The sequence below is a fragment of the Rutilus rutilus genome, assembly GCF_951802725.1.
Source record: "Rutilus rutilus genome assembly, chromosome: 8".
NCBI classification, from domain to species: domain Eukaryota; kingdom Metazoa; phylum Chordata; class Actinopteri; order Cypriniformes; family Leuciscidae; genus Rutilus; species Rutilus rutilus.
In genome coordinates this window covers 35,093,576-35,154,523 of record NC_140222.1, presented here as the reverse complement: position 1 = coordinate 35,154,523, position 60,948 = coordinate 35,093,576, and the positions used below count along the sequence as shown (strand labels likewise).

The window sequence follows — 60,948 nt, the reverse complement described above, 5'->3', positions numbered from 1 at the left end:
TAATCATGACTTTTACCGGTTCTTTGTGGCTAGCAAGCGTGCGGTCGTGCGCTTGACGTAAACTATCATTATCCTGTGTAGGCTATATAGCCTATTTAAGTAGCATAATTAAAATAATATACAGGGGCGATTTGTCCACGAATGGCTTAAATGAACGACGACTAGTCCACTAAAAAATTTAAGTCGGAGGCAGCCCTATTCCACATATTTTCGAACCAGGCAACAGGACATCTGGGTTGAGCAAGCGGCCCTGCAGAATGAGCGAGCAGAGCTGAATATTCAGAAATGCGCTCTCCACTCACGAGTTCTGATCGGAACAAACCCGAACCACTGTCTGCTGAATTTGCGCAGAAACATCAAAATAGACATAACCAGCTTTTTAAAATTGTTTTTAAAACTAAACATTTAGACTATTTTAGCACAAATTATCTGTATAGTTCTTGACAAAATTAGAATATATTAAACCTTTTTTTTTTAAGATGAAAAGTTTTGGGTGGGCCTGTTGAAAAGTGGGTGGGCCTAGGCCCGTCAGGCCCACCCATAACGCCGTGCCTGCTGTACACAGATGAGCAAAAACATTATGACCACATGCCTAATCTGCTGTTGGTCCCTCCGCGTGCTGCCAAAACAGCGCTGACCCACCGAGGCATGGACTCTACAAGACCCCTGAAGGTGTCCTTTGGTATCTGGCACCAAGACATTAGCAGCAGGTCATTCGAGTCCTGTAGGTTGTGAGGTGGAGCTGCCGTGGATCGGAATTGTTGGTCCAGCACATCCCACACATGCTCAATTGGATTGAGATTTGAGGATTTTGGATGTCAGGGTAACACCTTGAACTCTTCATCATGTTCCTCAAACCATTCCTGAACAATGTGTGCAGTGTGGCAGAGTGTATTATGCTGCTGAAAGAGGCCACTTCCACCAGGGAGCTCCACTGTCATGAAGGGGTGGACCTGGTCTGCAACAATGTTTCGGAAGGTGGCACGTATTAAACATGAATGGCCAAACCCAGGGTTTCCCAGCAGAACATTTTCCAGAGAATCACACTCCCTCCACCAGCTTATCATTGTCTCACAGTGCATCCTGGTGTCATTACCTGTAATTTTTTACATTATCATTTTATTATGTAAAAAAAAAAAGGGACTCATTGGACCAGCTGACCTTCTTCCACTGCTCCAAGATCCAGTTTCGATGCTCAAGTGCCCATTGTAGAGTCTTTCGATGGTGGACAGGGCACTCTGACACTCTGACATAGACACTCTGGTCTGAGCTACGCAGCGAGTGTGATGTACAGTGTTTTGTAGCCAGCCTTGAGTGCCCAACACCCTGTTGTCGGTTTGTGGTTTATCACATCTCGGACCACTGTTGGTAAATTCTCACCACTGCTGACCGTGAGCAACCCACAAGCTTTACCATTTCAGAGATACTTGGACCCAGTTGCCTTGCCATAACAATTTGGACCTTATCAAATTCGATCAGATCTTTATTCCTGCCCATTTCTCATGCATCCAACATGTTGATTACAAGAATTGTTATTGTTTGCTTAACATCTAATCTACCCAGACCTTAATATGTAGTCTTGATAGGAGATGATCAACGATATTTGCTTCACCTGTGACCGGTCATAATGTTTTGGCTCATCAGTGCTATTACAAACCAGAGTTGTTATGAGAAACTCTTTTTCTTCATTGTTCAGGATATTGCAGTGTCAGCAGTCGCCACAGTCAGTCAGCTCCTGAGCGCAGGTCATGGGATGTACTTTTCCGTCAACCAAACTGCAATAAATGAGTAACAAAAGAATTCACACTCACTGCACTGACACTGACATACAGAACCATCTCAACCAAATTCATAAGCACTTTCTTTTTGACCTGCTGTCTGACTTTTTAATTGTGTTTGTTTAGACTAACACAGACTCTACAGAAACTCTCTCTGCGTGAGAAGTCAAATCCATTGCTGGTGCAACCGAACATGGCAGTGCAGTCACTGATGGGGCAAACTCCAATCCGACAAGTGCAATTAACCTCTTTTAAAGGCAAGTTTGAAGCTTTAATATACAACAGAACTCTCAAGAAAAAAGGTGCATTCACGGCATGTCAAAATGACAAGATTCCGACTTGTAAAAAGTGTTCATGACCTTGTAGAACTCGCAATTGCAGTTCTACAAGGGTCCAACTTGTACCACCAGGCCACTGCAGATAAATTTTGCCATTAATAGTGTTACCATAGAGATGCATAATTACAAATCTAAGGACATGAACAGCTCTGAGTAGAACGTCACATGTTGTCGACTTGACCTGGTATGAATGCAGCAAAAGAGGAAGAGTCATGATGCAGTGTTTTTATTGATGTACACTGCTGGTCAAAAATGTTGAATATTTTACAAATGTTTATGTTTTCATAAGAAGTCTCTTATGACTGCTGCCAAGGATGCCATTTGCCCCAGGAGCCTCTGAAAATATTTCAGTGGTATAGTCCAGTCATTTTTTGAAAAAAGGTTGAACAAATTGCAACAGAAGCAAACTCAACTAATTTTGTATCCTCAATGTCACGGTGTGGGTTTTGTGTCTTGTTCTTGTCGGTCATGTGTTCCCCTGTCTTTTTATGTTTAGCTGTCTCCTGTTATGTTGATTAGTCTTCCCAGGTGTCTCTGATTAACCACGCCCCCTTGTTATCTTGTTTAGCTTGTCTGTCTGTGTATTTATACCTCTGTGTTTCAGTTGTGGTTTGTCGGTCGTTGTAGCTGTTTCCATGTTTCTGTCCTGAGTTCTGTTGTCTGCCTGGATTTTCTGTTTGTTCTATTAAAGTATGCTTGCATATGGATTCTCTCTCCGCTTCATTCCTGCCTCATCATAACAGAACGACCGACCAAAAAGAATGAATCCAGCAGCATTAAATGGGAATCTCCAGCCAAGTAGGCGGCCACGCCTGATTCTGCTTCCCAGGATGTCAGTTGCCATGTCGCCTGAGTGTCTCCAGCCAAGAAGGCGGCAACGCTTGATTCTGGTTCCCAGGATGGCCGTCGCCATGTCGCCTAAGAGATCGTCTATGGCAGAGATGTCCGCCTTCACACTTCCTGAGCTTCTTTCTATTCCTGATACCGCGTCTGTTCCTGAGTTTGAGCCTGTTCCTGAACCTGAGCTTCACGTCACGTCTGCCGATCCAGAGACTGTTCACGTCACGTCTGCCGATCCAGAGACTGTTCACGTCACGTCTGCCAATCCAGAGACCGTTCACGTCACTTCTGCTGATCCAGAGACCGTTCACGTCACTTCTGCCGATCCAGAGACTGTTCACATCATGCCCGCCGAGCCAGTGTCTCCGGACAAGATGGCCGCCGCCGAGCCAGTGTCTCCGGACAAGATGGCCACCGCCACCGAGACAATGTCTCCGGACAAGATGGCCTCCGCCGAGCCAGAGTCTGTGATGGTCCTGTCCAGCTCAAAGCCCTCTTCGCCGCTGGTCCCGTCCAGCCCAGAGCTTCCTTCGCCGCTGGTCCCGTCCGTCCAGCCCAGAGCTTCCTTCGCCGCTGGTCCCATCCAGCCCAGAGCTTCCTTCGCCGCTGGTCCCATCCAGCCCAGAGCTTCCTTCGCCGCTGGTCCCATCCAGCACAGAGACTTTTCTGCCGCTGGTTCTGCCCAGTCCTGAGCCTGTCTCCATCCCAGAACCTCAGCCCTCACCAGAGATGGCCGCCGACGTGCTTGTTCTTGAGCCAGTGTCTGTTCTTGAGCCGGTGTCTGTTCCTGAGCCGGTGCCTGCTCCAGCCTATGACTCCGTAGCTGTCCCCAAGAAAATTTGGGGGGGGGGGCAGTAGGTCCCGCGATTGGACCATGGAGGCCACGCCGCCATGGTTGCCTCTTCAGCCAGCTCCACCCTGGCCGCCTGAATGGTCGTCTCCGCCGGAAGGGTCGTCTCCGCCCTGGCCGCCTGAAGGGTCTTCTCCGCCTGAAGGGTCTTCTCCGCCTGAAGGGTCTTCTCCGCCTGAAGGGTCTTCTCCGCCTTGGTTGCCTGCACTGCCTGCTCCGCCCTGGCCTCCCGTACTACTGCAGTCTCCAGGCCCTCTTCCGCTCCACGGGCCTGTACCTCCATCCAGCCCCCCGGGTCCGCCTCCGCTCCACCATGTTTTGTAGTCCTTTGTAGTTTTTCTTGTTTATTAGTCTCCCCAGGTGTTTCTGATTAATCACACCCCCTTGTTATCTTGTTTAGCTTGTTTGCCTGTGTATATATACCTCTGTGCTTCAGTTGTTGTTTGTCGGTCGTTGTAGCTGTTTCCTGTCCTGAGTTCCGTGTTCTGTTTGTTCTATTAAAGTATGCTTGCATATGGATTCTCTCTCCGCTTCATTCCTGCCTCATCATAACACTCAATATGTCCTGAGTAAGGAAAAACAAGTCTAGAAGAATCCCATTAGGGGAAAGTTTAGAAAAAGACCCAAATATAGCCTATTCATACGCCTGTTCATTCTTTTTCTTACGTGAATAGGGTAAAAAATGTAACCTTTAGATATCACCATGACAATTACTGAGTTGATTACTTACATAAAGACAAACAAAAATTGTATTACAAGTTTTTTTTTATTGTTTGTTAACATGGACAAACAGTGCATAATCTAATTATGTATGTGCTAATTTGCATAAAAACCACAACAGATCTAAGTATTGGGTATAGCCAAGCGAAAATGTCTTGTTGAATCTTGTTGACACATAACAGTAAAATACTTAATGTTAAGGTCTGAATGGAACTCATTTAGGCTACCCATGAGCATTAACACATAGAGGCAGGAAGAAGTACTTTAAACCAGCCTTTATTCAATATTATTGCAGAGATGGGGTTTGGGGCTGGGTCCGTGGGACTGTTCCAGGGGATTCACATTTATTTTACTTACCTTTTGTCCTCTGCATTCTCCTTACCATTGTCTCCTGTTCTTACCTCAGACTCGTCCCCCAGAAACAGTCCCACAGACCCAGCCCCAAATCTCATCTCTTAAAAATTAATAAAGGCTGGTTTCTAAAGTACTTCTTCCTGCCTCTATGTATTAATGCTCATGGTTAGCCTAAATGGTGATATCTAAAGGTTAACATTTTTACCCTATTCACGTAAGAAAAAGAATGAATAGGCGTATGAATAGGCTATATTTGTGTCTTTTTCGAAACTTTCCCCTAATGGTATTCTTCGGGACTTTTTTTTCCTTACTCAGGACATATTGAGGATACAAAATCAGTTGAGTTTGCTTCTGTTGCAATTTGTTCAAGGTTGACCACCATTTTGGCTTAAAATGACTGGACTAGTACTGCTGTTTTGTGCTTGAACAGGTTTTGTGAAAGACGTCTTGTCATGGGGATTGAGTCCAACTTCACACAGAGAAAAGATATGCTCTTGTAGTGGCAAACAATTTTACATCACTGAATAAGAGACAAACATGGATCAATTGTCTTTAACAATTATGTATTCTCTTGCAAGGAAAGGTCAGCAGTCATACAGTCATTACAAAGTGCCTGCAGAGTGTGACAACGAGTGGGGGGTATCCTTCATTCTTTATAGTTGTTCCTCCCCCAAGATTGTTTTCCCGAGGCTACATCAAGATACATCTTAGCCATAACTAACATATTGTTTAGATTTGTCTATCATACTTAATCATATTACACCCTTGAATGGAGACTCTCTGTCTCGGTCATACATTCAGTCACATTAACTTTTGTCCGGTCATAGACAAGGACATACACATACATATATTAATAAGAATATGTATCGACACCACATTAATCTAATTACCATCATTTTTCTAAGATTCTATGAATATAATTAAGTGCAAACATAATAGAACATTACATTTCTTCCACACTCTGCACCAGGGAAAGCTTGCTCTTTTCCCAGTTGACCCGAAGTACCAGTCGGGTAGGTGCTCGAGGATCAAGTCCCTGTGCACAAACAACAACTCTCACGAGTGGGCTAGGATTAGATACCATGGAGGGAGTTGAGTTTACGAATGCCCACTAACCTTAACGGTGCAGGGGCAGCCTCTGCGACTTTCGTGAAGACGCAAGGAGACAGGGACAACCCGAAAGGGAAGACTTTGTACTGGTATGCCCCTCCCTCTAAGGCGAACTGTAGAAATGGTCTGTGCCAAGCAAGGATAGAGACATTGAGACAAGTACAGGTCCTTCCGGTCTATCAGCACGAACCAATCTTGTAGTCTGAAACATGAGAGCATGTGTTTCTGTGTGAGCATCATGAATGGGAGCTTGTACAGGGCCCAATTCAGAACTCGCAGATCTAAGATTGGTCTCAACCCACCCCCCTTTCTTGGGTTCGATGAAGTAAGGGCTGTAAAACCCTTCTCGGCTGGTGGGACAAACTCTATCATGTCCTTCGCTAAGAGGACAGTGATCTCCACCTGAATGACAGCAGAGTTCTCGCCTCTTACAGAGGTAGAAAGAATGCAGCTGAATCTGTGCGGGAGCCTGAAGAAAAGAACAGCCGATCCGGACTGTTCTGATGAGCCAGCATGATGGGCTGGAAAGCGCTAGCCAATGCGTCCAGACTCTGTACTAGCGATACCAATGGAACCGCATTTCATGTGAGGCGGGTTGCGAGGGGGAGCAGTGGTTGCCACGTCTGGAGGTTTTGCATCCCTTGGCACTCGTGATGAATGGTGTGTAAAAACACCTACTTTGCTCACAGAATCCGCTGTCGAGGGGGCTGCGCCTCATTGATTCTCTCACACTTACCTTTCTCTCTTGCAACAAATTGCGGGGAGGCCAAGTGTTCTGTTCGTATCCACCAAGATTCTGGTGCGAGTATTTAATGTCTGGCCATCGTAAAAAAAAAAGGGCCATGAACACTGTGTGTGTGTGACCCAGGGAAAGAGAAAATTGCTATTTTTCTGACCATGTAAATGTCCCACCCCCTCCCATGGGAGTGAGGCTCGCTCCAAGTCTGATGCTTGCGGAGGCCCAGGAAGTCATGGCTGCTAACTCGATGTCACCCACACACTGAACTATGACACCCGAAGATGGAAGTTCAGACGAGTCATTCAACTCAAAAGGCATAAACCCGCCCTCTGATGCTGTGATTGATAACTCATCTTCCTCATGAGCCCAGATTAAGAAATTAAGCTCACCCGTGGACGAGCAGCCTAACTCATCCAGAAACTTGACCGGGGGACAAGAGTGTGCTAAGGAACAGGGGACCCGGATTATCCCGGCAGAAGCTCTCCCATTGTAACCTCCAGATCGTCCTGAGCACCTGCCGCCAAAGCCTCGTACCCAGAGGTAGAAGAACCAGGAGAGAAAGCAGCTGAGGAGACTCTATGCCTCTTGAAGAAGTACGAGAGTTGCGACCGCAACGTTCCCATGGGCATGCTCTCGTAGTGGGTGTATTACCTATCCATGAACGCCATTTCATCATCAGGGTTCGTACTACTTTTCCAAGGTCAAATTCAAGCACTTTTCAAGCATTTTCAAGGTCCGTTTTAAAGTTTTTTTTTTCCAGAACCGTAAATTACATCCAAATACATAGTTAAAATTATTATTCAGTGTTTTTATCACATTAAAAGAGATAATGCTATAAACAGCCAAAATTGTGTTTCATAATAGCAGAAAGATCAGATATTTAAGCAAATCACAATTTTTTTTTCAAAATGTATCACTGTCTAAGTAAATAATGCATAATACTTTTCATTATATTAATGTCCAAATATTGCTTCCCAGATAAAGTGATTTTCAGACTGTAAACCTGAAGTAATTTCAAGGGCTGAAAATATGAAGACATAGGATTTGAACAGAAATATTTTACAGGCCTTTACAGGACACATTCTTGATATAGACAAGGTTTGAACAAAATCTGAAACAGTGCGGACAACAACCTGTAATTCCATTTTAACCCAGAAGACTCTTACAGTGCACAGGCACCTGCCTGATAAATAGCCTATATAAAAAATAAATAAATAAAAAAAACAAAAAAAAATTTTTTCCAAGACATATACATTTATCTACTGGAATAGAGCAGTGTGAATATTGCATAAGGCCATCCTCAACCTTACAGTAGGCTACTTGTATGACACTCAATCTGGCATTATTTCTGTTCAGCAATCAACGATTGTTGTTATGCACTGGGTTAACGTTTGCAGGTTTTAAGTTGCGAGTAGTTAACGTTGTAACTTTGGCAATGTTCACTGCATATTCCACAAACGAACATGCCATAATGGACATGCATTACTAACATTACATTATCACACCAAGTATTCTCAGTCCCTAATGGCCATTTCAGACAGGACACAGAATGCGCTGTTATGAAACCCATTTATTTCAATGGCCTTTCCCGCGCGAGGACGTTTTGTTGCTGCGTCGACCAAAGCGTAGCAGCATTGCCAAGCTCGTGCGAACGCTGCGGTCAAAGTTAAAAATAGTTAAACTTTTGCCACTGCACTCTGTTACGATTACCTGCTCGGCCAATAAAAACAGGGGAATCCAAACAAGCGCAGAAATAAAAACGAAAACTCTGCCTACTTTTGCTCTGGCCAGCGTAGCGCAAATCACTCTGTATCTGAAGAGCTACATTTAATTTCTCCATTTAATAAATGAACTATTCAGTCAGATAGGTATTTGTTGTAAAAGAAATACAGTTACAATTTCAAGCATTTTATCCAAAATTTAAGCACTTTTCAAACCTTGAAAACACAACATCAAAATTCAAGCATTTTCAAGGATTTCAAGCACCCATAAGAACCCTGCATCATGAGCGTGGTCCACACAGTGAAAACATCACTCGTGGCCGTCCAAGAGCGAGAGAAATCGTCTGCACCCAGGAGGACATGGACGGAACAGTATCTTTTAAAAGAGGCGATCTAGTGTACAGCTCTTTTAGAGGAATTCACTCTTTTATTAAGGAAATTGCCTCTTTCAGAACGCAGCTGATGGGAACTCCCTGCACTTATCTCTGCAAACGCTGAGAGAGACCGCTGATGTTTGCTCTGGTTCCACATGCCAATTTCATTGACCTTTTCTGAATACATTAGAGGTGTTTGGGGGCTCTGCCCAAGAGTGACCCCTAGTATCTGTATTTTGACACAACGTCAGAGAGGGAACTATCAGTACCTACAAGTTCACTTGTAGTATAATTGCAGCACAAACGAAAAATGTAGTTGTAAACTAGTTGTGTACTCAAAGTTTAGTACTGTTGCAATTAAAAATATACTTTTCTGCACTAAAAAAGTGGGTCAATTTAGTCCCAAGTAGTATTAAAATTGTACACTTACAAGTATACTCCTAGTATATTGATATTATTATACTTATACATAAAGTAAAAATATACTTGAACTTTACTTATGTATACTGAATAAAATTGAATTATAGTTTTTTTTTTTGTAAGTGTTTAGCGTGCTCCTAACAGTCATGTTTATCTTCATTTCTTCAGGGCAAAGTGATACCTTTTTATTTGACAGAATAAAACTGGATACGACACAGGCTGAGATTTCCAAAGATAACATTGACCTTCAAATGAAAGTCACGTTCAGTGAAGGTCTACTTTCCCCCTTGTTGTATTTTGTGATTATTCCACATGAAATTATCGGTTGAAAGTGATATTTTAACTATAATAACTTTGTCACTCTTTCTGTAGATTTTGATAAAGATGTTGGGTTTGTCCTCTATGATAGCGATCAGTTCTTTCAGACAAAAAGCTTTCAACCTTCTCTGGATACCAAGAGAAGAGTAATATCTGCTAACCTTCAAGAAAATCTTGGATTTGACCACATTGAGTTTGCAGTCACACCATCGGTGAGCAGCTAGTCCAACATCACACTTCCCTCTGGGCACGCTTTTGTGGTTTGTGCCTTGCTGTAGCTTATTAATAATGAAACTCTTAAAAATAAAGATTCCAAAAGGGAGGTTTGTTTCCCTTAAAGAACCTTTCAGTATATAGTTTTTTTCTTAGTGTGACATTGACAGAGGTCGGCACAGGTATGGTGTTCATGAATTAATACATTGTTGAACTTTCAGGTCGATTCCACACTATCCCTCAACGACTTTGCATGTGTGTTTTGGAGTTACACTAAAAATGACTGGAGCCCAGAAGGCTGCACCAAAATAATGAACCCCTCAGGTCATGCAGTATGCAGCTGTAATCCGAAAAAAATAAAAAATGCAAACTTTGCCATTCTGATGGTAAGATATATTTGTAATTTTTTTTAAATATCATTGATATTTGACTTAAATGGGTCAGTACACTCTAAAAAATAAAGGTGGTTTTCAGAGCAATGCCATAGAAGATACATATTTGCTTCACCAAATAACCTTTAACTTAACAGTTCTTAAAAGAACCATTTTCTTAGTGTAAAGAACATTTTTAATATAGAACCGTTCTCCACTATAAACCTTTTGTGCAATGGAAATGTTCCATGGAATGCAAATGAACCAAAGATGCCAATAAAGAACCTTTATTTTTAAGAGTGTAAAGTCTATGATGCTGTGAATTAAAGTCCATTGCAACAAGAATTTTAGTGTAATTTTCTGCAGTCATTTGATATCAACTATCAGTATTCTGAAGCCTTGCATTGGATCAGCATCACCGGCTGCGCTCTGTCTGTACTGGGTCTGTCTGTCACAGCTGGGTACCAAATCATAACCAGGTAAAGGCTTATAATTTACACTGTTAAGCATAGTCACAGCTATTGGAGTGGTGAAACTTTTTATAACTTATATTCATGCACTTTGCCACAGGAAGTCAAGAGGAGGCAATCCTACTCTGCTAATGGTGAACATCTGCATGAGCATGACGGTTTTCTACCTTCTCTTCATCTTCGGCATAAACAACCCTGTCCAACATCTGAGTGTGGCAAAGTTGTCTGATCAGAACATAGTTCCTGAGTCAGACCATCACAAGTACCCAGATGAGGGTCCCTGTACAGCATTTACAGCTCTGCTTCAGTACTTCCTGTTGGCCACGTTCACTTGGAACACTCTGTACGGCATTAATGTGTTCCTCCTCTTCAAAAACGGAGTGTCTGGAACACCTCCATGGTTTCCAAAGGTTTCCCTGGCTATTGGATGGGGTAGGGGACATTGAACAAAACAATAATGTATTGTGACTAACGTCTTGTTTTTCAGCATGGGTTAAAACGATATATGCGTAAATGCATCAACTGGTATAAATATTCAAATTTTGATTGCGTGTATGCCAGTGTTAGCTGTGCCACTTTTCTGCTGCTGAATCATTAGCACCACGGCAAAATAAATCCTTTTTTTTTTTTATGTCAAGAAAGATTTGCTTTCTGTTGATTTTTCCTCACAAACTTTAATGAATAATTTCTCATCATTTACTCACCCTGATGTTGTTCCAATGCCGTATGCCCTTCATTCTTTTTGTGACCACAAAAGGAGAATTAAAAACAAAATGTCCTGCTCATGCTCGTCCATACCATAGACCAGTGGTTCTCAAACCTGTCCTGGCGTACCCCCAACACTGCACGTTTTCTTTGTCTCCCTAATAAAACACACCTGATTCAACTCATCAGCTCATTCACCCATGTTATAATGAGCTGATGAGTTGAATCAGGTGTGTTTGATTAGGGCGACAAAGAAAACGTGCAGTGTTGGGGGTACGCCAGGACAGGTTTGAGAACCACTGCCATAGACTGTAAAAAAATATGGACGTAGTGTCCGTGACGTCACCCGTAGGTTTCTGAAGAGCATTTTTGAAGCCTAAAGTGGGCGGAGCCGGCCGTCGCCATCTTGGCCTTGCGTCACTCCCGGATAACAGAAAATAGGCAAACAGGCGGGGCGTGAGTGGAGCTGAGGAGCCTGGCTATCTGAAATCACCTAGCTCGACGTGATTGAGGTAGCTGATGATGTAAAGCCAATTAAACGTTCCTATTTTTGCCCTTCGAAATATTATAATAGTTAAAAGACATGGCTACAAGTGAGACTGTGTATTATTTCGAGAGTGTTTGTGTGTGACAGTGATTTATGTGCATACATGTCCGTCACTCTTTCATGGTCCGTCAGCGCGGCATTGCTCAAGTTCGTAGAGCTTATTAAGTCCATTTTAAATTCTGATTTTGGCCGTCTCTCAAATGGGTTAAACCATAGATATATTGCCTTTGAAGTGCAAGTAAATGCGCTAGAAAATCCGCGCTCATTCATGTGCATTTATTGCATGGACGGAGAAAGCGCCGACGCCTGCAGGATTTCATCTGACGGTACATAAGCATAGTGTAATTCATCTGTTCCGTGAGAGCAGAACGAACGAGTATTTGACGTTTTAAATTTGAAAACCCCAAAAAGCAACGAAATTGTCAGACATCCATTAGTGCATGTTCACAGAGGAAAACAACTGAAATACAGCGCTGTTTGTTCTCTCGAACGATAACGACGGAATCCAAAGACGTGGGCTTTGTACCCAAGTATTAAATTGTATGAAATAATCCCGAAAAAAAGCACAAACACTGCAGAGATGGCGAGTTCAGCAGCAACATTTGCTGAGGTGAAGTGACGGCTAACGGCAGACAAACGGCTAGCACTGACAGACAGCGGCAATCCATCTGTCACTCAAGTGGCCACTGGCCACACCCTTAAATTTAAATATTAATCAACTAAACGGACGAGTTATAAAATAATTCACCCCCCTCACAGTTGTTATGAAGGGCAAAATTAGCTGTATAGACCAAAGCCACATAGAGATCCAGGCTGTAAACATATTTTTTTCTGCTGTAAAGTTGGTAATTTTAACATGAGGGAGATACAGATTTGACTCACTTCTGCAGCCAGGCCAAGCGGCCAGTCAATGAATTGCAGTTTAACTCACTTCCGTGTTGGTTTCAAGAGAGAGACGGGGAGGTTGCCGCTTGGTCCATACAATGGCAGTGAATAGCAACCAGCATCAAGCTTTTTAAAATATGCCAAAGCATCACAGAATGATCCCATGCGACTCATGCCATATATTCCAAGTGTTCTGGAAGTATACTATAGGGTTTGGGAAAAAACAACAACCACAAACTTGCAGAAAAATCCTGACCTTAGCCGTTGGTCTTCTGGGCACTACTGGGCGACGTGTGAGTTTGAGACTTCCCAGAGATATTTAACTTGGTTAAAATAGCACACAGATACTTTTTTTAGGGGAATTTCTAGGCATTTCATGTTGCGTTTTTGTTCATCTTGATGATTTCTCACAACTTGTGTGCTTTTTCTGGGAAAGACGGAGTGAACTGCGGCACTAATAGAATGCACACATTGCGCAGCCGTGCAGAGAAGACTAACTGCCAAGGTCAGGATTTTCATAAAAAAATACATAAAACTTTTGTTTGGTTTGTTTATTTATATACCCCCAGTACACATGGAATATAAGACAAGTGTTGCATGGGATCATTCTGTGATACTTCTGGATATTTTTTAAAAGCTTGATGCTGGTCGCTATTCACTGCCACTATATGGATTAGTGCAAGCAGAATTATATATATATATATTTTAATTCTCCCCTTATGGTCCGAAGAAGAAAGAAGGGCATGTGGCTTTAGAGCAACACCAGGGTGAGTAAATGAAGAGTTTTTTTTGTCATTTTAGGGTGAACTATCCCTTTAAGGTTTGTTGAACGTTAATCATCTGAAGTACTGTATGATTGTGTGGAATTGACCCTCTCACTATGATGTGAGCGATAACAGTGAGAGAAGTACCTCAGTTATTATTAAATGAGAATGAAACTAAAATGAAATTTACCCCATGATTTACTCACCCTTAAGCCAGGTGTATATGATTTTCTTCTTTCAGAATACAATCAGAGTTATATTAATAAACACCCTGACGTTTCCGAGCTTTATAATGGCAGTGGATTGCAACCATCAGTTTGAAGCTCAAAAAAAGCTTCCAGCCAAACGAACATACAGATTCGACTTAAGTCTAAAGCGCAACTTATGGGAGTAGTGCGACATTGCTGATATTTACGTTACGCCATGCTACTTACGTCGTCGTAAGCTGCGCTTTAGATGCAATTAGACTGCGTTTGGCTGGAGGCTATCATTTTTATTTGTAACGTGTTAAATCTGAATATTTTTCTTACACAAAGTCATCGTTTTTCTTCAGAAGGCCTTTATGAACCCCCCGGAGCCATGTGGAGCACTTTTATGATGGATGGATGCACTTTTTTTGAGCTTCAAACAGATGGTTGCAGTCCACTGCCATTATAAAGCTCGGAAGTGTCAGGGTTTTTATTAACTCCAAATGTATTCGTCTGAAAGAAGAAAGTCATACACACCTAGGATGGCTTGAGGGTGAGTAAATCATGGGGTAATTTGAACTACTCCCTTAAGCATTATCTAGAGTAACCATGCATTTCAAGCATGTCGAGTATAAACATAGGCCAATATATAATCGCCAAAAGGTTTTCAGTATGTTTTTGAAGATTACAAAGTTGAAGAGGCTTCAGAAATCACTCATCTTGCTTAATACGAATAAGAAGTCTTGCTTGTATTGGAAAAAAAGAAAACACTATTGACTCGGTGAGAAGATATTATAAAACTGTATTTAAAAGGATTGTCTAGTTATATTGATCAAGTAGCTTTACTGCAGTGTACATGACTGTATTTTAATTAAAACGTTTTTAACATTTTTAATCACTTTTCCAAAAACGAAAGAAAGAAAGGTAGGTGTACTTGTGTATATTGTTGTCAACCAACATTTCTATGATTATTGGTAAATCGTTTATTCTTATTTCACCCACCCCTGCATCCTGGGTATTAACAGCAAAATCAAACATAAGACTAAATCCTAAATATGAAATAATATATCCAACATTTAATGTCATTAAATGTCAAATCTTTTTCTGTTTAGTTCTACCTGCTGTTATTGTTGGTATCTCATTGGGTTCCACCTACAGTGTGAATTATCCTTTAGGTTATCGACAAGAAGAGTTGTAAGTACCAAATATTTCCATTTTTTAAAACTCAACTTTATTACTTTTATGCCCAGACTCACAAACAAGGGTTACGCCTAGTCCCAGACTAAAATGCATGTTTGAGCTGTTTTATGTCAGTGCTATTGTTTTGTCTAAAGCTGTTATTGTTTTTTAAGGCACCATTAATTTTTTTTAAGATTTAAGACCTAACCCTGGCTCAATCTAAACCCTGCCTGTGAAACCAGCCCTCAGGATACTTCACCCAAAAAGGAAAATTCTGTCATCATTTACTCACCCTCACATCGTACCAAACCCATAAAGGCCTATTTATACTTCTGTGTCGAACTCACGCCGTAGCTACGTCGTAGGCTATGTGTAGCGCGCGTACCCTTACGTGCACCTCTCCAAAAATGTAACAACGCGTCAACTCTACGCGGACGCAAGCGCTGTGATTGGTCTGCTAGGACCGCTCCCTCGGGTTTCACATGCTCCCTCTTCAAGTGTAATTGCACGTCAACGCGGACAACCACGCAAAACTATAAATGAAAATCAACGCGTTGCCTACAGAGTAGAGGCTCCGGCGTAGGTCCGACGCAGAAGTATAAATAGGCCTTAAAGGGTTAGTTCACCCAAAAATGAAAATTCTTTCAGTAATTACTCACCCTCATGTTGTTCCAACCCCGTAAGACTTTCGTTCATCTTTGGAACACAAATTAAGATGTTTTTGATGAAATCTGAGAGCGACGAGAATACTTTTTGTTCGCAAAAACAAACAAAAATAACGACTTTATTCCACTTTTCATTTCCTTCTCTCTGGGCCTCAAGTCTTTTCACTTACTGTAATAGCGTAGCGCGTCTGGGTTGCACGTCACCACGTATCACACACATGACCAGCGTCGCCCAATAGTGAGCCTACGTGGTGACGTGCAACACAGACGTGCTACGCTTAAACACTACGTGAAAAGACTCGAGGCCCAGAGAGAAGGAAATGAAAAGTGGAATAAAGTTGTTATTTTTGTTTGTTTTTGCGCACAAAAAGTATTCTCGTCGCTTTATAAACTTAAGATTGAGCCACTGGAGTCACTTGGACTATATTAACAATGTCTTTACATTTTCTGGGCCAGCAAGTTATAGTGTCCATAAGCCTGTGGAGGAGTGATCTAGCACTCAGATTTAATCAAAAATATCTTAATTTTTGTTCCGAAGATGAACGAAAGTCTTACGGGGTTGGAACAACATGAGGGTGAGTAATTACTGACAGAATTTTCATTTTTGGGTGAACTAACCCTTTAAGACTTTCGTTCATCTTCAAAACCCAAATATAATTTTAATGAAATCTAAGATATTTATGTCCCTCCATTGACAACCACGCAACAACCACTTTGACATTTTGAGCAGTTTAGTCAAAATGTAATCACTATATATGATGAACAGATTGAATTTAGGCTTTTATTCACATATGAACATTGTTCAGCGAACATAAACAGAAGCTCAAGCATCCTTGGGTGGCCAAGGGGTATGTGGGTGCGTGCCGTTGCGATGCAGCTATGGCTTTAAAATGCTGCCATCTGGCGGGGTAATACGCATCTCCCATTCAAGGCCTGTAAGTTTTCATCCATGATTATGGCCAAGGCTTACAGCAATGCAGGACGTCTCTGCCTCTGCCCTGCACGCCATGGCCCTCCTGCTAGTGTATCAGGCCAAGGCACTCAAAGAGTTGCACGAGGGTAGTTCTGACCCAGGTTGATGCAGGAACTGCGCACAGCGACGGACCTCACCCTACGTGCATGACTGAACCTCATTGGTGCTTGTTGAAGCTCAAACGTGCTGTGTAACACGAGAATGAACCTCATTGGTGCTTTGCTGAAGCTCAAACGTGCTGTGTAACACGAGAATGAACCTCATTGGTTCATGCCGAAGCTTAAACGTGCTATGTAACACATGAGAATGAACCTCATTGGTTCATGCCGAAGCTTAAACATGCTGTGTAACACACAAGAATGAAACTCATTGGTTCATGCTGAAGCTCAAACGTGCTGTGTACAAGCATGCTTGGGCTTCCATATACTGTACCATAACTGATGCGGGCTGTGATGAATGTTTATATGTGGATAAAAGCTTAAATTCAATGTTAAATTCAATAAAGTGATCGAGTCATTGCAGGAAATTTGGATTGAACTGCTCAATTCATGTGGATTAGTTTCATGATCTCTTTATGAACTTTTTGAAGCGTAAAAGTGGTAGTGCGTAACTGTCAACGGAGGGACAGAAAGCTCACAGATTTCAGTAAAATATCATCATTTGTGTTTCAAAGATGAACTAAAGTCTTATGTGTTTGGAACGATATGAGGTTGAGTAAATGACAGAATGTTCATTTTTGGGTGAACCAACCCGTTAAATGTAAAATATTTGTTTTACTTTATTTGTGTTTTTACATTGTTCTCTCTGGATTTCAGTAGTTCAGTTGTCACTCTTCTTTGATGCAGTTGCTGGCTGGCTTCACTGGATCACAAACAGAAGTTCAGTATGGGGAAACCCATGTTTTGGGGATTCTTGCTCCCATTAATGCTCATGCTGCTCTCAAACATGGCAATACTGCTGCACTTCTCTTACAACATCTGCAGGACCAACCCTAACTTAAACAGGTATGTTTACTTTGGGACCAGAAAAGCAGTTATCAACCAAAAGGCGTTTATGAGAATATATTTAACCAATAACACTGTTGCTGTTTAGTTCACGGAAAACTCCTCTAAAGAAGAAGATTTTGAGTAGTTTCTCTCTGGCAGTGATGCTCGGCCTGTCCTGGGTCACCGGCTACATTTTGATCATCACCCATGAAACAAATCTCAAACTTATTCTGAGTGTGGTTTTCTGTCTCTTAAACACAACACAGGTGTGTTAATGCACATTGCACAAAAATGCACAACATCTTATAATGGATTATAAATGAAATCAGCAATGCTTCTGTTTTTCTTTCCATTTCCAAAGGGTATTCAGATATTAATTTTATTCACTCTGAGGCCGTTATTAAACTCAAACCCAGCATTTTTGGACAGTCTATGTGCATTAAACATAAGCTTTCACAGGAAGACTTTCTTTTTATGGAAAAATAAGAAACCAGAAAGCAAAGAAAGCTACAGATCCACTGAGTCTGAATTGGCCTGATGAGCCATCAAAGGTAATAACCAAAAGATGATTATTTTGAGACTTCCTTTAATATATTTCAATGAACTTGTGCAAAATCAGTTTTTGTGTGTGTTTTTAGTAATTGTTGGTTTGGTGTGTTTGAGTGCTCATTGTTACAATTACACAGCAAAAGTTCAGTGACATTTTTATTTGTGCATGGTAGAAAGCAAATACTGATACTGACATAATGACACACAATACGTATGGAAAATTGAACTACATGGTTGAGGGAGCAGGCGACACAGTGAACTCAGAGAAAACTCTATGCTTGAGCAAACAGTTTGTGAATAGGCTACTACAAATGATGTTTGTGAAAGAGACTGTGAATGCATTGAATAGGATATGTTTAGTTGGTGAATAGCATAGGCTACTATTACACAGTAGCAAGGGTGTAACTTTGGTCTGAGAAGTGGGGGGGACACAAAATGGGGGACACAAAATGTTATCGCACTTTAAAAAAAGCTAGTACTGCCTTACTAGCAATTTTATGTGTGAATTTTGTGTGTATTTGTGTGTTTATACACAACATTTTTTTTTCTGAATTTAATGTGTATGTGTGATATATTTAATGTATATATTTACAATGTTTTATTGTGTGTGCCATTAGGAGCTTTTTGGGCTTTGTTCACACTGTACACAAAACTTGGTTTTAAATTTCAATCTTTAGGACTTACTGTTGAAACATTTTTCAGGTTATGAAATCTGACCTGCTAATTACAAAAGTAGTATAGGCTTCTATTCACCACTAATGAATGTCATATAATTCACACGAAAATGTGCCACATTCCAAATGATGATAAAAACTGCTCGAAATCTGATCTGAGGGAGAAAACAATCGAAAACAACAACAACAATAGATATAGCTTTGTTAACACCTGATTTCATTGGCTTTATTTGCTGTTCAACCTAAAGAAAACACTTTTTTTTAGATGTGTCTGACCAAAGCTTGATGACTAAGGTTTGGAATTGCAAGTTTATTGTCAGCTGCCAGTTCTGTTTTTTTTTGCAATGTTTGATTTGCTCTAATGTAACATGATATAAATGTACTGTAAACACACCAATCTTCACATCAAGTTTGTCTCATTTCTTCTTTTTTACTAATCACTGTTGACATATATTAAACATTGATGAAATGACATATAGACTGTTGATCTTAATGAGATTATATGTATGAGTTTAGGAATTTCTTTACTTTAGTTACCATGGTCATTTTAGTTTAGATCATATTAGCGGTTAGGAAGTTTCTGTAATACGGCCCCAGAACCCTAAAGCCAAGTCAGGAGAACGTTTCCACCAGGGGGAGCCATTTACAAGAACATACTTTTGTGATGCCTAGAAGATACCTAAACTGTGGTTGATCCTAGTTTGCATTAAGCACATACATTGGCTATTTATTTGCAGTTTTTGTTCCTCTTTCATTCAATCATATCTGACGCAGATCAATTTTGCATTGAGACAAGACAAGCTAAACAAATGGGAAGTTGCTGTCATGCAATTTATCAGAAAATAACATCTTCAACATTTTAAATGCTATATATTTAAAAAATGTAACTGATTATGACACACACACACACACACACACACACACACACACACACACACACACACACACACACACACACACACACCACACACACACACACACACACACACAGACAGACAGACCAACAGACCAACAGATAGATAGACAGATAGATAGATATAGATTTACTATTTGTAGTATTGGGCGTAAACTAAACAATTTTGAATGTAGAACATTACTTACACGTCCCAGTATTTCTCGTTCTCTCTTTGTCCCGTCTGCCACGGGAGTTTTCGCATGTTATTGCAATAACTGTGTATATTCCTCCCTCTGCTGATGCTGCAGCGGCTTGTGAGCTCCTTCACACTACAGCAGGGGCGGACTGGGACCAAAAAGTGGTCCTGGACTTTCTGGCCCACAGCAGCCCACCACATCCCACATCATAGCACATTAATGTGCAGAATAATTTTTAACACCACTTATAGCATAAAAATATAACACAATACAAAAATAAATGCTATTTAAACATTTATTTTAAGTAACAACATATATTAGTTCATATTTGTAAAACAAAGGGAAACACACAGAAGAACATTAAGACACACAACATTATTAATGTTAATATAAAACTATCAAGACAGAATATCAGCTAGTCAGGGGGAGCTAGAGCCATCAGAGCCTGCTGAACTGCTACTCTTCGCGCCAAATGTATAATATGTTAATTTGAAGCATTTCACAGCATCTACCTCTAATGCTTTTTTTAACGCTTAACTTTTCAGCTCAAACCTTTTCTTCCCCTTTTCATCCATGGACAATTATAATAATTAAATAAATTGTTATAAAATAATTATCTGCTCAGAGAAATTCGATGATGAATATATCTGCAGAAATAGACATATGTCTCATTTACACGCAGGCGCAGAACGCGCATTCTAGCTGACAGTCGGCTGTAGTTCTCTCTGTGTTCTCAAGTGCAGCTCGTGAAATGGGGCGTGTTTCAAGATATGCAATAGAGAGCCTAAGTCCCGCCCCTCCGCTTCCGGCTCATGGGACCTTATTTCGGAAAAAATATGCATGGAAGTCAATGGCTAGAGACAACTTATCTTTTTATTCCGTCTGAACTGTGCCCTGAACTACACATATGATGTTTGTCAATTTAAAAGGTAATTATGAAAGTCAAGAAAGTCGCAGTTTGTCATAAAACAGAAGAATAACGTTTAGTTTTATGTGAAAATCGCTCAATGACCTACATCTCTCGTCTCGCACTATGTACGTCACAAGATCCGTTGCTCGTATGTGTGTATTCTGGCTCAAAACACTCAGGCATGACGGCGTTATGTTATGATTATAATGTAAGACTATAGAAAAAATGACAGATGTTAGCTTCAGTAAAGTTAGCTTCATTTATTGAGAGAAAAGGTATGAGGTCACATGTGCGCCTTCTGGGTTTGTAGTCTTTGTAATTACGTATTTTCACAGTCTTATACCTCAGCAGTTTTACATCAAGCTGCGACTTTCTTGACTTTAAAATGTATCTTTTAAATTGACAAACATCATATGTGTAGTTCAGGGCACAGTTCAGACGGAATAAAAAGATAAGTTGTCTCTCGCCATTGACTTCCATGCATATTTTTTCCGAAATAAGGTCCCATGAGCCGGAAGCGGAGGGGCGGGACTTAGGCTCTGTATGGAGTAGACCAAACTAATTAACAGGGAGGGAGGGCAATACACTCACAAAACACTTGTCGGCTGCGCCCGCGCGATCGACTCACTCATCCATTTGCGTAGAAAAGAAATGTAATGATTTCTGTAATTTTTTTTTAATTTTTATATAGGCTATATAAAATTTATATATTTTGTATGGTTTTATTTCAGTTAGCCTAATTGCTAGTTTGATTTGCATTGAGAGATGATCTTATGGAAAGTACCCCATGCCAATCTCTAGGTATGGTGAATGCTATGTGATGATGTGGGGCTATTTTAATTCCAAAGGCCAAGGGAACTTTATCAGGATGCATAGTATCCTAAACAAAAAATAAATAAAAAATAAAAATCTGCCTGCCTCTATGGGAATTTAACATAGGGGTGTCCAAACTTATGCACCCTGTATTTTAAGGAAGAACATTTATTTATTTACGATACATTATTCATTCACAAAGAAAATTGGTGTCCTTAAAGGTTGGATTTTTCCTAATTTTTTAAATTAAGGCATTAAGTTCAATTTCCAAAAGATGATTTTTTATTCCTCTTTTTAGTCAACTTTAGCATGGGTGTCTAAACTTATGCATAGCACTGTATAACGTACATAACATGGTGTCAGAAGACGGATCAAAAAAAGAAAAGAAGAAGAAAAGAAAAGCACAACTGAAACGATGTCGCTACTGCAGCCACCATCAGCTTTGTCTCCTCACGGCAATCTGGCGGAGAATTGGAAGGTATGGCTTCAGAAATTCGAGTTGTACCTCATTGTGAGTGGCGTGGCAGAGAAATCAGAGACAGTGCAGTGTGCCTTTCTTCATATTGCGGGTGAAGAAGCCAGTTCACGGAGGGAGAGGTGAATAAAATAAATGCACTAAAAAGGAAATTCAAAGAATATTGTGAGCCCAGAAAGAATCTGCCGTACATTCGCCATATGTTTTTTACGAGATCGCAAAGTTCTGAAGAAACAATTGATGCATACGTCACAGATCTTAAACACAAGGCGAAAGACTGTGAATTTGGCATTTTGACTGATTCACTTATCAGGCATAGAATCGTATGAGGGATAAGAGACGACAATGTGCGTGCAAGATTGTTGCGTGAGGCAGACCTCACGTTGGAAAAAGCAATCGACACCTGCCGGGCCAACGAGCTAACGTCAAATCAGATGAAAATGCTAGTTGAAGAAATAGACGTGAACAAAATAAGCAGTGTCAAAAACATAAAGAAAAAAGGAGGAAAAACAGTGCAAAGTGAACAGAGAAGTAAACAGCATGCAATGGAAAGTCACCACAAAGCAAACGTGAAATGTTCAAGATGTGGTTACCAACATGAATACAAAAAATGCCCAGCTTATGGACAAATTTGCAAAGCATGTAACAAAAGAAACCACTTTGCGAAAATGTGCAGAATGCAAGTCTCCACCAGGAAAATACAGACTGTAGAACAAGGTGAACAAAGTGATGAGCAAGATGATTTCTTTGTTGGAACCATTGATGTGCAAACAACACAAACAATGAAAAATGTGCACACAGTCAACACTGAAACACAGAATGAAAAAGACAAATGGACTAAAAGCCTGAAAATAAACAACAAGAATGTTACATTTAAATTAGACACAGGGGCAGCATGTAATATAATACCCAACAATGTGTTCAAGCAAAGTCCTTTTAGGCAAGTCGTGCCACTCGGCCGCCATCTTGGCAACGCCTCCGGGCAGCTATTTCGGACTAACAAGACCAGGCTCCTATCTAAATGAATGGGCAGAGAGTCAGAACTGCACTTTCACTGGTCACCGGGACATAAAAACTGCATATATAGAAACAGCAGTAAAATATGATAAAAATCGCTGAAAAAGTTTGATGACTTTGCCCAAAAATAAGGTTTAAAACGCCTTTTCCCCACAGGTTATACTTCTACTACGCATGCGCAAGGATTTACGACACCAACTTCATTTACGTCTCTATCCAGAATGCCGGTGTTGTGCCAAGCACTTAAACAAATGCTCAATGTCATTTGTTTTATCAGTGTACAGTACAATTATTTGAATTATTTTCTTGTGTCTTGTGTCTCACTTTTTCTTTGCTTTGTCTACCCCTGATATGGACATAATTTTTTGTAATCTCATTGTATAACGTTGTGTTCTGTAAAATAAAATTATTTTTTAAAAACCCTTGAAGAAATGCTGTGCTTATTGACGTTAGGGATACAGTCAGCATATAAACAGAGACAATTTATATAACGTTACCATCTATATTTACACAACGCACACATACACTGCATATCAAATCTGCCGCCTTTTCAAACAGTGACGTATATTGGCAGACAAAAATAACGTTAGAATCAAGACAGATTTGTACATTTCTAAAGTTATACTCCATAACTTAAAGTAAAATATAAGTATGCCACGTTTATGTGCCTTCTATGGGTGCAATAACAGAGTGGGATGTGGGCGATCCTTTTTCGCCTTCCCAAAGGAGAATAAAAGGTAACATCCTAAATATTGTAACCATTAACGTTAGACTCCCGGTAACTTTAGCTTGTTTACTATTGTCATTGTAATATCGCTAGCCTAGGCTAACGTGCCACATAGCAAGACCATATAGCTAAAAACACAGTTCAGATACACTTATCAGAGAAGACATGTAAAACGCTTATCTCTATGGTGCTGTACTCAAGTTTAAGCATTTAACATGGATTTGTTCATGAACGAGTTAGTTACTTTGCATAAAGCACCTCTCATTTTAACCTTAATATTACACAATGAAATGTCAAGTAATATAAAAACAAAATACATTTGGTCCCACTATGAAATACCACATGAAGAATAAGCCTGACACAGCATTCTGATGATGTATTTTATTAAAATATTAATCAACACAGGAGACAGAAATGGCTTCATAATGTGAGGAGGGGAGATCTGTCCTCCCACATGACAAAAACAGAGGCAGAAAGGGGAGGATATGTGGTCTGTGAAGATCATTTCAGGCCAGAGGACCTAATATCAAAAGTATGGTCAATATTGTTCTCCATTAATTAAATATAAGCAGGTTTGCACTTTATCAGTAATAACAATGTATTGTATAGACAGAGACTGATAAACATTGTGTTAATGTAGTAATGTGTAATGTACTGTATAAAGTTACCCTTTTTTTTTAAGGGTAAAAGAAAGCGGCTGGCTCCCAAAGCCATCCCTGTCCTTTATCGGTGGCACACCCCTGTACAACAGGAAGGAGGTACCCAAATACAGTAAAAAAAAAAAAAGCCCATAGAAAAGGGATTCACAATCATATTCATGGACCCCCTGCCCCCTTATGTTTCGTTTTCTTTCTTTTCAAGCACATGACAGTGAATAAGTGTAATTAAAAGTTTTTTAACTTTAAATATTGTGCATTGTTCTTTATCATCTTTTCAATGATTTATTCGGTCAGGTTTACAGAGCAGGAATAGATATACAACATGTAGATTTCACCAAAACTATATGCATCAATACTGTGTGTAATATGATTAAAGATTCTGAGGTACATACCAGTGTTCATGAAGTGGTGACATTGCAAGACACTCCACAGTGTCAAGTGGTTGTGGCAGAGTTACTTGATGAGAAAGACAAGGTGAAATGGCATTAGTGATCGCTGCATATCCAACATGATGCTTTACTTACAGAAACTGTATCATATTAACATCCTATAATATATTTACAGAAAATCAAGGAACTTAAAAGGCTCCTGCAGGGAGAGAGGGCCAAAATGCGGCAGCTCAAGTTCCGTATGAACTTTAAAATAAGAAAACTCCAAAAACAGTACGTAAGCAGTGTAATAGCACAAGTCGTGATAATAAAATGTAGTGTACATAACTGTAAATATTCCAGTCATTTTACTTGCAGACTGCAACATCAGCAGACAGCAGGAAAGAGCAGGGAGTCTTATCAGCCACTGGCCACTGACTGCCTTCCAAAGGCAACCAAAGATTTCTTTGATATGCAAATTGCCATGGGCAGGGTGGCCAAACATGGCCAGAGATACAAGACCAGCGAGAAGGATTTGGCAGTCCAACTGTTCCACCACAGCCCAAGGTGCTACTCTGAACTCCAGAGAGTATTTAAGCTGCCCAGTAAAACAACTCTAAGGAGGCACGTAATGGGCAGCCTGGGGGGCTTTGATGTGAGTTAAAAACATAACGCATTGACACACCCTCTACTCATCCCACATAAACTTGCGCTATTCTAACATCATGAGTGCACAAATCCAAATACACGTTTGCAACTTTAGTATAATCATGAATGTCAAAGCAGAGTATGCAAGAATTAACACAGAGCAATACTTCCATTTATTCTGTAGCCTGGATTTCTGCATGGTGTTCTTGCAAAAATTAAAGCAAAAACAAAGACCATGACAAAGGAAGAGAAGATGTGTTCCCTTGTGCTGGACGAGATGTCTATAAAAGGCCACCTTGACTACAACAGGAAAACAGACTCGATTGATGGTCTTACACCGGATGGCTCCCAGGCTCGTCAGGCTATGGTGTTCCTGGTTAGGGCCATAAATGGAAAATGGAAGCAGGTCTGCAAAATATAAATGGGCATAATGTACAAACAGTACAGTAAACATTTGGAAGCATCCACAAAGTTCAGAAACACTACTATGCGTTTACACTCAGAAGAGTACATACATGTACAAATATTAAAAACATCTTTCCTCCCTTACACTTCACCTTTTAGGCAATCGGCTATTTCCTGTGCAAATCTGCCATGCCAGGTGACGAGATTGCCAGGAAACTGAGGGAAGCCATCACCCGCCTCGACAGTGCTGGACTGAATGCATGTTGTGTATTACATAGTGAAAAAACAAAATTCCAAAATAAAAGGTGATTGATCCTTAATAACTTACATCTTACTTTCAGGTCAAATGCATTGTCTGTGACCAGGGGTCCACAAATGTGAAGGCCATGAGAGCCCTTGGTGCTTCCTTGGACATCAATGAGGATGGCAATGGATCACACTGCATCCTACAAAGACAAATTCCCCTCATATTTGATGTTCCACATCTTGTAAAATCAATCCGGAACAACTTTAAAAGACATTCACTGAATGTAAAAGAAACTGTAACAACATTTTAAAATTCACACTCACTTTCATCACTGTAATGATTACAATCATTGTAATTATGTCCTCTAAGGTTGGGGGACATGTTCTGACATGGAGACACCTGGAAGATTTTTTTAACCAGGACAAAAGAAATGTCATCCGGATGGCTCCTAAACTGACAGAGCGGCATATTCACTTGCCTCCATTCACCAACATGAGGGTCAAACTGGCCACTCAGGTCTTCAGCCACTCCGTAGCAGCTGGTACAGCTACACAACTTATCTAAAACAAAAACACAAAAAATATATAATACACTGAGAAACATCTGATAATTCTCCCCTGACATTTACAAGGCATGCAGACCATGGTGCTCCACCATAAACTCACAGAGGATGCTCTTCACACAGCCAAATTTGCAGAGGACATGGATAGGCTCTTTGACATCCTCAATTCCAGGTGGAACTAAAATACACAAGAACAAACAAAATACACAAACATGGTTCTATTAAAGTGTGAACAGTGTGTGTACATGTATCATTCAAACTGAGGTCATAAATTGTGAGATTGTGTGTAGGCTACTTCTATAAATCACCAAAATTAAAATGGTTTCGCAGGAGCATGAGAGACAGTAAGTGGTGGAGGAGGCCGCTTTGTGCCAACACCACCAGGCTCCAATATCTCCAGAACAGCATCAACTGGATAAAGTCCTGGAAATTTGGGTAAGCCTTGGGGTAAACTCCAAGGTGAGTTACTAAGATGAGTATGGTACCTTAAAACTCACAGACCAATCCTTTAAGGTCTGGAAAAATACCACCATGCCAGATGGGACTGGTGATCAGCATCCAGAGTATCCTGATGCTTCACCAGCAGCTGATGTCAGAGGGGGTGAAATATCTTTGCACATCCAAGCTCAACCAAGACTGCCTGGAGGTATTAAAGCTGATTTTAGTGATGTTCTGCCTAGGGTTGGGCCGATGGACGTTTAGCTGGCGTCGCAGTTGTGATATAGCCTATGACAAGAGCTGAGCGCGTCCGTCTTATGTTCAGCGCCAGCCACAGCGCAAAAGCACAGGTTGAATATGGCAGTTATGTCACATCACTGTACATTCGCTCCTTAGTGGTCAGCTGCTGCAGAGCGTGCCGAAATCGAAATTGCTGATGAGATAAAGAGGAAAATATCTAATGGAAAATGAGAATGTTACATAACCACCTCCCCTCTGATGTCATCATCCATCACGATGTTTCACAGTAGACACGTCTGTATTCCATATTGGAAGACAACGCCCAACCCTAGTTCTGCCCCAAGCAGTTGAGTACAGTTATACAGACAACAATGCACTTACCTCTCTTTGTAGAACCTGTTCTCAGTCATCAGAGGAAAGGGAGGACACCGCTTTCACCCCACTGCCAGGGAATTTGCTGCAGCACTAAGGAGTGCATCAGTGGCCAACATCATCAGCTTGCAGGGCAGTGCTACAAACTGCATTCCTGATAATGCCACTCAGTTGTTGCAGTCTTCTCCTGTGAAATGCAGTGAGCAGGTATGGCCAGTGTATAACTCTTTATTACTGGAAGGGTACACACAATAATATCATGACAATCCCAATCATGTAACACCAAAATAATTAAGCCTCCCCAATAATTTAGTAAACGGTTGTAGTTGTTACACAAAATCTGCAATTCTGCTGAAATGTTGATTTCATTTTTGTTTAACAATCCAAAGACACACCTCTCTTTTGTGCTCCTGAAGCAACATAATGATTGGGTGAACTTGTTTATTACTTGGTCATTTAATTACAACCTGCTGGATTAAAATGCAACTTTATCTTAAAGTGCTCTTTTTGTGCCCTAGAGTGAATGTGAAAATGAAGAGCTGGATAAAGAGCAAATAATGGTTAATGAGCAGGTGATCACTGATTATGACTTGATATGATCCAAAGTGTATAGATGTTTTCTTTAATATTTCAGAATTCACTAAATTCGATATTTCACATTGTAGGACATACCGGATATGGACAGTTGTGAAAAGGAGGCACTTGCCTATGTGTCTGGCTGGGTCGCACGGAAAGTGGCTCAAGAGCCATCAGTGAGAGAGTGTGGAGAATGCGAAAGTTTGCTCGTGCGGAGAAATGACGCCGAGCACAACTACCACGCTCTGGCGGAGGATGATGCCTTCATTGCAAAAAAAAAATACACCACCACATCTAGGCTCTTTCAGCCATCTTCCTTACTAAAGGAATGTATTTGCAATTGTGAGGGTGTCATTAAAAAGATCCCCCCCAAAGCATGGGCAAAAAAAAAACTAACGGCGAGACTGAAGACCTCGCTCAGGGACAGTGGTGTGTTCGCCGACCTCCACCGCATTCACCCTGCCCACTCAAATGCCATCGAAAAGGTGGCCTTAAAAAAATATGTGATGTGCAGGATGGGGGCAGAGCTCAGAGCTCGCAACCAAACTTCACTTAGTAAAAAAAAAACCGACACCACAGCACAGCGGAAACTGACGTGCTTTACCAATTAAGCATGGTCAAAATAAATACTCAATTTGTACAACTACAACTGGTCTGCATCTTCATTTAAGTTGTTCCACACAGTTATCTAGAGTCAATTCGATTTTACGTTTCTGCTTATCATTAATGGCAGCTAAGTTAGCGTTAGCTATGTAGGAAAGCTGGCTAACTAGCTACGCCGTACCTTGATAACACAACATATTTTGTGCCTTTTACTTAGAATGTAAGGTAACATATTTGTGGTAGATATAAAATGCTTTAACTACCTTGGTAGTCCGGTGCCTTCGCGTTGTTATCACCCTCTTCCATGTGGATTCCATCTGATCTTGCACACACCAGAACTCGCTGTCACCAAATCGTCTCCGCTGTCGCAAAACCTCAACTGTGCGCATGCGTCAGTGGAACCAGACGATAGGCTTAAATGTTTCCCGGCTTGACTGATGATTGGCTTTCCAGCGGGAGGGGCGGGACATGTGCATACAACCGCCATCTTTGCCGTTACGGGTTTTCCTTATATAGTTGTATTGAGGATTGAGGAAGTGGCATGTCTCATAATAAATAGTCTCTGGTTCAAGTCACTGGAAACTCAAAGAAAACTACAAAAATCCACCTGTCACCTAATTACATATTCTGGCCACAAGATGTCACCTGTGGGTCAAGTTCAACTTACCTTCACCTACAGAAACCAAAAGCATAATATTCAATTTCAAGTGGTCGATGGTAACGTACCTGCACTTCTTGGACGCACAACGTGTGAAAAATTAGGAATGGTTTGAAGAATATATGAAGTAAAGATCAAAGATGACCCTTTGAAAAACTTTGACGACCTGTTTTCTGGCCTTGGTTGTTTACCAATTGAGCATCACATCAAAACAGACCCCAATGTCTCACCAGTGATTCATCCACCAAGAAAGGTTCCTGTAGCACTCAAGGACAAGATAGTTGAAGAGCTACACAAGATGGAAAGCATGGGAGTAATTGTAAAGCAAACCGAACCGACTGAGTGGGTGAACAGCATGGTAACAGTGGTGAAACCAAACAAGATACGCATATGCATAGATCCACAAGACCTTAAAGGGATAGTTCACTTTGAAATTAAATTTTGGTATGTTTTAGCTTACCTGAAGGGCATCCAAGATGTAGGTGTCTTTTTTTCCGCAGTAGTTTCAATTTTGATATTTTTAGGTCAAACCGTTCTTGTCTGTCAGTCATATAATGCAGGTCTATGGTCACTGTCTCAAAGAGCATGCACAAGTCCAAATTAAAACAATTCCCCATCGTCCAAATGAAACAATTCCCCATCGTAAGTACACTTTGATGGCCTAAGACACGAAACGAGCGGTGTGTGTGAGAAAACGAACCGTATTTATATAGTTTTTGCCTCTTGAACAAAGCCGCGTCCAACTGATCTGACGGCGCGGGCGGGTATAGATATATACACTGATGTCGCCTTGGCTAATGAACTGCAATAGCGAAGGCGACATCTAGTGTTTCTATATCTATATCCGCCCGCGTGCGGGTATAGAAACACTAGCACTAGATGTCGCCTTCGCTATTGCAGTTCATTAGCCAAGGCGACATCAGTGTATATATCTATACCCGCCCGCGCCGTCAGATCAGTTGGACGCGGCTTTGTTCAAGAGGCAAAAACTATATAAATACGGTTCGTTTTCTCACACAAACCGCTCGTTTCGTGTCTTAGGCCATCAAAGTGTACTTACGATGGGGAATTGTTTCATTTGGACGATGGGGAATTGTTTTAATTTGGACTTGTGCATGCTGTTTTGAGACAGTGACCGCAGACCTGCATTATATGACTGACAGACAAGAACGGTTTGACCTAAAATATCAAAATTGAAACTACTGAGGAAAAAAAGACACCTACATCTTGGATGCCCTTCAGGTAAGCTAAAACATACCAAAATTTAATTTCAAAGTGAACTATCCCTTTAATAAAGCGATAAAACGTGAACATTACCCTCTACTGACAGTGGAAGAAGTGGTATCCAGCATGCCAAAAGCAAAGATATTCTCAGTCCTAGACGCAAATCAAGGCTTCTGGCAAATAAAACTGGATGATGAGAGTTCGAAACTCTGCACATTCAACACGCCAATAGGGAGGTACAGATTTGTCTTCAGCCAGTGAAGTCTTCCAGCGTGCGGTCGCGCAGATGTTAGAAGGTCTTGAAGGTGTGGTCAACGTCATTGATGACATCCTAGTATGGGGACAACACAAGAACATGATCAAAGACTCATCAAGCTGCTGGAAAGAGCAAGAGAATGGAATCTAAAACTAAACAAAAGCAAGTGCCAGATAAGAACATCAAAAATAAAATATCTTGGACACATCATCTCAGAAGAAGGTCTTAAGCCAGATGATGAAAAGGTGAGAGCCATCGTGCAAATGCCACCTCCTGAAAACAAACAAGCACTCATGAGATTCATGGGTATGGTGCAATACCTATCCAAATTCATTCCAAATTTATCTGATGTCATTGCTCCTCTTCGAAAGCTGCTAGAAGATGACGTTCAGTGGCACTGGGAGGAAGAGCAAAGAGAAAGCTTCACAAAAATGAAGAGCTTGCTGACAAATGCTCCAACACTGAAATTCTTTGATGTACAGAAACCAGTGACACTTTCAGTTGACAACAGCTCAGAAGACATCGGAGCAGTCACTCTGCAAGATAAAAAATCAGTGGCTTATGGATCACGTGCGCTCACGGATGCTCAAAAAAGATATGCGCAAATTGAAAAAGAGCTACTTGCCATAGTTTCTGGATGTGAGAAATTTCATCAATATATCTACGGCAAGGAAGTGGAAGTTGAAAGTGATCACAAACCACTGGAAAGTATTTTCAAGAAATCACTGCACCAAGCTCCACTCAGATTACAGCGCATGCTTCTCAGACTTCAGAGGTACAGCCTAAAGGTAGCCTACAAACCAGGCAAAGAGATGCACATTGCTGATGCACTAAGTCGTGCATATCTGAATGAGCATACAGAAGACTTGCTTGGTCAAGAGCTAGAGCTTTGCTGGATAACAACATATCTGCCTGTGTCTGAAGAAAAGCTAAGTGTTTTCCGCACTACAACGGCTGCTGATCAAGAAATGCAACTACTGCGCAAAATGACCATGGATGGATGACCCAAGGAAAGAAGTGATGTTCCGAAACTGATTCAAGCGTACTGGACATTCAAAGAAGAAATAAGCTTCACATCAGGACTTCTTTTTAATTCTGCAAAGCTCATAGTTCCAAACAAACTGAGACAAGAAATGCGGAGGAAAATTCATGAATCACACCTTGGAGTTGTAAAATGTAAATAAAGAGCCAGGGATGTTCTGTATTGGCCGAACACGTCAACACAGATTGAAGAGTTTGTCTCCCAATGTCCAGTGTGCAACACACACAAGAACAGTAATCCAAGAGAACCATTGATATCACATCCAATACCAGGAAGACCTTGGTCAAAAATTGGCACAGATCTATTCCATTACAATGGTTCAGATTACTTACTGTCTGTTGATTACTACTCTTCAGCAAACTGTCTGACACAACTGCTCAGAGTGTAATCGTGGCCATGAAATCGATGTTCACGAGGCATGGTATACCAGATACTGTAGTCTCGGACAATGGTCCATAGTATGCCAGCACAGAGTTCAGTAACTTTTCAAAAGTGTGGGAGTTTGAACATGTGACGTCCAGCCCAGGACACGCACAGTCTAATGGACAAGCTGAACGAGCAGTTCAAACCATAAAAAGCTTGTTAAAGAAAGCTCAGAGTGGCAAAAGTGACCCCTACATTGCTCTGTTGGAATACAGAAACACGCCATTGGATGGTATTGGGTACTCACCAGTACAGTTACTAATGGGGCGTCGGTTGAAATCCAAAATACCTACCTCAGTCACCTATTGTTGTCACCCGAGAGCAACATACAGATCCAAGACAACCTGAAACTGAGACAAGACAAGCAAAAAGCCTATTTTGACAGACAAACAAGACTGCTTCCAGATGTCCACATAGAAGAAAGAGTGAGAGTGTAACGAGGAGATGTCTGGAAACCTGCAATAATCATAAAAAGACATGAGCAACCAAGATCCTTCATCATACAAACTCCAGATGGGAAAACATACAGGAGAAACAGAAAACATCTTCTAAAGAAAAAAGTCTCACAACAACAGCAACAGACAACACAGTCAATGACACTTATAGTGAGATGGACTCACAGGTCACTGACACTCAGTCATCTACAATTGACAAGGACACACAAAACACAGAATTGCCTGAGTCTCAGCCACATGAATACATTACCAGGTCAGGTAGACAAGTGAAAATACCCTCAAGGTACAAGGACTGAACAGTGGTTTGTACTATACAAATACGCTGCGCTGCAGTAACCTGAGTTTTGTTTTTGTTTGAATAATTTGTGCAGTTAAAAGAATGAGCTCAATGTTCATAAGATTGCTCATAAACAAAGAAATTATATTTTGGTTGTATAACTGTTTAATTCAGATATGTAATAATGGTTACAAGCTGAATAGTTCTAAACTTAAGAGGGGGGATGTCATGTATTTTGTATGGCTATGCTACCCGTACCTGGGTGACGTCATTGACGAGTCAAGTTAAGTAAACACACAAAACCTACTGTGAAAGTCACCTTGTGTCTGTGTCGTCTTATTCTTCACTTTAAGTATATAACGTACATAACATTATTGTCAGCATTTCGCTGGCCACCACCTACAGCTTTAAGGACCCTTCAGGTTATCGACAAGAAGAGTTGTAAGTGAAAAATCATTTTGCTTTATCCAAGCTATTTCCTGTGACTGTGCGAGACTTCTGATTCATTGATCGCTAGTTTAGCCTAACTAAAAGAGTAACAAAGTGCAGAAAAACCGAAATGGTAAAACTAGTTTTGCTACAAATTATGTTTATGATTACAATAATACATTTTAAAAGAGATGATGTACAGCCAATTTTTTTTCTTTCTTCTGCTGAACAGAAAGGAAGATATTTAGAAGAATATCAGTAACCAGACAGTTTCTGGTCTCATTGACTTCCATAGTAGGAAAAAATATATACTATGGAAGTCAATGAGACCAGAAACTGTCTGGTTACTGATATTCTTCTAAATATCTTCCTTTCTGTTCAGCAGAAGAAAGAAATTCATACAGGTTTGAAACAACATGAGGGTGAGTATATGATGACAGAATTTTCATTTTAAAGTGGAGTATCCCTTTAATACCATGGTTCAACAAATAATGTAAAGGTTAAATAATAATTCACTTAGACTTTAGAAGCAATTGCGACTTTATTTCACACAATTCTGACTTTATATCTTGCAATTCTGACTTTATAACACGCAATTGTGACTTTATTTCACGCCATTCAGACTTTATATCTCACAATTCTGAGAAATAAAGTCATGTAAAGAGATGTAAACAAGCAATGTGAGATAAAAAGTCGCAATTATCTTTTACAATGTTTTATTTTGTGGCGGAAACAAGCTTCCATACCTCCTCTTCCTCCCATTCTCCCGATTACCCACCCCTGGCCTGCTCTTTGTCCTGTTTTAGCTGTTGGCTGGCGTCTCTGGACAAGACGGGAACGTTTGATCCGAAGCGGCCGATGTTATGGGGTTTCTTACTCCCTCTAGCGGTCATGTTGTGTTTTAACACAACTCTGCTTGTCTACTTCTCTCAAACCATCTGCTATGCAAATCCCAACCTGAAGAGGTACGTAACTGAACCGTAAACGAATATTCCGGGTTTAAATCAAGTCAAAGGTTATAAAGACATTCCTTTAAAGGTGCTGTATGTAGTTTTCAGCGACCTCTAGCGGTGATGGTTCAGATTGCAACCAAAAAGTTTACAAGCGCCTGCTCTTGCGCGTGCTTGAATTTATGAGCGAGCACTGAGGGTACCGAGACGCAACACACCGGAGAAAGCATCACACAACATGCTGGAAACTAAGGTAAACTCCCACTGCAACGTTACAATAATAGGCTACTTTTATCAGCTTGACGTTGAACTAATGCTCCATGCTCGTACCATGATAAGTATGGAACCCTATCAACCGTGCCGAATTTTGCCACTGCAAGCACCACTTCACATTTTCTTCAGGAAATGTACATTCTAGGTTTGTAGATAAGGTTTTTCCATGATTCAAATGCCCTGCCGATGTTGAGCCGTGTTTTTTTCACCCGAAGTTCATGCGATTCACGCCTGGCCTTATGAGCTTCAGCAGAATATATATATACTGTATATATATATTTTTTTTTATCAATATGTGGAGTTTGTGTTGGAGTCTGTGTTGTGCTGGGAGCAGGTCGTTTCTTAGTGTTATCAGACATGTCATAAGTTGCATAAGTCATAAGTCCATGTCATAAGTTGCAGTCGTCGCTGTTGAGTACAGGGTCAGTAGGCTAGACCAGTGGTTCCCAATTCCAGTCCTCGGGACCCCTTGCTCTGCACATTTTGTATGTCTCCCTTATTTAGCACACCTGAACCAGATCATCAGCTCATTAGGAGAGACTCCATGAACTGAACTGAGTGTGTCAGATAAGAGAGACCTACAAAATGTGCAGAGCAGTGGGTCACGAGGACTGGAATTGGGAACCACTGGGCTAGACGAGGCGAGAGGCTCGGGAGCGCGCGTGCAGGTCACGTCACTGGATTTCGCTGTAATGTCACGTGCCCACCCAGATTGACCGGTGGCCCACCCAGAGCCATAGAGAGAAAGAGTTGCGACACTCTTTGATGTCGCCGCTATGGCTGTCACGTGGTTCATGTAAGCCCCAATAGTTCCAAAACATACGCTGGCTGTCATGTTCTTCTATGGGACAGACAGCAGCAATTGCATTATTGAACGGTAAATATAAAATAAAACACACACCCAAGTACTTTTTCAGCTGTTATTGCATTATTGCATTTTGTTAATGTCAATTTTGCATTTGGAGATAAGTTTTAGGCTATATTTTTGGAGGGAAAAGCTTAGTGTTCATGTTCGCATGGGTAGTAGCACTGGCTTTAGCGGCTCTAACTTAACTTTTCCATATCATTCATCTGATGATAGACGTCTCATGATATTTATTTTAGCACAACTGGGCTGTATTAGGCTATTGATTCCCGTGATTTTGTTTATAAATTTTGATTCAGCCATTAGCCTACCTTCGTGATCACGCAAAGAGGTCTGCCGTGGCGGTCCGTTCAGAAATCGCTTAGAAGCTAGCTCACTTCTTCTGATGAAAGTGGCCACCCCCAGGACCACAACGTGAAACATTATCATGTTAAGAGAATATTATTTTAAGATTAAGCCATACACATTATCAAAACTATAACAGATTAAAAACGAAAGCATGGCTGATACAAATGAAGGTTTTCAAATAAAATATTTTTTATTAAACAATGACAGACAACAAAAATGTGTGCTTGTGTGAGTGTGTGTGAACAAGAAAAACAAAAACCAGGGGCAGGTGATCCATGAAACAGACAGGACTGGTGATGGCCATAACAATCCTAGAGGTCCAGCATTGTTCTCACAAGCCGCTTCACTCAAGACAATAAAACATAATGAAAAGTTAGTATATCCCCAAAAAAATTAATTAATAAAAGTTGCTATAAAGGTGGCAGCGATTCATTACCGAACTCTTAGCTGACGAAGTCGCGCTAGCTAACTAAGTTAGCTAGCAGGCAGTGCTTGAAAATTGGTTGAAACAACCAACATAAAATATAAATAATTACGCTGTGCATGTACAAATGAAGACCAGTATAAGCATCGCAAAGGGCCTCTGAAACAATATAGACAGTTGACAATTCAAAAGAGGTCGATATTTCAGCAACTTAACTCTGGAACAACTCGACGCGCAGCAATGTAAGTGAATGGTGTCCAACGCCCAAATGACAGTGTTTGGAACTATTCCGATCTTCATATCCCGGAAGTAGGCGGTTAAAAGCACCGCCATTTTTTACAACGGAGGTCTATGGGAGTGTCGCAACTCTTTCTCTCTATGGCTCTGGGCCCACCCAATCAGATTAATATATATATATTTTTTTAATAATAATAATAATAATTAATTAATAAATATTTTCTTGAAATGAATAATTTCATTTCAATAGGTTTCTGAGGACATTTAGCCTATGTACAGTAGCTACGAAAAATAGCTACAAAAGAAAAAATATTATGTCGGCATATCACGTGTCAGTCCAGTGATACTATCATGCAACACCGCTCTCCGTGCGCACATTGACTTAACGTTGTGATAGTCTACATGCGAGTCGCGTAACAGACAGATGAGGTTTAAAGCAGCCGGGGGCTGACTGACATGAGTACAAGGCATAGGCCTATTTAAATTCACTACCGAAGCACCGATCTGCTTCTATAGTTGACATATTTATCAGGCGTGTAGCCGACAGGCGTAATTTGCCAGGGTCGATATGTCCCACCACTTTTTAAAACATCTCGCGGCACGAATGTACCAATTCTACAAATAAATAAAACATCTCCAGTTAACTGGCAGAGCATTCATTTCGTTCGTTTTTTAAATAAGAGACGATCTATAGCGCTGAAATGTATTTTTTTTTAAATCAAGTGATCAAAGTGCTCGTTGCCGCTGCCATCAGTGGCGCGGATACAGTGTTTTCTCGTGTGGCTCGCGCAAAGTTACGCCACTGGTCGTGTGTATAAGCTTAAAAAAACGAGGCCCCTCCGTATATTCACCAGGCCCACTCATTAAGGACGTTCTGTATCCGCCACTAGCTGTCTAATTCTCAGAGCTTTGATGTTTAATGGCAACATAATATGTGCAGTTCAATAAAAGTTAATATTGTCTATATTATTTTTTGGTTCTTTAGCTCACGAACCACTCCTTTAAAGAAGAAGATTTTGAGTAGTTTCTCTCTGGCTGTGGTGCTCGGTTTGTCCTGGGTCATTGGTTACTTTGTGCTCATCACCCATGACAAAACACTCTAGTCTACATCATTCGCGTGTGGTCTTCTGTCTCTGCAATACAACACAGGTGTGCTATTACACTGTTAATAATATTTTTGACACATTATTAATACTGAGGACAGTACATTTTAATTGGATTTATTCAAGCTGTCTTGCATTGTTTGGTGACTGACAACCTCATTTTCTGTCTTTCAAAGGGTGTTCAGATTTTCTTTTTATTTCTCTTTTCTAAAGTCGAGAGCTCGATATAATCTGGATTCTAAGACTGAATCATGGGGAGAGCTTTAAAACATGGAAAATGGACACAAAAAGCAAGATTGTAGAAGATTCCCTTTGTCTGCTGACATTTATTTTACTTCAGTTTAATATTATTTAATACATTATTCAGTTATCTCATATACTCTCATACTGTAAGTTGATTGTACTTAAAAATGTAAATCATTTCAACCTAAATGACATTAAATTAATTTGTATGACTTGTTGAAAAAAGTTGAAGTTGAAAATTGCATAACTTATTTTGATGAGTTAAGCAATGTAAAAGCATAATATGTTGTCATTACCTATTGATCACATAATTGTTTACATTGTATAGTAAACTTTAGATATTATAATATATATAATATGCAAACAGTCTTTTCAAAAACTTTACTGTAGTCTTTGATTTATATCAGACTTGTTTTAGGACAAATTATGGATTTCAATTTTCTTACTGTTTATTAAAAAAAGTTTATTTGAAAATTTATTTTGATTTTTTACTGCTCTCATCTTTTTTTCGTTTTTTTTTTTTCACAAATATGGGCCCACTTTTATTACATGTCTTTAACTACTTACATAAGAAAATGTTTGGTACAATTTCCTCATTGTGTTCATGTTTTATCTTGTTATTGAGGTAGGATACAGGTAAGGTTAGCTATAATCATTAGCTTAAACATTTTTTTGGTACAATTTCCTTATTGTGTTCATGTTTTTTCTTGCTGTTATTGAGGTGGGACACAGGTAAGGTTAGGGAAGCTAATCATTACCTTAAAAATTCATTCATACTTGTAGAAAGTATAAATTTTTTATTTCATTTTTAAATTCCTCTACATCATTCATGAGTTTCAGCATTAAACATGTTGACAATGGGTATATAGGATGAATTAATGTATTATTGAGCTTTCAGTCTCAAGACAAAATATCCCTCCATAATTTTGCATGCATGTTTTGGAGATACCCTGAAAAAGATTGGTAAGAAATATATGCTGTGCCTGTGTGAATAACACAGAATAATATGTAATATACTGTCATTGTTTAGCGCTGTTTTCCTGCCTCGTTTAGCTTTGTCTGTAATGTAAGTTTAATTGGAAATGGATGATTATTTCCATGACTGAAGGACTTCCCACTCCAGCAAAGATCCAGCCCTTTATAAACCAGACAGTAACAAGAGTTCATATTAGTAGTTAGTTTTATATTTGTCGTGTGTAATGGACCACTTTCTGCTCTTAATCTTAACCACAGGTAAGATTCACTTTTGAAATTGTTAGAATTGTAATACATGTTAATTATATATAGTTAATAGTTTATTTATCATAATAATGATAAATAAATAAAAAATACATTTCTATATGTGTATATATACACATTGTAATACATAGATTGAATTGACCATACTATGTTATTATTATTATTATTATTATTAACAATTAATAGAAATAATAAAACAATATTTCTCCACTATTGTTATTATAATTAATTAATAATGGGTATATTTTAGACATTAATGCATTATTATTTCATTGTGATGCTTTATCTGATTGTGCAGCAAGACATTACTTCTCATCTTTTGTTTTTTTCTTTACCCTTTTTGCACAACTTGCATTCCTGATTGTGTGTTTGTTTCCTGGGTTATTTTCCACATAGGTGTTTTGCACATCACAGTTCTGTGCATGTCACATCCTAATTTTCCAAATACTTGTGAGATAGAAGTAGCCTACTAATTTGACGAAGGCACGATACATATCGCCACAAATCACATTAAGGGGGTTTGTGTGATGTGTTTGTGTATACGGTGCAAAAAGTGAATATTCACAGTTGTTATCTTGAGCTATTTCTGATCTGACCCATATAAATTACTTTTATGGCTATAGTTCAATTTATCCATGTCATATCAAGTAGTTTTTGACTTAATTTTTATGTTTTAACTAAAGTTTTTTTTTAAACTACACAGTTCTGCTAATATTTGATGTTATTTAAATGATGTTTTTCAACCTGCCTAAAGTGCCTAAATGGCACTTAGAAATCAAAACAAACTGAGATTGGTTGCTTTTCAGGTTAGTTAAACAGTTTTTTGTCTTAATGGCTGGTTCTTGGAATAAGTTGGCAAGCTGGACTAGATTTATACAGGGACTTTGGCTCTGTAAAGGCAAGTGGTCACAGGTTGATACTGTCAGGGATCTCAAGGAAAAGGACTCAAATGTGACTCAAAATTTATTGAGTTATAACAGTCAATCGATGTCCCAGCAAAAGATCAAAGTCCATACGGTTGGCTAGATAACAGATGAAGAGGTCAGGAGGCAAAAAGATGAGCACGTCCCTCAGGTAAGACTCAGCAGGAACAGGGGAAAATCCAAATCCGAACTGACAGCAAGTTTATACAGCCCTTAAGAACAGGCAGAGGTTCAGACCCAGGCAGACGATCACTTGACACATGTTAAAACGCAGACAGGAATAATCCATTGGAGCAAGTCACAAGCCAGAGGTAGCGAGAATCACTGGCATAGAAAAAAGAACAAAAGAACAAAAAACAAAAATGAGACAAACGTGTAGTCAAATAGACAAAACACACTGGCAATGAAAGAGAAAGCTGAGGGGTAGAAATAGGAACACATAAGAAAAAAATGAGAAACAGCTGTTTGCGCTTGCACGTCCGCATTTATTACGAAGCCCGATCAACTACGTGCGGCCGACACGTGAAAAACTAAAAACAATTGAAGGAGAAGAGAAAGATAAAACCTGCAACCTGACAGATACCTTTTGTCTAATGTTTGTCTCTGTAAACAGCTGTTTTTGAACAGACTTGGTGTCAAAACAATTCGACCGACTCTATAAACACCAGCACCTCAACATTCGGCACCTCTACACTCCAGACAACAACCCAGATATCCACCACTACAGCACCCCTGAACACCAGCACCTCAACATTCGACACCTCTACACTCCAGACAACAACCCAGAGATCCACCACTACAGCTCCCCTGAGCACCAGCACCTCAGCATTTGGCCACTTTACACTCCAGACAACAACCCAGAGATCCACCACTACAGCACCCCTGAGCACCAGCACCTCAACATTCGACACCTTAACACTCCAGACAACAACCCAGAGATCCACCACTACAGCACCCCTGAGCACCAGCACCTCAACGTTCGGCCCCTTTACACTCCAGACAACAACCCAGAGATCCACCACTACAGCACCCCTGAGTACCAGCACCTCAACATTCGACACCTCTACACTCCAGACAACAACCCAGAGATCCACCACTACAGCACCCCTGAGCACCAGCACCTCAACATTCGACACCTCTACACTCCAGACAACAACCCAGAGATCCACCACTACAGCACCCCTGAAAACCAGTACCTCAACATTCGACACCTCCACACTCCAGACAACAACCCAGAGATCCACCAATACAGCACCCCTGAGCACCAGCACCTCAACATTCGGCCCCTTTACACTCCAGACAACAACCCAGAGATCCACCACTACAGCACCCCTGAGCACCAGCACCTCAACATTCAGCCCCTTTACACCCCTGAGCACCAGCACCTCAACATTCAGCCCCTTTACACTCCAGACAACAACCCAGAGATCCACCACTACAGCACCCCTGAGCACCAGCACCTCAACATTCGGCCCCTTTACACTCCAGACAACAACCCAGAGATCCACCACTACAGCACCCCTGAGCACCAGCACCTCAACATTTAGCCCCTTTACACCCCTGAGCACCAGCACCTCAACATTCAGCCCCTTTACACTCCAGACAACAACCCAGAGATCCACCACTACAGCACCCCTGAGCACCAGCACCTCAACATTCAGCCCCTTTACACTCCAGACAACAACCCAGAGATCCACCACTACAGCACCCTTGAGCACCAGCACCTCAACATTCAGCCCCTTTACACTCCAGACAACAACCCAGAGATCCACCACTACAGCACCCCTGAGCACCAGCACCTCAACATTCGACACCTCTACACTCCAGACAACAACCCAGAGATCCACCACTACAGCACCCCTGAGCACCAGCACCTCAACATTCGACACCTCTACACTCAAGACAACAACCCAGAGATCCACCACTACAGCACCCCTGAGCACCAGCACCTCAACATTCGGCCCCTTTACACTCCAGACAACAACCCAGAGATCCACCACTACAGCACCCCTAAGTACCAGCACCTCAACATTCGACACCTCTACACTCCAGACAACAACCCAGAGATCCACCACTACAGCACCCTTGAGCACCAGCACCTCAACATTCGGCCCCTTTACACTCCAGACAACAACCCAGAGATCCACCACTACAGCACCCCTGAGCACCAGCACCTCAACATTCGACACCTCTACACTCAAGACAACAACCCAGAGATCCACCACTACAGCACCCCTGAGCACCAGCACCTCAACATTCGGCCCCTTTACACTCCAGACAACAACCCAGAGATCCACCACTACAGCACCCCTAAGTACCAGCACCTCAACATTCGACACCTCTACACTCCAGACAACAACCCAGAGATCCACCACTACAGCACCCTTGAGCACCAGCACCTCAACATTCGACACCTCTACACTCAAGACAACAACCCAGAGATCCACCACTACAGCACCCCTGAGCACCAGCACCTCAACATTCGGCCCCTTTACACTCCAGACAACAACCCAGAGATCCACCACTACAGCACCCCTAAGTACCAGCACCTCAACATTCGGCCCCTTTACACTCCAGACAACAACCCAGAGATCCACCACTACAGCACCCCTGAGCACCAGCACCTCAACATTCGACACCTCTACACTCCAGACAGCAACCCAGAGATCCACCACTACAGCCCCCCTGAAAACCAGTACCTCAACATTCGACACCTCTACACTCCAGACAACAACCCAGAGATCCACCACTACAGCACCCCTGAGCACCACCACCTCAACATTCGACACCTCTACACTCCAGACAACAACCCAGAGATCCACCACTACAGCACCCCTGAACACAACAATGACCAAACCCAATCTGGTGTGTGAAAACAAGGGTACCTTACTAAACGGGATCTGCCTCTGCCCAGACGATTGGACTGGAACTACCTGCAACATCTGTAAAACCCATTTAAAATATTACATGATATGTAGACTGAATAATTTGCTTAAGTTCTCAAGGTTACTGAGAGTCTTCTCTTTTTTTTTTTTTACAGCAAATATCTGCCCTCAACAAAACCCCACACAAACCAGTGAATTCACCTTTCCAAAAACAGTCTTAGGCCAGTTTGCTTCCTCAGTTGAGCGATGTCCATCACATACACTAAATGGTATTTCAGTCTACCTTTCTGTATTTACAATATACTCTCTACTTTAAATATCTCTTCATTTAACATGAATGTTTTTCAGCTGGAATCCCCAAAGCTTCGGCCCTCTGTAATATATCTACTCACTTATTTGATCCTCCAAACACTCTAGAGTGTGGTTTGACCCTGGACACCATTAATAATGATGTAAGTAATCAATGTCTAATGATTGTAATGTATAGTCATATAAAACATGAATTTTACTCAGATGAAACCAGAAAAGGTTGCATGATTGCATAATTTTATTTTTATTTTTTTAATGAAGCTTTCTGGAGCTACTCAAGCCAATGTCCTCAAATTAGCCTCCAGTACCCAGATCCTCACATCCATACCGGAACGGCTAACAGCCCACAACATCACAAATGCTGTAAAAATAACCAACATCCTGCTCTCCGGTGATGAAACTGCACAAAGCACGGTACTTATTAAGCCTCAAACAGATTTTTAAAATTTAAAGTCTCCTGTCATGAGAGACATTTACAGATTTTCTCCATTTAAACTGTGTGTGTGTGTGTGTGTGTGTGTGTGTGTGTGTGTGTGTGTTCAGTACCTGTTTGGAAGTTTGGAAACAGTACCCTTTTTTATGTTTTTGTAAGAAGTCTGTTAAGCTCACCAAGGCTGCATTTATTTCATGTAAAATATTGCAAAATATTATTAGAAATTAAAAGAACTGATTATTTATTCCTGTGATCAAAGCTGAATTTTCAGCATCATTACTCTAGTCTTCAGTGTCACATGATCCTTCAGAAATCATTCTGATATGCTGATTTTATGCTCAATAAACATTTCTTGTTACTTCTTATTCATATATAAATGTTTATAATGTTTTATTAATATCATTATTAGCACTTTGTTTTTTTTTCACTCCTTTGCTAAGATTTTTCTACTCAGCACTCATATTGAGATAAATCACACCCATCTCCCTCATAGAACCAAAAGTATGTCTGCAACATGTTTATAATACTACTGTACACAGATGAGCAAAAACATTATGACCACATGCCTAATCTGCCATTGGTCCCTCCGCGTGCTGCCAAAACAGTGCCGACCCACCGAGGCATGGACTCTACAAGACCCCTGAAGGTGTCCTTTGGTATCTGGCACCAAGACATTAGCAGCAGGTCATTCGAGTCCTGTAGGTTGTGAGATGGAGCTGCCGTGGATCGAAATTGTTGGTCCAGCACATCCCACACATGCTCAATTGGATTGAGATCTGAGGATTTTGGAGGCCAGGGTAACACCTTGAACTCTTCATCATGTTCCTCAAACCATTCCTGAACAATGTGTGCAGTGTGGCAGAGTGTATTATTCTGCTGAAAGAGGCCACTTCCACCAGGGAACTCCACTGTCATGATCTGGTCTGCAACAGTGTTTCGGAAGGTGGTACGTATTAAATATGAATGGCCAAACCGAGGGTTTCCCAGCAGAACATTCTCCAGAGAATCACACTCCCTCCACCGGCTTGTCGTTATCTCACCGTGCATCCTCGTGTCATTACCTGTAATTTTTTACATTATCATTTTATTATGTAAAAAAAAAAAAAAAAGGGACTCATTTGACCAGCTGACCTTCTTCCACTGCTCCAAGATCCAGTTTCGAGGCTCAAGTGCCCATTGTAGACTCTTTCGATGGTGGACAGGGCACTCTGACACTCTGACATAGACACTCTGGTCTGAGCTACGCAGCGAATGTGATGTACAGTGTTTTGTAGCCAGCCTTGAGTGCCCAACACCCTGTTGCCGGTTTGTGGTTTATCACATCTCACTGTTGGTAAATTTTCACACCTGCCGACTGTGAGAAACCCACAAACTTTGCCATTTCAGAGATACTTGGACCCAGTTGCCTTGCCATAACAATTTGGACCTAATCAAATTCGATCAGATCTTTATTCCTGCCCATTTCTCATGCATCCAACATGTTGATTACAAGAATTGTTATTGTTTGCTTACCATCTAATTTACCCAGACCTTAATATGTAGTCTTTATAGGAGATGATCAACGATATTTGCTTCTCCCGTGACCGGTCATAATGTTTTGGCTCATCAGTGCTTATACAAACCAAAGTTGTTTTGAGAAACTCTTTTTCTTCATTGTGCAGGATATTGCAGTGTCAGCAGTCGCCACAGTCAGTCAGCTCCTGAGCGCAGGTCATGGGATGTACTTTTCCGTCAACCAAACTGCAATAAATGAGTAACAAAACAATTCACACTCACTGCACTGACACTGACATACAGAACCATCTCAACCAAATTCATAAGCACTTTCTTTTTGACCTGCTGTCTGACTTTTTAATTGTGTTTGTTTAGACTAACACAGACTCTACAGAAACTCTCTCTGCGTGAGAAGTCAAATCCATTGCTGGTGCAACCGAACATGGCAGTGCTGTCACTGATGGGGCAAACTCCAATCCGACAAGTGCAATTAACCTCTTTTAAAGGCAAGTTTGAAGCTTTAATATACAACAGAATTCTCAAGAAAAAAGGTGCATTCACGGCATGTCAAAATGACAAGATTCCGACTTGTAAAAAGTGTTCATGACCTTGTAGAACTCGCAACTGCAGTTCTACAAGGGTCCACCACCAGGCCACTGCATATTAATTTTGCTATTAATAGTGTTACCATAGAGATGCATAATTACAAATCTAAGGACATGAACAGCTCTGAGTAGAACGTCACATGTTGTCGACTTGACCTGGTATGAATGCAGCAAAAGAGGAAGAGTCATGATGCAGTGTTTTTATTGATGTACACTGCTGGTCAAACATGTTGAATATTTTAGAAATGTTTATGTTTTCATAAGAAGTCTCTTATGACTGCTGCCAAGGATGCCATTTGACCCAGGAGCCTCTGAAAATATTTCAGTGGTACCGCTGTTTTGAGCTTGAACAGGTTTTGTGAAAGACATCCTGTCATGGGGATTGAGTCCAACTTCACACAGAGAAAAGAGATGCTCTGCAACGGGGAGAGCTTGCTCTTTTCCCAGTTGACCCGAAGTCCTAGTTGGGTAGGTGCTTGAGGATCAAGTCCCTGTGCGCAAACAACAACCCTCATGAGTGGGCTAGGATTAGATACCATGGAGGGAGTTGAGTTTGCGAATACCCACTTACCTTAACGGTACAGGGGCAGCCTCTGCGACTTTCGTGAAGACGCGAGGAGACAGGGACAACCCGAAAGGGAAGACTTTGTACTGGTATGCCCCTCCCTCTAAGGCGAACTGTAGAAATGGTCTGTGCCACGCAAGGATAGAGACATTGAGACAAGTACACGTCCTTCAGGTCTATCGGCACGAACCAATCTTGGAGTCTGAAACATGAGAGCATGTGTTTTTGTGCGAGCATCATCAATGGGAGCTTGTACAGGGCCCGATTCAGAACTTGCAGATCTAAGATTGAGAAGAAAAGAAGAAAAAAAACCTTTCTTGGGTTTGATGAATTAAGGACTGTAAAACCCTTCTTCTCGGCTGGTGGGACAAACTCTATCATGTCCTTCGCTAAGAGGACAGCGATCTCCACCCGAATGACAGCAGCGTTCTCACCTCGTACAGAGGTAGAAGAAAAGAACAGCCGAACCGGACTGTTCTGATGAGCCAGCATGACGGGCTGGAAAGCGCTAGCCAATGCGTCCAGACTCTGTACTAGCGATACCAATGGAACCGCATTTCATGTGAGGCGGGTTGCGAGGGGGAGCAGTGGTTGCCACGTTGGGAGGTTTTGCATCCCTTGGCACTCGTGGTGAATGGTGTGTAAAAACACCTACTTTGCTCACAGAATCCGCTGTCGAGTGGGCTGCGCCTCATTGATTCTCTCACACTTACCTTTCTCTCTTGCGACAAATTGCGGGGAGGCCAAGTGTTCTGTTCGTATCCACCAAGATTCTGGTGCGAGTATTCGATGTCTGGCCATCACAAAAAAAAAAAACAAGGGCCATGAACACCGTGTGTGTGTGTGTGTGACCCAGGGAAAGAGAAAATTGCTATTTTTCTGACCATGTAAATGTCCCACCCCCTCCCATGGGAGTGAGGCTCACTCCAAGTCTGATGCTTGCGGAGGCCCAGGAAGTCATGGCTGCCAACTCGATGTCAGCCACAGACTGAACTATGACACCCGAAGATGGAAGTTCAGTCGAGTCATTCAACTCAGAAGGCATAAGCCTTCCCTCCGGTGCTGTGATTGATAACTCATCTTCCTCATGAGCCCAGATTAAGAAATTAAGCTCACCCGTGGACGAGCAGCCTAACTCATCCAGAAACTCGACCGGGGGACAAGAGTGTGCTGAGGAACAGGGGGCCCGGATTATCCCGGCAGAAGCTCTCCCATTGTAAACTCCAGATCGTCCTGAGCACCTGCCGCCAAAGCCTCGTACCTAGAGGTAGAATAACCAGGAGAGAAAGCATCTGAGGAGACTTTATGCCTTTTGAAGTACGAGAGTTGCGACCGCAATGTTCCCATGGGCATGCTCTCGTAGTGAGTTTATGACCTATCCATGAACGCCATTTCATCATCAGGGTTCGTACCACTTTTCCAAGGTCAAATTCAAGCACTTTTCAAGCACTTTCAAGGTCCATTTTTAATTTTTTTCCCAGAACCTTACACCAACGTAAATTACATACCAATACATAGTTAAAATTATTATTTAGTGTTTTTATCACATTTTGCAGGTTTTAAGTTGCGAGTAGTTAATGTTACAGTTACTGTGCTGTAACTTTGGTAATGTTCACTGCATATTCCACAAACGAACGTGCCATAACGGACATGCATTACTAACATTACATTATCACACCAAGTACTCCGTCACTAATGGCCCTTTCAGACAGGACGTGGAATGCGCTGCATTATGAAACCCATTTATTTCAATGGCTTTTGCTGCGCGAGGACGTTTTGTTGCTGCGTCGACCAAAGCGTAGCGTCAACATTAAAAATAGTTAAACTTTTGCCACTGCACTCTGTGACAATTACCTGCTCGGCCAATAAAAATGGGCCATCCAAACAAGCGCGGAAATAAAAACGCTGTGTGAGCATAAAAAATGTTAGAGTGCTCCTAACAGTCATGTTTATCTTCATTTCTTCAGGGCAAAGTGATACCTTTTTACCTGACAGAATAAAACTGGATACGACACAGGCTGAGATTTCCAAAGATAACATTGACCTTCAAATGAAAGTCACGTTCAGTGAAGGTTTACTTTCCCCCTTGTTGTATTTTGTGATTATTCCACATGAAATTATCTGTTGAAAGTGATATTTTAACTATAATAACTTTGTCACTCTTTCTGTAGATTTTGATAAAGATGTTGGGTTTGTCCTCTATGATAGCGATCAGTTCTTTCAGACAAAAAGCTTTCAATCTTCTCTGGATACCAAGAGAAGAGTAATATCTGCTAACCTTCAAGAAAATCTTGGATTTGACCACATTGAGTTTGCAGTCACACCATCGGTGAGCAGCTAGTCCAACATCACACTTCCTTCTGGGCACACTTATTAATAATGAAATGAGAAAAAACACTTTTTCTCAGGCCTTTCACTCTTAAAAATAAAGGTTCCAAAAGGGAGTTTTGGTTCCCCGAAAGAACCTTTCAGTATATAGTTCTAAACCATTTTTTTCTCCTTAGTATGACATTGACGGAGGTCGGCACAGGTATAGTGTTCATGAATTAATACATTGTTGAACTTTCAGGTCGATTCCACACTATCCCTCAACGACTTTGCATGTGTGTTTTGGAGTTCCACTAAAAATGACTGGAGCCCAGAAGGCTGCACCAAAACAATGAACCCCTCAGGTCATGTAGTATGCAGCTGTCAACCGAAAAAATTTGAAAATGCAAACTTTGCCATTCTGATGGTAAGATATTTGTAAAAGGATGTAAATATCATTGATATTTGACTTAAATGGGTCAGTACACTCTAAAAAAATAAAGGTGGTTTTCAGAGCAATGCCATAGAAGATACATATTTGCTTCACCAAATAACCTTAACTGAACAATTCTTAAAAGAACCATTTTTTTCTTAGTGTAAAGAACATTTTTAATAATCAGAAGAACCGTTCTCCACTATAAACCTTTTGTGCAATGCAAATGAGCCAAAGTTGCCAATAAAGAACCTTTATTTTTAAGAGTGTAAAGTCTATGATGCTGTGAATTAAAGTCCATTGCAACTAGAATTTGAGTGTAATTTTCTGCAGACATTTGATATCAACTATCAGTATTCTGAAGCCTTGCATTGGATCAGCATCACCGGCTGCGCTCTGTCTGTACTGGGTCTGTCTGTCACAGCTGGGTACCAAATCATAACCAGGTAAAGGCTTATAATTTACACTGTTAAGCATAGCCACAGCTATTGGAGTGGTGAAACTTTTTATAACTTATATTCATGCACTTTGCCACAGGAAGTCAAGAGGAGGCAATCCTACTCTGCTAATGGTGAACATCTGCATGAGTATGACGGTTTTCTACCTTCTCTTCATCTTCGGCATAAACAACCCTGTCCAACATCTGAGTGTGGCAAAGTTGTCTGATCAGAACATAATTCCTGAGTCAGACCATCACAAGTACCCAGATGAGGGTCCCTGTACAGCATTTACAGCTCTGCTTCAGTACTTCCTGTTGGCCACGTTCACTTGGAACACTCTGTACGGCATGAATGTGTTCCTCCTCTTCAAAAACGTGTCTGGAACACCTCCATGGTTTCCAAAGGTTTCCCTGGCTATTGGATGGGGTAGGGGACATTGAACAAAACACTAATGTATTGTGTAGTTTGTGACTAACGTCTTGGTTTTCTGCATGGGTTAAAATGATATATGCGTAAATGCATCATATGGTATAAATATTCAAATATTTTAGTGCGGTTATGCCACTGTTACCTGTGCCACTTTTCTGCTGCTGAATCGCGCCATGGCAAAATAAATCCTTTTTTTTTAAATGTCAAGAAAGCTTTGCTTTCTGTTGAGTTTTCCTCACAAACTTGAATGAATAATTTCTCATCATTTACTCACCCTGATGTTGTTCCAATGCCGTATGGCCTTCATTTAAAAACAAAATGTCCTGCTCGTGCTCGTCCATACAATGGCAGTGAATAGCAACCAGCATCAAGCTTTTTAAAAAATATGCCAAAGCATCACAGAATGATCCCATGCGACTCATGCCATATATTCCAAGTGTTCTGGGAGTATACTATAGGGTTTAAAAATAAAAATAAAATAAAAACAACCAGAAACTTCCAGAAAAATCCTGACCTTAGCCGTTGGTCTTCTGGGCACTACTGGGCGACGTGTGAGTTTGAGACTTCCCAGAGATATTTAACTCGGTTAAAATAGCACACAGATACTTTTTTGGGGGGATTTTCTAGGCATTTCATGTTGCGTTTTTGTTCATCTTGATGATTTCTCACAACTTCTGTGCTTTTTCTGGGAAAGACGGAGTGCGGCACTGATAGAATGCACACATTGCGCAGCCATGCAGAGAAGACTAACTGCCAAGGTCAGGATTTTCATAAAAAAATACATAAAACCTTTGTTTGGTTTGTTTATTTATATGCCCCCAGTACACATGGAATCCAATCCAATCCAATCCACCTTTATTTATAAAGCACCTTAAAAACAACACTGTTGACCAAAGTGCTGAACACAGTCTATAAATAAACAATAACATACAACAGAGGAGCAAAAAAAAAAAAAAAAAAAAATAAAAAAAATAAATGCAACAGTAATACAAAACTGATAGTCAACCCTCAAACTGAGTTAAAAGCCAAAGAAAATAAATGAGTTTTAAGACGGGATTTAAAAACAGGAAGAGACTCAGTCTGATGTGCAAAGGCAGCTCATTCCAGAGTCTCGGAGCTGACACGGCAAATGCACGGTCACCTCTGGATTTATGTTTGGTCTTGGGGACGACCAGCAGTGCCTGGTCAGCCGACTGGAGCGAACGAAAGGGGGTGTAGGGCACGAGCAGATCAGACAGGTACTGGGGGGCCAGGCCATGCAGACATTTAAAAACAAATAAAAGAATTTTAAAATCATTGCGAAAGTGCACAGGGAGGGATTGGAGGATGGGTGAGATATGGTCAAATTTTCGAGTTCCAGTTAAAAGACGAGCAGCTGCATTTTGGACTAGTTGTAATCGTGCCATAAGTGATTTGCTAAGACCAGTGTAAAGTGCATTGCAATAATCTAAACGAGTGGTGATAAAAGCATGGATTAAAATTTCAAAATCATGTCGAGATAAAACCGGTTTTACTTTGGCTAGTTGCCTCAGCTGGAAGAAGCTGGACTTCACCACTGCACTAATCTGGACATCAAGTTTTAAACGACCGTCCAACTTGACTCCCAGGTTTGTAACCACAGGGCTAATGTCTCGGGTTAGACAACCCAGGTCAACAGGAACCGCAGCAGCTGAGTCACTAGGAATAACACAAACTCAGTTTTGCTCTCATTTAAATACAAAAAATTCATAGCCATCCATGCTTTCACTTCATTCAGACACTCTAAAAGGGTTTTTGATTGACTTAGCGGCACATATATTTGGCAGTCGTCAGCATAAAAATGGAACGAAACATTGTGACTTCTGAGGATTGACCCAAGAGGCAGCAGGTACATTGAAAAAAGTAGTGGCCCAAGGACAGACCCTTGAGGAACTCCGCACGACAGAGGAGCCGAAGAGGACACAGCATCACTGACCTGAACTGAAAAACTTCTGCCTTCCAAATAGGACATAATCCAGGCTAAGGCCAACCCCTTAATGCCCACACAGTTCTCCAGTCGAGACAATAAAATTTGGTGGTCGACTGTATCGAACGCAGCCGTAAGGTCCAATAGCAGCAGAGCAACAGTATCACCAGAGTCTGAAGCCAGAAGAATGTCATTGAAAACCCTCAGCAGAGCTGTCTCAGTGCTATGGGCTGACTTAAACCCAGACTGGAAAATTTCAGTTATACAATTGTCATTGAAAAATGTGCTCAGCTGCAGATAAACAACTTTCTCCATAATTTTGGAAAGCAAAGGGAGCTTAGAGATAGGCCGATAATTAGAGAGTTCAAGTCGGTCCAGACCAGGTTTCTTTAACAAGGGTTGAACAACTGCATGTTTAAAACTCATAGGTACGACTCCAGTAAATATCAAGTATGCAGGGCGCCACTGTAGGAAAAACCTCTTTAAAAAGACGAGGGGGAATCACATCATTGGGGGAGCCAGCGATCTTCATTTGACCAATAATCTTTTCTAAAAAAGGCAAGCTAACAGGCTCAAACTGGTTCAAAACAGCAGAACAGGTTACAGAAATGCCAGGGTCATACAAAGGTGGAGCAGTAAGGGCCCTAATGCTCTCCACCTTGTGGATAAAAAAGTGAAGAAACTCCTCACACACTTTGGATGGGTTCTCCAAGCAGTGGAGTTGTGGGACATTAAGAACAGTTTTAAGGGTATTAAAAGGAACTCGAGGATTGTAACCATTAGAAGAAATAATGTTAGAAACATGCTTGGTCTTTTCAGCTTTTACAATTTTTTGATAAGAACACCAACTCTCTATAAGTATCTGAAATGACACTTGGAGTTTATCCCTCTCCCACTTTCTTTCCGCCTTTCTGCACTCGCGTCTGGCAGCGCGGGTGACATCGTTCAGCCAAGGATCAGGTCTCGGTTTGGACAGCCTGGGGTGCGTTTCCCGAAAGCATCGTTGGCCAACTATGGTCGCAAGTTCATCGCAATGTCCATTGAACTCTATTGGTAACGAGGGAACTTGCGACCATAGTTGGCTAACGATGCTTTCGGGAAACGCACTCCTGGTTTTTACGGGGGCTACCGTGTCTAATGCTGCTTGGCAAGCAGCATTAAAACCAGTGCACAGATCTTCAACAGTTGTGTTAGGACAAAGAGAGACACGATTTAAATTAAAAACAGAGGAAAACTGAGCAGCAGTGGAAGGGTTAACTATCCGACCACGGCGCACAGGAGCACACGGTTTAACTACGACACAAGAGAGGGACATTTCAAATACAACAGGCATATGATCAGAGAAAAAAGCATCACAGACTTCAAGATTAGAAACAGTTAAGCCATGAGTTAAAACCAGGTCAAGAGTGTGCCCACGTTCCTGCGTGGGGCCAGATAAACACTGTACAAGATTAAAACACTCAATGACATTTAAAAAGGCTCTTGCCATTGGCTTTTCAGGACAGCACACGTGGATGTTAAAGTCCCCTACAATAAGGAGGCAGTCATACATTAGCACAAACTCAGCCAAAAATTGAGAAAAGTCAGTGATGAAATCCTTCTTGTATTTGGGTGGCCTATATACGAGTGCGCACAGCACTGGAGATGCACCGCTCAGTTCAAACAAATTCACCTCAAAGGTGGCGAAGGATACAGCGAGTGCGAGCTGTTTACACTTAAAATTTGTTTTATAGACTGTTGCCAGTCCTCCTCCACGACCTGACGTCCTCGGGGAGTTAAAGTACAAACAGTCAAACGGTAAAAGTTCACAAAAAGCACTCGTATATAGGCCACCCAAATACAACAAGGATTTCATCACTGACTTTTCTCAATTTTTGGCTGAGTTTGTGCTAATTCACATTCACTGACCGGAATCCACGTTTCCGTTACACAGAGAAAATCCAGATCATGCGGCTCAAAGAAGTCCTTCAAGATGAAAGTTTTGTTTGCTAGCGATCTAGCATTCACCAGGGCAAACCTAGCTGGATCCGGGGCTTTTGCAGCCAGTGTAGTCCGAGCAAGCGGCCGGAGATTCTGCTGATTCACCCCCCGCCAGCGGAGGTGAGGAGCCTAAACACGGCAAGCAGGAAGCCCCACGTCCAAGCCAGCCACTGGAACCAAACAGGAGACGATCGGGTCTGCAGAACGCCATGGCGCGAGGCAACGAAATTCCGAACGGATTCCAGGCAAAGTCATGGTGGAAGACGCCAGCCAGGTCCTCAGTTTCACCAGCCAACCACTGCATTTTCCCTGGCGTCTACGGCGCGCTCTGCGCAAAGGTGGAGCTGACACACGGCGAAGGTGAGCTGGTATTCCCGTAAGAAACGGAGGACAGAAGGTTTTTTGGCCATCATGCTCAAATGGCACCAAGTTTTTAATCAAGGGTCGAAGGTCTAAGAGTATTTGGTGGTCATAGACCAGTAGAGAGTTGACATTTGCAATAATAATTGACAAAAATAACGTTAATACAAACAGAGTGTGCAGAGACAGACGGCAGGCCATAGTCACCGGCGCCATCTTGAATCATCCCATATACCCTTGCAATACAAGACAAGTGTTGCATGGGATCATTCTGTGATACTTCTGGATATTTTTTAAAAGCTAGATGCTGGTCGCTATTCACTGCCACTATATGGAAGAGTGCAAGCAGAATTATTATATATATATATATTTAATTCTCCCCTTATGGTCCGAAGAAGAAAGAAGGGCATGTGGCTTTAGAACAACACCAGGGTGAGTAAATGAAGAGTTTTTTTTTTGTCATTTTAGGGTAAACTATCCCTTTAAGGTTTGTTGAACGTTAATCATCTAAAGTACTGTATGATTTTGTGGAATTGACCCTCTCACTATGATGTTTTCTTACCAGCATGAAGAAGCGATAATGGTGAGGGAAGTACCTCAGTTATTATTAAAGGAGTAGTTCACTTTAAAATTAAATTTACCCCATGATTTACTCAACCCCAAGTCATCCTAGGTGTATATGATTTTCTTCTTTCAGAATACAATCAGAGTTATATTAATAAACACCTTGACGCTTGTGAGCTTTATAATGGCAGTGGATTGCAACCATCAGTTTGAAGCTCAAAAAAAGCTTCCAGCCAAACGAACATACGGATTCGACTTAAGTCTAAAGCGCAACTTATGGGAGTAGTGCGACATATTGCTGATATACACTACGCCATGCTACTTACGTCGTCGTAAGCTGCGCTTTAGATGCAATTAGACTGCGTTTGGCTGGAGGCTAGAATTTTCATTTGTAACATGTTAAATATGAATATTTTTCTTACACAAAGTCATCGCTTTTCTTCAGAAGGCCTTTATGAACCCCCCGGAGCCATGTGGAGCACTTTTATGATGGATGGATGCACTTTTTTGAGCTTCAAACAGATGGTTGCAATCCACTGCCATTATAAAGCTCGGAAGTGTCATGGTTTTTATTAACTCCAAATGTATTCGTCTGAAAGAAGAAAGTAATGTACCTATGTGGCTTGAGGGTGAGTAAATCATGGGGTAATTTTCCTTTTAAAGTGAACTACTCCTTTAAGCATTATCTAGAGTAACCATGCGTTTCGAGCATGTTGAGTATAAACATAGGCCTATATATAATTGCCAAAAGGTTTTCAGTATGTTTTTGAAGATTACAAAGTTGAAGAGGCTTCAGAAATCACTCATCTTGTTTAAAGGGATACTTCACCCAAAAATAAAACTTTGGTCATAATTTACTTACCCTTTTATTGTCCCAAACCTGTATGAGTTTCCTTCTTCTGCTGAACACAAAATAAGATATTTTGAAGAATGTCTGTAATCAAACAGTTGACAGTAGCCATTGACTTCCATAGTATTTTTTTTTTTTCCTACTATGGAAGACAATGGCTACCATCAACTGTCTGGTTACCAACATTCTTCAAAATATCTTCTTTTTATTTCAACAGAAGAAAGAAACTCATACAGGTTTGGGACAACATACGGATAAGTAAATGATGACAGAATTTTCCTTTTTGGGTGAACTATCCCTTTAAACTAAATACGAATAAGAAGTCTTGCTTGAATTGGGAAAAAACACACTATTGACTCAGTGAGAAGATATTATAAAACTGTATTTCAAATGATTTAGTTATATTGATCAAGTAGCTTTACTGCAGTGTACATGACTGTATTTTAATTAAAACGTTTTTCAGCATTTTTAATCACTTTTCCAAAAACGAAAGAAAGAAAGGTAGGTGTATACTTGTGTATATTGTTATCAACCAACATTTTTATGAATATTGGTAAATCGTTTTTTATTATTTCACCCACCCCTGCATCCTGGGTATTAACTGCAAAATCAAACATAAGACTAAACCCTAAATATAAAATAATATATCCAATATATAATGTCATTAAATGTCAAATCTTTTTCTGTTTAGTTCTACCTGCTGTTATTGTTGGTATCTCATTGGGTTCCACCTACAGTGTGAAAGATCCTTTGGGTTATCGACAAGAAGAGTTGTAAGTATCAAATATTTCCATTTTTTTAAAACTCAACTTTATTACTTTTATGCCCAGACTCACAAACAAGGGTTACGCCTATTCCCAGACTAAAATGCATGTTTGAGCTGTGCATGTTATAAAAAACTACTTCAATGCCTTGGCTAATGTTTGGTTAATCTTATAAAGTGATCGAGTCATTTCAGGAAATTTGGACTGAACTGCTCAATTCATGTGGATTAGTTTCATGATCTCTTTATGAACTTTTTGAAGCGTAAAAGTGGTAGTTGCGTAAATATCAACGGAGGGACAGAAAGCTCACTGACTTCAGTAAAATATCATCATTTGTGTTTCGAAGATGAACTAAAGTCTTATGGGTTTGGAACGATATGAGGATGGGTAAATGACAGAATTTAAATGTTTGGGTGAACCAACCCGTTAAATGTAAAAAAATAAATAAAAAAAAAACATTTCTTTATTTGTGTGTTTTTACATTGTTCTCTCTGGATTTTAGTCGTTCAGTTGTCTCTCTTCTTTGATGCAGTTGCTGGCTGGCTTCACTGGATCACAAACAGAAGTTCAGTATGGGGAAACCCATGTTTTGGGGATTCTTGCTCCCATTAATGCTCATGCTGCTCTCAAGCATGGCAATACTGGTGCACTTCTCTCACAACATCTGCAGGACCAACCCTAACTTAAACAGGTATGTTTACTTTGGGACCAGAAAAGCACTATCAGTTATCAACCAAAAGGCGTTTATGAGAATATATTTAGTCAATAACACTGTTGCTGTTTAGTTCACGGAAAACTCCTCTAAAGAAGAAGATTTTGAGTAGTTTCTCTCTGGCATTGATGCTCGGCCTGTCCTGGGTCACCGGCTACATTTTGATCATCACCCATGAAACAAATCTCAAACGTATTCTGAGTGTGGTTTTCTGTCTCTTAAACACAACACAGGTGTGTTAATGCACATTGCACAAAAATGCACAAAATCTTATAATGGATTATAAATGAAATCAGCAATGCTTCTGTTTTTCTTTCCATTTCCAAAGGGTGTTCAGATATTAATTTTATTCACTCTGAGGCCGTTATTAAACTCAAACCCAGCATTTCTGGACAGTCTGCGTGCATTAAACATAAGCTTTCACAGGAAGACTTTCTTTTTATGGAAAAATAAGAAACCAGAAAGCAACGAAAGCTACAAATCCACTGATTATGAATTGTCCTGATGGGCCATCAAAGGTAATAACCAAAAGATGATTATTTTGAGACTTCCTTTAATTCATTTCAATGAACTTGTGCAAAATCAGTTTTTGTTTGTGTTTTTAGTAATTGTGTAATACAATTACACAGTAAAAGTTCAGTGACATTTTTATTTGTTCATGGTAGAAAGCAAATACTGATACTGACATAATAACATACAATACATATGGAAAATTGAACTACAGCATGGTTGAGGGAGCAGGCGACACAGTGAACTGAAGAGAAAACTCTATGCTTGAGCAAACAGTTTGTGAATAGGCTACTACAAATGATGGCCGTGAAAGAGACTGTGAACGCATTGAATAGGATATGTTTAGTTGGTGAATAGCATAGGCTACTATTACACAGTAGCAAGGGTGTAACTTTGGTCTGAGAGGTGGGGGGACACAAAATGGGGGAAAATGTTTTCGCACTTTAAAAAAAGCTAGTACTGCCTTACTAGAAATTTTATGTGTATGTGTGAATTTTGTGTGTATATTTGTGTGTTATACACAAAAAAAAAAGTTCTGAATTTAATGATTATGTGTAATATATTTAATATATATATTTACAATGTTTTATTGTGTGTGCCATTAGGAGCTTTTTGGGCTTTGTTCACACTGTACACAAAACTGATTTGGTTTTAAATTTCAATCTTTAGGACTTACTGTTGAAACATTTTTCAGGTTATGAAATCTGACCTGCTAATTACAAAAGTAGTATAGGCTTCTATTCACCACTAATGAATGTCATATAATTCACAGGAAAATGTGCCACATTCCAAATGATGATTAAAAACTGCTCGAAATCTGATCTGAGGGAGAAAACAATCGAAAACAACAACAACAATAGATATAGCTTTGTTAACACCTGATTTCATTGGCTTTATTTGCTGTTCAGACTAAAGAATTTTTTTTGACCAAAGCTTGATGACTAAGGTTTGGAATTGCAAGTTTATTGTCAGCTGCCAGTTCTGTTTTCTTGCAATGTTTGATTTGCTCTAATGTAAAATAATATAAATGTACTGTAAACACACCAATCTTCACACCAAGTTTGGCTCATTTCTTCTTTTTTACTAATCTCTGTTGACATATATTAAACATTGATGAAATCACATATAGACTGTTGATCTTAATGAGATTATATGTATAAGTTTAGGAATTTCTTTACTTTAGTTACCATGGTCATTTTAGCTTAGATCATATTAGCGGTTAGGAAGTTTCTGTAATACGGCCCCAGAACCCTAAAGTCAAGTCAGGAGAACATTTACAACAACATACTTTTGTGATGCCTAGAAGATACATAAACTGTGGTTGATCCTAGTTTGCATTGTTTAAGCACATTCAGTGGCTATTTATTTCCAGTTTTTGTTCCTCTTTCATTCAATCATATCTGACGCAGATCAATTTTGCATTGAGACAAGACAAGCTAAACAAATGGGAAGTTGCTGTCATGCAATTAATCATAACATCTTCAATATTTTAAATGCTATATATTTAAAGATTTTAACTGATTATGACACACACACACACACACACACACACACACACACACACACACACAGTTTAAATAAATAAACTAATGATTTAAACTGTTTTACTCCTGATATAAACATTCAGATTAAATATGCCATTCTCATTAATGGAGTTAAACACTTAAATTACATGAAATCATTACTGAGAAGTAATTTTTTTTATTATATTTAATCAATAGAAATATTTGTAGTGGATGCGATGCTCTGTGAACACCTTTCCCCTGGCATGCTGTGTTTTAATGTTTTAACTACAAAGAGAATTGCTTATCATGATAATAGCAGATTGTATGAGAAAATATTTGCGTGGAAATAATGCACAACAAAGGCCTATCTGTTTCCATTAAAAATATAAATCAATTAAAAATACGATTTGGCAAGTGGAAAAGATTGAGAAAAACTTGATATGAAATGTATTTTATACTATTTGATTTATTTATTAAAAAACAAGGCAAAGATAGGCTACTAAATGATCTTTATCAATGTGATGTGACGGTACATCCGTATCTCATGTTTTCCAAATGTATTGTGCCGCTATGTTATCACGTGGATGAATATGCATATGCAAATTACTGTATATGCAGATGAGGATATGCATAGTAAAACTAGGCGTTGTAAGCGCCATAGATGGTTATTTCGGGGGTGGAGACACATTTGCGCACAATCTTCCGCTGACTGGGATTTATGAAGTGAATTCTGCGCAGGTTCTGGCGTACGCAGTTTTGTAAGTCAGATTTTTTGTTTGCGTACGCCATTTTTGGCTTTCGGGCGCACATACACTTTTAGCAAGGATCCTACACACAGTTTTATAAATGAGACCCCTGGAGTATAAGAAAGTGATCATGGACTTTGTTAATTGGTTTGAATTTAATCACCTTCACATCAATGCTACCAAGACAAAAGAATTGGTGATTGACTACCTTAGAAAGGCCTCATATGCTGTATCGGTAAAACATCCAGGGGCTGGACACTGAGAGGGTGAATGTACACGTATTTGGGTGTTCATATTGTTGTGGAAAATATGCAATTGTCCTGTTACAAGTATGCCTTTTTGTCTGTAGAACACTTCTGTATTGTGATCAACCACACTTGAAACTTGTTTATTAAGAAAGTGGTTTACAAAGTAAAACTCCACAAAAGTTATTGTAACTTGTTTATTAAGAAAATGGTTTATAAAGAAAAATACTGCAATTGTTACTGTAAAATGGTTTATTAAGAAAGTGGTTTATAAAGAAAAACATACCACACTTAATGTGGTAAAGAACTGAATAAGAATGTAAAAATGTGTACCTTGAAATGCAGTGTAAGTCGCTTTGGATAAAAGCGTCTGCCAAATGCATGAATGTAAATGTAAATGTTTTAAGCATTTATTAAAAAGCATATGAACAAAACTTGTACTAGAAAGAACTTTGCTAAAGAAAGAAGAAAAATGCAAGCATTACTGTCGGATGTGTTGCGGACGAGGCACAGAATGCAACAAAGAAGAAAAGGTCAGAAGAAGGAGGACGAAGAAGCCAAAGACTTTATAGACAAGTTCGAAAGGAATGTCCAGAAATTACTGTATGACAGTTC

The 60,948-nt window shown here is 40.5% G+C and overlaps 3 protein-coding genes across 28 annotated transcripts; 2 read left to right on the top strand and 1 right to left on the bottom strand.

Moving 5' to 3' along the window:
• Positions 1-2,958: 2,958 nt before the first annotated feature.
• On the top strand, positions 2,959-19,153 carry LOC311295648 (adhesion G-protein coupled receptor G7-like; the record flags this gene model as incomplete). The annotated part of the gene is made up of 10 exons (XM_084417113.1): positions 2,959-3,152; positions 9,441-9,517; positions 9,617-9,774; positions 9,997-10,161; positions 10,513-10,625; positions 10,717-11,048; positions 14,818-14,899; positions 17,368-17,526; positions 17,615-17,774; positions 17,870-19,153. 10 exons carry the CDS (start codon positions 2,959-2,961, stop codon positions 18,044-18,046), a joined length of 1,617 nt encoding a protein of 538 aa, XP_084273239.1. The 3' UTR covers positions 18,047-19,153.
• A 4,980-nt stretch (positions 19,154-24,133) lies between these two features.
• Positions 24,134-29,257, bottom strand: LOC311295330 (uncharacterized protein). Of its 26 annotated transcripts, none has more exons than XR_014628280.1 (10): positions 29,147-29,257; positions 27,714-27,891; positions 26,963-27,525; positions 26,758-26,832; positions 26,416-26,652; positions 26,174-26,291; positions 25,998-26,097; positions 24,817-25,848; positions 24,434-24,505; positions 24,134-24,285 (listed from the first exon to the last, which is right to left on the bottom strand). XR_014628280.1 is itself a non-coding variant. In XM_084416652.1 (7 exons), the coding sequence occupies exons 3-6, from the start codon at positions 27,060-27,062 to the stop codon at positions 26,183-26,185; spliced, it is 366 nt and encodes a 121-aa protein (XP_084272778.1). In that variant the 5' UTR covers positions 27,063-27,525; positions 27,714-27,891; positions 29,147-29,257; the 3' UTR covers positions 24,140-25,848; positions 26,174-26,182. The 26 variants fall into 26 exon arrangements, 1 of the variants encoding a protein (XP_084272778.1); XR_014628288.1 differs by lacking the exon at positions 26,963-27,525 and having other exon boundaries at positions 24,817-24,880; positions 25,777-25,848; positions 26,571-26,652; XR_014628303.1 differs by having other exon boundaries at positions 24,150-24,505; positions 24,817-24,880; positions 25,777-25,848.
• Positions 29,258-38,694: 9,437 nt separating this feature from the next.
• Positions 38,695-57,833, top strand: LOC311295647 (uncharacterized protein; the record flags this gene model as incomplete). Its single annotated transcript, XM_084417112.1, has 19 exons — positions 38,695-38,726; positions 38,812-38,822; positions 40,880-41,767; positions 41,855-42,706; positions 42,783-43,196; positions 43,293-43,406; positions 43,486-43,589; positions 43,708-43,860; positions 45,541-45,632; positions 45,749-45,879; positions 48,511-48,615; positions 48,715-48,872; positions 49,113-49,277; positions 49,617-49,729; positions 49,821-50,149; positions 56,543-56,624; positions 57,148-57,306; positions 57,401-57,560; positions 57,656-57,833. 19 exons carry the CDS (start codon positions 38,695-38,697, stop codon positions 57,830-57,832), a joined length of 4,239 nt encoding a protein of 1,412 aa, XP_084273238.1. The 3' UTR covers position 57,833.
• Positions 57,834-60,948: the final 3,115 nt, after the last annotated feature.

What these genes read in the sequence shown, in the direction of transcription:
- LOC311295330 (XM_084416652.1), bottom strand. Translation starts at nt 27,062, where the DNA reads ATGCTGTTCTGGAGATATTGGAGCCTGGTGGTGTTGGCACAAAGCGGC. An exon ending in GCGAAACCATTTTAATTTTG is followed by an intron (nt 26,833 to 26,962) that starts GTGATTTATAGA and finishes TGTGTATTTTAG; the next exon opens with TTCCACCTGGAATTGAGGAT. An exon ending in CTGTGTGAAGAGCATCCTCT is followed by an intron (nt 26,653 to 26,757) that starts GTGAGTTTATGG and finishes TTTTTGTTTTAG; the next exon opens with ATAAGTTGTGTAGCTGTACC.